This window comes from Mustela lutreola, chromosome 15 (assembly GCF_030435805.1).
Source record: "Mustela lutreola isolate mMusLut2 chromosome 15, mMusLut2.pri, whole genome shotgun sequence".
In the NCBI taxonomy this organism is placed as follows: Eukaryota; Metazoa; Chordata; class Mammalia; order Carnivora; family Mustelidae; genus Mustela; species Mustela lutreola.
In genome coordinates, this window is record NC_081304.1 from 49641984 (window position 1) to 49713909 (window position 71926).

A 71926-nucleotide genomic window follows, 5' to 3' on the forward strand; every position below is an offset into this window, starting at 1 on the left:
TTGGAGAGAGAGACACACACAGGGAGAGTGGGAACACAAGCAGGGGGAGTGAGAGAGGGAGAAGCAGGCTTCCTGGTGAGCAGGGAGCCCAACATGAGGCTCGAGCCCAGGACTTGGGATCACGACCCAGGCCGAAGGCAGAGAGGCCCAATGACCGAGTCACCCAGATGCCACTCACAGAATCTTTTTTACTCCAGGCCTGGAAAATGGGGGCTTTGTTGGTTTGGCGGTCTTAGACGCTAAGGGGGTAACTTCCCCTGAGGGACACAACATTGGTTCTGGGTAATCCCAAGGAGAATGCCACTCAGTGGTGACAGGGGACTTAGCCTGAGATCCAGAGAGATTCTCCAGTGTCTCCTTGTATCTCCACGCAAGGGAAATAAAGCAAAGGAAGTAACTCACAACAAAGGTTTGTAGAAAGACACTTCAGCAATGAAGGTTTGGGTTACCCAGGTAAGGGAGGTTCTGAGGACAAGGTTAAGTGTGGAGGGTGGTGGGGGTGTCACAAACGTCCACTACAGTCCTGTGAGCAATCACAGAATCCAGGGCAGGACTAATGGCACCTTTTCTCTGTGCTGACTCACACATGCTCTTTTCTCATCTGGGGCGCTCCCTGCAAGAGAACATTGCTATACTGCACCCTGGGGCTTGTCGCCAAATGTTGGCAAGGACTCCTACATTTCGAGAACTCCTCAGGTGACGACGGTGACAGCGACCAACTCTGAGAGTGCATAGTTGTCCTGACTCCCAGATGCCTCACCATTATGCCAAGAGCAGGAAAGAGGAGAAGGTCAGGGAAGCAGTGAGCCAATCAGAGAAAGTGAGGAAATAGGGGGTTCGCGGACTTCCTGCTACCAGAGCCCTGGCTGCTGAGCTCAGGGCAGCTGCTGCGGAGCCAGGGTCCTACCCTGGGAGCCCTGCAGTGTGGCCGCGTCTCTGCAGCGCCCTCTCTGGCTGCTGTCGGTAGCAAGGGGAGACCAGCCAGTGTTCAGAAGAAAATGTAGCTTTATTATGACATAGGAAAGACTACAAGCCATTAAGGGAGAAGACTTGACAGGTCCTCAAAATGACAGGTAAAAGGGAAGTGTAAACATCTTGGTAATAAAATCCACAGCACGATCATTGGAATCTTTTTCTTACAATTTTTGTTTTTAAGGTTATAGTAAACGAAACAGTCACTTGAATTGTCAAAAGAAGGGCCATGTGGCCCAGGGAAAGCATACACACCAAGCTGAAGGACAAGAGCGAAGGGCTATGTGTTGTGGGGTCAGGGGCACTGCTGCAGGAAGGAGGCCTAAAGATGACCCTGCGCCCTGGAGAGGCGACCTGGCTGCTCGGGCTGCCCGCTGGACCCCCACGCTCCCGGCACGGACCCAGCTCAGCTTAGAGCTCATGTCACAGCTCTGGAGATGGAAAGCCCGGTTCCCTACGATGCGGTGAAAGGGCTGCCAACGTCTCAGAAACACAGATTATTTTAAAACCACTGGTGGGAATATGGGGGGGGGGGGCAGTGGGGATCACCCCCTTAGTGTCAGATGCACTTGGTAATGACCTGAACATGTATACAGGGGTCTTTACAAGGAAACAAGAGAGCCATGTTCCTGAATTTAATGCCTGGCCTGGAAGCAAAAAGAAACATTCCCAGGCCCACCATGGAGTATTTTGTGAGTAACAAAGTAAATCCCAGCGACCAACATCTCCTGCTGGCAACACTGCCCACGCACGGTTCCTACAGTCACAGGAGCTTCCCAGCGGCAGACACGGGGGACAACTTGCTAACGCCGGTGTCAACAGGGAATAACAACAATTAATCTGGATACAAAAACTTAGAGTCATGTCTACAAAAGAGAAACATGGCCTCATCACCTATCTCCAGACCTCATGCTCTTGGAACAGGTGAGCTCTCCTGAACATGAGCAGACACAGATGTGGAAAGCAGAGCTGGCCAGACCACAGGGAACCTGCCAGAAAACCCAGGACCATCCAGTTGAGCCAGGTCTCAAGGTAGCAGAGCTCACGGCTCAAACTCCGCAGGCCAGCTTCAGCCAGTTCCTTGCTTGACTTGCTCCTTATTAAAGGGCAACGGCTCTCCCACAAAGCAATCTTCACAACAGTTTCTCTCTTACAATCACAGACACAACCCAGCCACGTGGGGCCATTTCTGAAAATCTGCACCCACCCTTGTTCCTGATCATTCCTGCTATCACAGAACACATATTCCCAAACAGCAGAAATACACTGAGCATGAGCTGAGCAAGGGCTTAAAAGCTGCATCACTAGAGGCTCTGTCATCCAGGATGCTGCCGCAGCATGACTGCTGTTTCACATATTCCAGCATGCTCCACACGGAGCGGTAACTACTCAGTGGCTGCTGTTCCTACCCACTTCCTACCTTGACTAGCTAACGAGCCAGATCAAGCCCACTGTTTCTGCATGGCCTACCAAGCTCAGCATAGTTTGCACATTTTTAAATAGAGAAGAAAAACAAATTCCGTAACAGGTGAAGACGGTCGAATTTCAGGGTCTGAAAGATGTCTTCCTGGAACATAGCCATGCGATTCCATTTCTGTACTATCTACAGCAGAGACCCTACGGCCTGTAAAGCCTCAAATTATTTACTATCTGGCTCCATAAAAAATTAACAAAAAAAAAAGGAAAGTAAATATGCTGAACTTGAAACAGAGGGTTCTCTTCTCCAGGAACAAACATTCCACAGCTCAAAAGCAGACCAGGCTCCTAGGACAAGCACTGCTTGTTCCCCAAAAAGACATTAAAGCAGCTTTTCCACCCCCACATGTCTGGGTTGTTAAGTTCTCAGAAATGGATAATGGAAGTTTGTGTTTGGACAGACAAGTGCATGCAGGGTATCTTACAAGGACCAAGGCAAACTGTCCCATCTCCTCCAGCAGCTCCTCCCTCTTCCTACCAGCTCGCTGGCCCAGCCGCCGCCTGCCCCTGCTGCGGCTCTAACTACACCAGACATAGGGCGGAGGCAGCAGCACGAACCGCAGGCTCCACCGGACGCCACTCCAGCTTCCATCCGACCCACGAGCCGCCACGTGGCCACAGGGAGAGCGAGAGGGACGAGGGGCCAGGAAGAAATAGGAGGAAGGAACAACGAAGCCCCTGGAAACACTTCACTTACTCAAAAGATTTAACAGGACAGAGACACTTACTAGCCTCAGCCTGATCCTCGGCCGCCGCCCGCACCAGCCCTCACCCGGACGCGGATGCTTCCAAAGGGGAAGGGAGGAGGGAAGCAACGAAACCAGCACCGATGAAGAAGCAAGATTCACTCTCGAGAATAAAGGAAAATGATCTAAATTTCTGTATAAATGCAGTAATTCATTCACGTTACTACCATTACATTGATGAAAGTCACAATTGTGGAGAAAGAGAAAAGGGGAGAGAGCTATGAAAGTGCCTATTTCTAAAAAAAAAAACCAAAAAAAAACCAAGAGACCACCTGGGCAGACGCCTCCACATGCAGTTGGGTGCTAAGTGATCTGCGCAACAGACGAGCTTGGGAACCCGCTGGAGTCCTCGGTTCCACGGGCTCGGTGGGGGTGGGGGGGTGGGGGTGTTCCTCTATCTGCTGAGCAGACGCAGGCGAAGTTCCACGCTATCTATGTTTGATACTAAACCCGCAGCGAGGAAGGTGCGCACAAAGTCCTCTGTCCTCACACCACGTCTTTGGCTCCTGTATTTCACTGTTGTAATAGACCCATGAGATGGAAAACCGGATTGGCGCCTTTTTAAACTGCTCCATCGCGCAGCCAAGCCGCAGTCCCGGGACATGCTGCTCCCCCCACCCCCGCCGCACGTGGTCTCGAGGAGCACAGCAGACGCCCAGGGATGCACCCCCGGGGCCCCTCCCCACGCAGGGCACATCCCCCCACGTCGCTGCGTCCGCTGCGCAGGTCCCGGAGCCTCCTTCGGAGAGCAGCGCTCGTGCACGCGGACGCCGCGATCCTGGGCACCCGTGTGGCCGCCGCTGGGCCCAGGCTGCAGGGGAATCCGATGCTCTCGGGGGCACTTCTGTGTGGGGGGTGGCTTCATGAAGTCGGGGAAGGCGGAGATCACCTTGGGAAGCTGGCCAACTCATCGCCTTCATTTTTGGGGACCAGCCGCAGGTAAGGCTACTCATACTCCAGAAACTGTTTGTGGTAGAACAGCAGGTATCTGAGAAGGCAAAGACAAGAAGCGCGCTGACACTCCAAGTTTCCGGAGGCAGAAGCAACACCGCGCCTCGCCGCCAAGACACCAGCGCGGGGGTCTCAGAACCCACTGGCGGCCTGACCGCTGGCCTGGCTGGGTTCTGGCCCCGAGGAGGAGGGGCCTTGGTTGGGCAGCAGGCTGCCCACGGCGAGTGCCCATCCTGCTCCGTCCCACGGAAGTCCGGAGTCCATTAGTCCCGCCCCCACAGCTCCTGAAGCTTCTCCAGCTGTCCACCTCAACTGCACCTGTGGCCGCGGCTACTCCGGGGAGACTGCTGTCAGGCTTCTAGTCCAAATCCGCCCCTTTGGGTGGCTCCTCTGGCCGCCTCTGCACCCGCAAAGCTATCCTCTCGCACACAAATTGTTCTACAAGACTCTCAAGGGGCGCCCCACTGCTTGACGGCGATACAAAGCGCACACGCCTCAGGAGTGCTCTGGGCCCCTTCTGAGCCCATCTCTGGTGGGGGTGGGGAGCGGTCCATGGACAGTCTCAAGCCAAGTAAGGACTTCAGGGCAAAAGGCCAGGGAGGAATGAAGCGCCTCAGGAAGAAAGGAGCTCCCCAAGACCCCACATGGCCGCTGGCCATGGAGAACAGAAATGACCACCCCCACATTCCCAGTGTTAGGGTGCTCAGAGAGAGTGATCCTGCCCACCCAGACTGGCAATCTGTCCAGAACAAGCCTGCATGTGGGAATGGATGTACACTCAGGGAGCTGGCTGCCGCCCGCACATACCCCTCACTGTCCAGCACGTCCTCAATGCTGGCCTTGGTGATGATGGCATCGTCACACTTGAACCACTGGTCCTTGTGCTGCCGGATGAAGCTGGTGTAGTGGCCACTCTCCAGGGTCCCTTGGTGGTTAACTACAGCAAACAAGGAGTACCTAGTTTGGGAGTGCGGGAGTGGGGAGAGAAGAGAACTTAATCTGATCGCCATCAGAAGCCATCAGAAGTCTGCACGGTGCGAAGCTAATGGACCCCAAATGGAACACCCCAGGAACGAGAGCGGGAGCCCGGCAGGCACACAGGTCTGCCCAGCCCACCCAGCTCTCGAGCTGCTTTGCGGAAGCCACATTCAGTGGAAGCAGGGACAGCAAGCTGCACTGGGGATGCTGTAAGCCCACAGTCCTTTGTTCTTTCCCCCACAGCGAAGGTAAGCAGGGGGTGAAGGGAAGAACAGAGGCCTTACTGCAGCGCTGGTGAAGGCAGAGGCCCAAGGGCCCCAAATCCAGACACGGAGCTCTCATGCTAGCAGCGCTGTCCGTGGCCAGTGCGAACCCTGCTAACGTGCAGGAGCTGGGGGCAGGGGGGCAGGCTCCTACATCGGACAGCTTTATGGTGTGCCTGTGAAAATCCTTTCCCAAGTGGATTTCAGTGTTTTCAACAGGGGCAGAGGAGCAGCAAGGCAGGCAGCAGGCCAGCGGCCAAAACAAAACAGGAGCTGTGCCATCGGGGGCCTCCCCGCATGGCCCACCTATGGTCCCATGCTCCCTGCTCATGCGGGAGGCACGCCCACCCACGAGATACCACTTACTTATTGTCATTGTTGAGACTGTCTGTTGGCTGCTGGTATTGTCCGTTCATCCTGCTCTCTTTGCTGTAACAAAAAACAGCACTTCCTCAGCATCATTTAAAATAATTAGCCAGGGGCACCTTGGTGGCTCAGTGGGTTAAAGCCTCTGCCTCCGGCTCAGGTCATGATCCCAGTATCCTGGGATCGCATCCCGAATCAGGCTCTCTGCTCAGCATGGAGCCTGCTTCCTCCTCTCTCTCTGCCTGCCTCTCTGCCTACTTGTGATCTCTGTCAAATAAATAAATAAAATCTTAAAATAAAATAATTAACCAAGCAGACGCCTGGCTCGAATGACGGTACCCCTGGGTACTACCACTGGGGCCTCCTCTGCCAGATGTGGCACTCGGTGCACTTTAGACATGCTTTCTAATTCTTCCAGCAGCTCTGCTTTCTAGGGGAAGGTGAGGAAGCGGAGGTCGGAGCTCGTGGTGATCTGTTAGGCTGCAGGAGATAATGCACATTTCACGTACAAGCGAGTGTCGCTGTGGTTTGAAGGGCACGTTTTAAGTGGTCTGGAATATCAAGATTTGAATCTATAACTGCAACACCAACTGCTTAGTGTATCCAAAATCAGTCCCATCAGTGGCAGGGCTGCCTGCCGGGATCCCACCGCGACCGCTTGCCACGTCTGAGGGCTGCTAAAGGAATGCCAGGGAAAACCTGAAGCTGAGGAAACTCTTCTGTGTCCTGGGTTAAGACCAGGATAATGATTCAGTTTCAGCAAATGCGCTTCTAGTAGCCTCTACACCGGCTGATCACAGACCTGGAGTCGATCCTGGACCCTATGGAGTCACAGCCCTCCTGATCACACAGCAGCCCAAACCCTTTCATACCTGGACGCCATGAAGGGGGTCATGTCCAGTTCCAGGGGAAAGGACACGTATGTAGTGATCTTCCGCCTCAGCTTGGCCGAGTGCTCGAATCGCTAGAGAAACCGGGGAGAGGGCAGAGAAGGAAAGGGATGAAGCTATAGGGGTTTCCTCTGATGGTGCTTCTCTGGACACTCCCAAAAGTGGGGCTTTTCATGGCCTTTCTGACTTGCCCTTCGGCCACATCTAGAGCTTACAGACTCAGTAACACAGTATTAATCTATACAACTCTAATTTATGGGGTTCAAAAATGCAGTCTTGAAATGACGGGGTTGTTCAAAGTGAATGACACCAAGTGTGCAAAAAAAATGATCTTACAACAAACCCAGCGAAGGGCAAGGTGGAAGGAAACAGAACAAACATCCATGAGCTCCGGGAGCAAAAACGGACCTACTGTTCCCTTTCGGCAAAGACATTCCTCTGACTAGACTGGGGCCACCAAACCAGGCAGCAAGCCAGGAATGGCTGGGGGTTTTTGCTGAAAGGGTCATAAAATAAAGACCATAAAACAAAGATCCTATGTGGCCATGAAGCCTGAAATATTTACTCTCTGACCCTTTGTAGAGAAAGCTGACCGACTCCTGGACTAGGGCATAACACTTACAGTCTTGTTTGCTTTTAAGTAAAAGGAACCCAGAAAACTCTGTGTTGGGGGGAAGGTGGGGAAGCTGGGGAGGAGGAAGAGGAGGAGATTCTTCACCCCCGCCCCTAGGAGAGTAACTCACGTCCTTCTGTCATCATGAAGTAATCAGTCTGGTTCACCACAAACCCCTCGCACAACAGAGGAAGGGGCAGTGTCACAGCGTACAACCCTCCTGCACCTTCCGTGCTCGTCACTGAGTCACGGCAGTTGTACAATGTGCTTCTCTACACCAAACCGACAGGCTCTCAGTGGTACCAGGGACTGAAAACGGAAACTGCCACAGGAGTCTGCTTTCTAGAAAACTTACTTTGAGATGAAAACAGGCTACAATGGGCAGTTTCTTCATGGTGAGCTGCTTTGTGGACTCCTGGTAGCTGTGGCAGCCGCTGCACTTGATCTTGGCACTGCTCCCTAAGTGCTCCGGTCTGGTGAATCTACAGGACACGTGGACAGCACAGTTTAAGAAGAAGAAAAAAAGATGGAGAGGTAAGAGAGGAAAAGACGAAAAATAATTATTTTATCACTTTCCGTGAGTTAATTTCCTACTAAACATGCACATAGTTAGGAGTGTTTATAATTCCACGATGAAAAAAAAAAAAACCCAAACTATTTTTTCTTTCATCTCTTCCCCTTAATACTTCAAGAACGGTCTTAATTCTTCTTTTGAGTTAAAAGTCTTGTGAAACAGTAGTAACTTTCTAATGACCGTAAGACCCAGCAATTCCAATTTCAGGAAAAGGAGAACTCCCGTTCATGAGAACAATGGTACACAAACGCTCTGAGCGGCTGCACCCGGGACAGCTGAACACCGGGAAGCCATCAGAGCTCTCCGGAGTGCAGACGTTAAAGCAGCGGCTACAGGCCCCCCACCAGAGTACTCGTGGGCAACAAACAGGAACAAACTACGGAAACACACAAGCTGGAAGAATCTCCAGAGACCTACGGCCAGGAGCCTGGGAGATTTCAGAGGTCGTATGTTCTACAATTCCGTTTACACGACATTCTCAGGATTCCCGTGGCTGCCACGGGTTACGAGGCAGTGGTGGGGGGAGGGACGGGTGGGGATGGAACTGTCCCGCATCCCAACGGCATCGATGGAATATCCTGATGACACTGCACTGTAATTTCAGAAGATGTTATCACTGGGGAGACTCTGTAGAGGGTAGCCAGTTTTTTGTTTTTTGTTTTTTTAAGATATTATTATTTATTTATTTGACAGACAGAGATCACAAGTAGGCAGAGAGGCAGGCAGAGAGAGAGGAGGAAGCAGGCTCCCCGCGGAGCAGAAAGCCGGATACAGGACTTAATCCCAGGACCCTGGGATCATGACCTGAGCCGAAGGCAGAGGCTTTTAACCCACTGAGCCTCCCAGGCGCCCCAGCCAGTTATTTCTTACAAAAACGGGGAAATGTTCGTTTCCAAAGGATGAAGACCGACCACCACACAGCAGGGCCGCACTGAGCAGGCCAGCAAGCATTTGTGGCACAGGGTGGCTACCCACAGAACAGACGTTTCAATGTGGTTTATGTCAAGTTTTTTAAGTGTGAGGCTGAAAAACAAAGTTCACCTTTTCACAACTGGGTCTGGAAATCTCCGTTTATCCATCGGAACTTCGTCATCTTCCCAGAACAAGAAGATGCTCCCTCCTGACCCGCAGCTGACCCTGCCTGCCCCAGGAGGTGCCCCAGAAGTGGGAAGCCAACTAGCCCACAAATGCAGTTGGCAAAGTCCACAGGGAGGGTAATTCTGTGAAAAACAATCTTGTCTTCTCAACACAGAAACAGCAAGGCAACCGAAGAGGGGGCTGAAGTCATGGATTTGCAACCAAAAGTAATGTGCACACCTAGTCCGGATTCTGACTTGAACAAACTGTACGGAATACTTTTTTTTATAAAGACTATCAGGGCAGTTTGGACACTGGGTACCTGACCGAAGAGAGAAGAATGTTCCCATGTCTATAGTGAAGACTAAAATAACGTAACTCACCACACACGACCCCATAATGCAGCTTTCCAACTCAAACCCGTGTGGCCCCAACCCACCCAAACTGCTTAGGCACACACACCAGGGGCCACAACTGCTTCCCTGACAACTAGCCGAGCTTCTCCAGTCAGCACTGACAGCAGGGACAAGTACTCGGACTGTGGGTTACTACCGGGCGGAGAGAGCGCTGTGCACTGAGGGAAAAACAGGGACTTTTACAACTGGAAGCCCAAAGCCAGCCCAGAGAAATCAGGCAGAGGATTCTGTCCGTCCAGCAAGCAGTCAGAAAATAGGTGTCTGATGGTGGGAAGCAAAGTCCCTGAGGCAACAAAGCTACCAAGCTGGGCTGCACAGAACACTTCCATGAAGGAGTCCCCAGGCACCTTCTCCAGGGGAGGAAGGAAGCGCCTGGGGCTCAGACCACAGGAACTCTCCCCTGGGACAGGTTGGAGCTTCCTGAGACATAGCCTTCTGCAGCTTGTCAAGTCAGACTGGGGGGTGGAGACATTTTACTTAGCCTTAAATCTGCATACACATGCATCAGCCAGTTACAACCTCTCTGCTAAGTATCACCAATTAAGCACCTGAGCAGTAAGCACTCTGTTTCTCCTGCAGACACGCACTGCAACAGACAGGCACTGCAACAGACAGACGTCCGTCCACTCTAAAATACAGAGTCCAAAGTCATCTTTTGAGGTTTTCCCATTTTGTATTCTTCGGGAAGTTCCTGATTTTTGGTCATTGTTTTTTTCCATGTGCTCCTAAGTGCTCCTCCTCCCTGCCAAACTACGCGAACTTTCCTACACCAAATAGGTCAACCAAACCTGCTTCGACACTAAGAAAATGTCCCACATTAGCTACAAAGAGGGTTTGGCTTCGAATTCACATAACTGTGAGTAAAGAATGGAAGGACCACAGAGTTCAACCCCCATTATCTCCTCAACTATCTATCCAGGCCACCCCTAACGTTTGGGGAACTTCCAAACCCTGGTGGGAGGCAGGGCCCATCTTCCTTCATGGAAGGTTACCACAGAAGTTTGGACACCCGACCTAGGCTCGGCCAGCTGGATACCCTTATGAGGACTCTGTATCTGGAAAAGTCGAGAAAATCTGCAGGAAGAACTGGTCTGGCCTAGAGCCCCAGCTCTGCTACACCCGAGAGCAGCAGGCCAGTGGTGGGCAAGCCTTGCACGGTGACCACATATTTGCTAAGCTGGGTCCTCTTCAGCCTTCCTGGGGATGTGGGGACACCCAGTACCTCTTCCTGCCTAAGTTCAGCAGAGCCCGCTCCTGCCACCTGCGAGCGGTCTGACCTGGTGCACCCTCACGCACACGTCCAAGCAAGGACCACCACCATGCGAGGTGCGACGGCAGGAGAGGAAGGGAGTACGAGGTAGTCTACTGTCCCAAAGAGGCTGCATTTCGATCTGGAGTGAGGAAATACAGCACAGACAGCAGAAAGCAGAGACAGCAATATACTGACGAGAGCCAAGTGCAAGGCCTGAGGCCAATGCAGGAGGACCATGTACACCAAGGAAAGCGACTGGCTTGGCAGAGGGCTCCCCTATCACCAGGGCCCCTTGTCTCCCACCGATCCACCTCCTGCCCGCAAAGCTCCAGGAATACAGGCTGAGCACTGCCTGGAGGCAGCTCCCTAAGGGTGGTGGCCACCACTTACCCTCATGAAACACTACAGGACTCGAGGGTCTGGAGCTACGGAATTCCATCTACCTGGACTTCCTCCTGCCGGGTTTGCAATATGCTCTCAGCCTAACTCGGAAAGGGTCCCTTTGCTGTTAGCACGTTCAAGATGCACGTTCTCTGCCCTTCCCCAGCCACTCGGCCGCTGACCTAGCCCCATGTGGCCCCCAACCAGACAGCTCCGTGGGCCAAGTGTGGCGGCCTCCCCCGTGGCCGCTTGGTGGGCAAAGCTGTAGGTTGCCGAAACATAGGACTCAGTGTAATGGAGCTGTAAACACTCCCTTTGAAAATGGTGGGCTTTTCAGTTCCGATGTTTTGCTTAGTTTCCAAATTACAAGTTTGATGCCCCATTTACACTGGACATATCAGTGTGAAGGAGCTGACGCATTTAAAAATTCTTAGCAGGGGTGCCTGGGTGGCTCAGTGGGTTAAGCCTCTGCCTTTAGCTCAGGTCATGATCTCAGGGTCCTGGGATCGAACCCTTTATCGAGCTCTCTGCTCAGCAGGGACCCTGCTTCCCCCCACGCCCCCGCCTGCCTCTCTGCCTAATTGTGATCTGTCTGTCAAATAAACAAATAAAATCTTTTGGGGGAATAAATAAATAAATAAACAGATAGATAAAGTAAAAATTCTTAGCATGCAGCTTTGAGCCTGCTGACTATACACAGGAGGATAAAACCCAGAAGTCTGCCCCTCTGCCCAAGGACACACCTGCACTGACCTTTAATTAATGTAAAAGAAAATAAAGGCTGTAAAACACTAAACAGGCCATTAGAACAGTTTGGCGAAGGTCTCTGATCTCCCTGCCACTACGTGAGAGCTGCCCGAGCATGGTTGACAGCAGCGGTACCCACACCCAGCACTCGTGTCAGGCAGAGACGAGGTGACTGGACAGGCGCAGCACAACAGGCCTGCTGCCCGCAGAGAGGGCCCTGCCTGATGCCGGGTTATCAGCCACAAACAGTGACCATTACTGAGCTGCCCCCTCAGCTCTCGGGTCGGTCTCCCAGCGGGGTGGAGCACAGCTGTAACGCACACAGGCTCCCTGCAAGGCTTTCAGAGCCAGGACAGACTGTCTGAGCCGCTGGGCACCACCTACAGCCGCCTGCAGGCTGTCCTGTCTCATGTTCTATACCCAACACGTGAGAGAAAATTCTACTGGGCCCCAAATGGTCCTGAATTTCTTCGGACTCTCCCCTGACCAACCAGTACCTCGAAGAACCTGAAGGCAAGAGAGACAAGTGCTGGCCAAGAAAGACCATTCTCTGTCTCCAGAGGGGCCGGCGGTTTCTTACCTTCGCAGGCAGTCCGTGAGCGTAGTGGTTCCCGCTACGTGGCTTTCCCCGTTCACCACACTGCCCTCGCTCCCAGGGCTCAGGGGCCAGAATGGGGTGGAAGAGCCAGGCAGATCCAAACTGATGTCCCAGAAGGGGTCTATGGTGGTAGACACTCCACTAGAAGCAAGAGGAGATTAAGATGCAGGTGAGAGTGGACGGCCACGCAGCCTCCGAGGCAGCAGCTGGCCCACGGCACCCACCGCCTGACACAGCTCTGCTCATCCACCCATGGGACATGGAAGGTCAGATATCACAAGACAGCTCCCACCCAACGTGTCCTGGCTCCCCAGGGGGCCCTACAGAGGAAGGGGAGGTAAACCACTTCAGGCAAAGGCTGCTCCGAAAGCAACGTTTCCGAACCCAGAAGATCATCATGGTCATTTTGGGATTTTCTGAGAACCCGGGGCCATGTCCGTTAGTTCTGAACTGATGAGCCTACCTCAGCAGCATCTGAGTCTGGGTAGGAATATAGAGCCCCAGGCACGCTGCCTGCGGAGAACACGCCAAGCAGGAACGGGTCCTAACTGAACAGAGCTGTCTCCCTCTCAGAGACGGACTGAAGAACAGGCTGGGAGCTTCACTCCAGATATTTAAACCGGACATAAACCTGAGACCACCTCCTGCTGCCAGAATTCAGCAGCACGGAGTCGACAAGAAGCTTCTTTAAAACGGAGAGTTTAAACACTGGAGCGCTGCCCACCCCGGCATCTCCGTCCCAGAACGCTGTGTGCACGACCCAGGCCAAGCTGCTCCCCTACCACCATCTCTATCCTGTACCAATCGCACGGGGGAATCTAACAGAGGTTCCGAAATAATTTTGAGTAGATCGTGGCCAGAGTTTTAAAAAACCCTGAAATGGAATAAAAAACAGGGCTGCCTGGGTGGCTCAGTGGGTTAAGCCTCTGCCTTCAGCTCAGGTCATGATCTCGGGGTCCTGGGATCGAGTCCCGCATCGGGCTCTCTGCTAGGCAGGGAGCCTGCTTCCTCCTCTCTCTCTCTCTCTACTTGTGATCTCTCTGTCAAATAAATAAAAAATCTAAAAAACAAAAACAAAAAAAACCCACAAAAAACAGAGAAGCATGCGTGGAGGTCGGGAGGGAAGGTTCCTGCAACCTCACTGATCAACGTCTCCTCCTAGAAATCAAAGCTCTTGTCTGCTGAGCCAAGCCTACAGCGGTCATCAATCAGGGAGCCCACGCTGGAGAATATGGAAACAGAAACCATTATGTGAAAAGCAACACACTTGGGAGCACGGGCACCAAGGATCGCCCGCACATGCGCCAGTCCCTCTAAAAGGCAGGGCTCACTTATGTGGCTCCTGCAGAGCAGAGATGGGGAATGGGAATAAAGACGGCCCTGGGGACCCTGCTCCGGACGACCTGCAGTGTTTGGGAGGACCTGCCCCCCGGGTGGGTCTTCTCTGCCAGAGCGGTTTCCTCTCAACACAGCCAATGGCTCCGCTGCTGAAATTCAACTCGTCCTGCTTCACGTCTGGCTGCCACTGCACAGGCTCCTCAGTAAGAGCCAAACCCCCTGGTCCATCCCACTTCACCAAGGAGGCACAGCTGTGGGGCACCAACTGAACTTCTGGCTCTAAAAGTTAAACTTTTAAAAGCTGCTCAGACCACAGCAGTGTTGTTGGTTGAAAACTTCCCAGGACGTTCAATAAGTAGCACCTAGGGTCTCACATCACAGTCTGGGCAGCACAGACCAGGCGGGCCCTTGTGTTCCAGAAGAATGCTTGGGGCTACGCCGGGAGCCTCACACTTACTGGCAGACTTGGCAGGTGACGTCGGACTGCAGCCCGCCCGTGAAGATCTGGTCGATGATGCAGTTGCAGTGGTTGGGGTTGTTGGCCTTCTTCCCGTTATCGTCACCTGGGGAAAGACTGTAGCTGTGACGTGCACTTGAGCCCGAGTCTGTAGGCTTCCCAGCACCACAGGCCCAAGGCGCAAGGCCATTCCCCTGCAGAGGCTCACAAAGCCTGATACGATCACAAGGGCGCAGAAGGACCCTTACGTGAACAGGGAGGCTTGGCGGGGAAGGAGCTAACAACCCAGCTAACTTATTTTCAATGCTCTTTTTTCTCCACTCCCTACCATCCGCTGGGATCCTATCTAAGTACCAAGATATAGCTAACGCCCAGTCACCGGGGAGAGTTAAGGATTCCCATCTGCCTGCACAGGACAACTGAGCGGCCCTGCCATGGCGGGCACCCCACGCTGCCGTGCCTGCTCTCTCCTTGCACTGCACAGGCAGGCGCCTGACTTCAGAAAGCTTCTCTGCAGGACTCCCGCTGGGTTGTTTCCCCATCAGCTCCTACGCTCTGTAACCTCACAAACAGCCCTGCTTTCCAAGAAGCTGCCCCCAGAGAAGTACCACTCCCATCCTCTCTAGCTCAGTACGGGTTTTACTGATTATCTTCGGGTGCAGATACTGAAACGCAGCGCTTACATGCAGAACATGACGTGTTCATTTGTACCGTTAAGTACATACTATAGAACTTCCACTGAACAAGACGAAGGGGAGAGACTAGGTCTATCTGTATGTACGTTTCTTCTCAAAAAAGTGGAATTATTACCTAGGAATAAAGGATGCCCACGGGGTCTTTTGACAGCACACTGCGTAGAGAGATTAGACAGAAAATCATACCCAGAAAGATTTTAAATTCATAGGAGAAAATGTCAGGACACAGGAAAATACATGTAGGAAGCCACAAAGGAAGAGAAGCCAAAAGGTCCCCGATGCCTGCAGTCACACAGGAGCACAACTCAGCCAAGTCAGCCAGCAAGGCCGAAGGACTCAGAACACTCTACTCCGGCAGGAGGAGCCACGCACGTGAGACCTGCTGAACGGAGTACGTCAGACAAGTGGGTCCCAATCACTGTATCTGTTTCTGTCTGATGAACGTTTGCACAGCAATGCACCTGAAGCAGCTGATTTTCAGGATAGACTCCTGCTGGTTACAGAAGTCTCGTGATTATCCTCAAGGGCTTGGAATGATAGTGGCTCTTTTCGGTCTGCATGCTACACTTCCCGCTAGAAAGCCAAACCTCACCTAAACTGTTAAGCACTGTTCACCTGGGTTCCTCGGGCGAGCACTGAAAGGATGTGTTTTTCAGGAAAAGAGTACACAAAAAAGCCAGAACCCAAAGCTGATGAGAACAAGCCATCTTATTTGGAGTTTGGCTTGCTTTGAGGTTGTAATGTCAGACCACACAGGGCATTTGGGAGAGCAGCCCCGCAACTGGACAGAGGCTGAGCAGGAGGTGGCCTGGAAAACAGAACTGTGGTCCAACAGAATCACCAAAACCCACGATCTCAGCCCAGAGGCCACAGGTAGGCAGGTGACTTGGTCACCCAGACACACGTCAGCTACACCTGAGTGTGCTCTGTGAACCGGCACACAAGCATCACCAGGGACCCAGCAGGAACGACAACTGCTGACCCTCGTCACACCCACTGAACAGAAACAGCAGCATGCCCTCCAGGGGACTCTGAGCCACACTCAAGGTCGGAGAATCCCCCTCACCTGATCCTGTGTCAGCACACTTGGGCACAGGGCCTTCAGATGGGGAACCCCGCCACAGGGAGGGCAGCGGGAGGGACCCAGGGCCTTGTTATTCAGTCCTAACCTTCTGCCCTGAGCCTGAAGAGCTGCTGCCCGATGTCCCCTTCCCCAGACTATCTAAACCCACCCATGTCTGAGACCCCTGGGGTGGCTTCCCCGCTCTGGGGGTCAGGCTGTGAGAAAGAAGTCAAGACCCAGTAAGATCCAGAGAGACTTCTGAAAAGCCCTTGGCTGGACCCCAAAATGAACAGGACTTGGGTCACGGAAGCATGGCAAGCATGCAGGTCCCCTTTTGTATTCTCAGCTCATTCCGGCGACTATAGTGCCACAACCAGTCCTTCTGGAGACCCCACGAAGGGAGGGAGCCAGTGCTAACAGTACAGCTGCACTTGGAGCATATGTGGAAGTTTCTGGCCTGCCAGGGGCCACGATAACCTGGAGAAGCTGCACACCAGCCCCCTCACAATCAGGCCGAGAGGAAGCCGGCAGCAAAGGATGGACTTGAGGCACAGGCCTGTCAAAGACGGAGAGCTCTGTTCACTGTTACCGGTTTTACAGGACCGACCACCATGCTCCTCTCCTCCCAGCAAGGTCGGAAGACAACACCTCCAAACTGTTCCCTCCTCTCTTAAGACAAATTATGAAGAACCTCTCTGGGGTATTAAAGATGAGAAACAACACAGTTAGAACACAAGTGCCATATACAAGATTCCCTGCCCCTGCCGTTGTGCAACAGCGCCCCCTACCTCTCCTGGGTGGGGGAGGGTAGGAGGAGGGGCACGGAGCCTCACCTTTGCAGTGTCGGTGCAGGACATCCAGGGCGGCGATGAGGAACTCGTGCGCGTCCTGCTGCTCGTACCCCGCCAGGTGCCGCGCATGAGTCCACACCAGGTGCAACAACTTGTAGGGGATGTGGGGGGAGCGGTGCCCCGAGTAGAACTGCTCCCAGAGACAGGAGGGGAAGGGGAACAACCGTCAGCAGGAAGTACCACACACGATAAAAAAAATCTGTTAACAACCACCTAGAATTTCTTGTAGCTACTGTGACAAAAAAGGATTCTGTTTAACTCCTTCCTTTTTTTTTTTTTTTTTGGAAAACGTATTTTTATGTGGACTCACTGGACTTTTTAAATCATTTTGTCCCTTCCGACTGCCGATTTTCTACGGATAAGCCAAAATGATCAACTGGGAGTGCCTGACACAGACACAAGCCCAGGCAGGGCCTGAGAGCAGCCTGGATCCAAGCAGAACAGAACCTGTTTGGGGCGGAGGGCCACAAAGACAGAGGCATTCTAGTGAAACACACGGAGGCCTGGCAAAAGGGCCACTTTCCTTAAGAACAGAGGACAGGAGGCAATCAGTGGAGGGTGAAAAGACCCCAGCATTCACAGACAAATGTCTTCCACCGGCTGCCCCCTTCCAAAGGGCTCTTCTCATCCTCCAAGTCAGCACGCAGCCTCTAAGCAATGCCAACAGTCCCTGACAATTCCCTTTGGGAAAAATGTCCCATAAGAAACGCACGCATTATTCGCTGTGTAAGGTTTCAGAAACCTGCCTTCCTTTCCTGTGTCAACGTGATTTCACTTCAAGGTAAAACACAACAAGCAGTTACAGAAATGGTACGCTGCCCACGCCAACAGTGCTCACCTCCTGAAAAAGCGACGACATCTCGCAGACCAGACAAGAGCTGGGGCTCTGCATCTCACACCTGTGCCTATCAGAGAGGAAGAAGTCTCGCAGCAGCGGCGTGTGGGTGAGCGCCTGGACGATGCAGTTCATGAAGCAGGTGTTGCCAAGGTTGATCAGCCCTCGCAGACCTGAGCAGGACAAATGTGAATCTCGCTTACAGGACAGACTGTCACGGCCCCAGGGGCAGGGACTGTTTCTGTCCATTACCACGAGGCCCCCGGGGGCTGCAGGTGCTCCAGAAGTAGTTGGGTGGGGGGGTGGCAAACGATAAAGGCTTATACAAGGGCTTAAAGAGAACCACACCAGGAAATCCTCCCGTTCACATCTATTGAAACCCAGAGAAGCCAGCCTTGCTGGCGGTCGTCACAAAGCCCCGCTCCGAGCACTGTCGCCCACCTACCTATGGTGCAGTTGGAGGTGATCTTTCGCCTTTTCGGGTTGTGCTTCAGCAGTTCGAGCTCCCGTTTGGTAGGTTCCCAAGTTGAAAACTTCTCCCCAACACCTAAGCGGATGGAAGACAGGTCCCGGTGCCATGAGCCCAGGTTTCATCAAGTGTGTTTATACATAAAAGCGATGGTGACAGAACACTTAGATCGGCGTGTGTTTCAAAGCCACAACACGAGGTCTTTCCAGACCATATTATATTGCAATGGGCTAGAAAGAACACTTAAAAGGAGTTTCTTTTGGAAAATGTGTGGTGAATAAGCGGTTTCCTGTGAGAAGGGCAACACCTCCCATTAACACTACCGTAGCACTAATGCCAATATGGGGATTTTCCGCCAAGCCTTTAACCCTTGAGCACAGAGACTGCAGCAGCCCCGGCGGAAAGACCTACACTTGGCACTGAGGTGAGGGGTCTCTGTGAAAAGACTGAAAGCGACAGGGAGAAAACGCACTTGCCGAAACACAGTTTGAAAACACCTTGTGTTAAACAGCTATACCCATAAACGATCTGCACCACAGACAATGGTGCGGGTGCTAATAGTCACGACTCATCTTAATACGTGCAACAACTGTTCCATGTGACTTAACATTTCTGCAACATTCAATGAACTTGAAAAGACATTCTATCTCATTGACACATGGAGTTATAGAATGATTTTAGAAGAGTTGTTTTATTCCGGGTCATTCATTTCTGAGCTCCTGTAACTGAAATGTTCTTACCAGAGAAATAATATATTCAGACTTAGTTGCAATGTTACTAAATTTTTGAGGGAGAAAAGAATAGGAGGTTGGTTAAAGAGACTGTTCTCCAGAAAAGATCTGTTACAATTGTGATCACGGAGAGCACCTGTTCCTATTGTTCCAGTCTCAAAAAATAGGGCTGCTTAAAAGCAGAGCAATTAGGGACAAAAACTGTGAAGCACAGACAGGGTTTCTTTTTTTTCTTTTTTTTTTTTTTAAAAACTATTTTTTTTTTTTTTTTTTAAGATTTTATTTATTTATTTGACAGAGAGAGATCACAAGTAGGCAGAGACACAGGCAGAGAGAGAGAGAGGAGGAAGCAGGCTCCCTGCTGAGCAGAGAGCCCGATGCGGGACTCGATCCCAGGACCCTGAGATCATGACCTGAGCCAAAGGCAGCGGCCTAACCCACTGAGCCACCCAGGCGCCCACAGACAGGGTTTCTATGTTCTCTCTGTGAACAGTGGAAGATATGTTCATGGAGAGATGCTCACTGGTCAAGTGGGGTCAACCACACCTCCCACTGTTGGAACCCTCTTACTGTTCCAGCATCTGCTAGAAATGAAAACTAGAAAACCATCAAGGAAACAGTAAGAAATGAACAATAGGGAAAACAGCCACATATTTCTCTGTGTCTCCCCGACTATGCATCTGATGAAGAAAGCATGTGAGCACACAGGAGGACAGGGAGGGAAAAGCACAGAGAGCCCCACGCTGGAACCAGAGCTACTGCCAGAAAACATACTGGTCTCTGCCCCTGGTTCCTGGCACAGAGTTTCTCAAACCCTTATGATTTCCTAAGTGATAAGAGCACTAGGAGCATCTTTATTCCAATGAGGGGACTCCTGGGGGCGTTCCTAGAGAGGGACTAGCTGACAGAAAGACCACGCCAAGAGAGGCTTGGCATTTCCGGCCTTGACCCCCCCCATCCCCCGGCCCCTGCAGAGGGAGACTGAGCTCCTATCTGGTCAGTCACCTCATCTGCTTCTCCCGGATCCTCAGGTGGCACCTACAAGAGGAGGCAAGCAGGTGTGGGGGGGTTCTTCCCAGCAAGTCCAAACTGCAACCACCCCTCCCCCACAGCTGTCCTATCTCCCAACCCTGACCTTCTCCCTAGATGTTGACCTTTTTCCTGATAAGCTCTGCCCTTGACAGGCAACTAGGAGACAAAGCAGACTCGTAAATCTAGGCACAACCAAACCTTGCAATTTCCAAGCTCTGCGCTGCTCCTCTTTGGCGATGATTTCCATGTCCTTGTCATATATGTAGTCGTGGCACAGAAAGCAGTAGATGCCACCATACATCAGCTCTATGGCTGGAGAGAGAAATCACACTGAATTAAAAACTTTAAAGGTAACGCTTAAGGTCACATATGAAACATCTGAGTGTTTTGGACATTCTACTGTTTCCACCACCTCCCCACTCTCTCATTTCAGATCTTTACCCTAAGCAGGCGAGGGATGTGTATTTTCCCTGGGAGCTCAGGACTTCCGAGGCTGAGGGGATTGGACTGCAAATGGGAGGCATCACACCCGTATTTTACAAAGGATCTCAAGTTATCAGGACCCTCTGCCTAGTCTCTGAAAGTAAGGGAAGGGGTGCCTGGGTGGCTTAGCCAGGTAAGCGTCTGCCTTGAGCTCAGCACCCCTCCCACACATCCCCCACTTCTGCTCGTGCCATCAAATGGGGGGAAAAAAAAGGGAAACCTTTCACTGAGTATGATCAGCCCATAAGGATTCTTAGCCACCTGGACTGCTTTAACTATTTTACTGCATCTACAACTCCTGATAGGATTACAAAAATGAATGAAACATCTACTTCCTACTCTTACTTTAACGACAATGGTAAAACATCATCTATCCAGATAGTCTTCACTTCTTGACCCACACAGATGACTCCTGCCTACCTTTGAGCGGATCTTATGCATTTTCTCAACTGCATCATCCATAAAAACTGGCTTTTAGTTACCTCATTATAAAGTAAAATAGTGTCCTTTAAGCACCTGGAAGAAAGGTGTCTCAATTCAACAAATAAAAATAATTTTTTCTGGACTGAATTCATGGCGCAGTGGAAGGTGTCTGAAGGGCAGTGGAGCGGATAGAGCACAGAGTTAGAGTACTGGGATGGATCCCGCCTATGACCAATCAATCAATCACTCCACTTCCCCAGGCCTCAGCTTCCCTCTGGTATGTGGTGATGGTTACAGCACAAACAGCTCAGAGGTTCATATGGCGCTTTTATAACGTTACAGCACACCTAGTGCACTGTCTTCACGATCACCACCTGTATCGTACTCCGAGTCTTCAGCTGCCAGGACACAGATCAGTCAGTCTCTGATGGATCTTTGAAGTCCTCTAAAGCAGCCGTGTTAAAGCTCAAGGTTCCTACACCCTCTCACCCCAAACCGACAAAATTCCTACAAATTCCTTCAAAGTCCCAGTCAAAACTGTCACAGGGAGTGTGGCTGCACCTCGGCACTGTATGCCTTGCACCAGAGAGCTCCCGGCATGGGGGCAGCAGAGCCCGAGGCAGACTCCAGTGAGGGTCCAAGGCATTTTCAGGAAAGAAGATGCATTCGCTGACACATACGCGAAGGGAGCAGCACAACACAGAGAGCTCTGTACTCGGCAGGGAGTCTGCTCCAGATTCTCTCTCCTTCCCTCTCCACCTGCCCCTTCCTCGCCTCTCAAATAAGTCAGTCAGTCTCAAAAAAAGAAAAAAAAAAAAAAAAAAAAGAAAAGAAAAGAAAAGAAAAAAAAAAGCAGGCATATGGCCATAAGGCCAACAGCACAACTACCAGCCTGGAGAAGGCATGTAACTATTTAATGTGTGTTCAAGTCCCCCTAAACAAGCTCCTCTTCAAGGCACCTTTCCACACCCAACTACTCACCACTACTCACTGGGTGAGGCTAATGGAGCCAACCGGGTGCCAAGACCACTCAGTGGGGGGAGACCAGCCTCCTTCACCAACAGTGGTAGGACGACCAGACATCCACCAACAGAAGCGGGAAGCTCAATCCTTACCCGCCCATCATACAAACACGGACTCAGAATGGGTCAGCAACCTCAATAAAGCACTAGAAGTAAAAACTATTAGAAGAAAACCCAATGGGGTCAAGTCTTCATGATCTCAGATTTAGCAATGGACTCAGACGTGACACCAAAAACATGAGAACTAAAGAAAAAAAAGTGATAAGTTGGGCTTCATCAAAGGACATTTGTGTCTCAAAGGACATTATTAATAAAGTGAAAAAACACCCCACAGAATGGGAGGAAATATATGCAAAGCATATATCTGCTAAGAGTTCAGTATCTGGGAGAGAGAGATATCTATCTCCAAGAAATATGTGTGAGGGTGTGTGAAGAGACAGATTTCCAAAATAAAAATATATATACATATATATTTACCTCAAAGTACAACAACAAAAGCCCAACCGAATTAAAAACAGGACCAGATGACTTGAATAGGTATTTCTCCAAAGAAGGTACGCAAAGGACCAAGAAGCACATGAAAAAAACATTTAACATCCCTGGTCATTGAGAAAATGCCTAAGATACCGCTTTACACCCATCATGGCCTGAGTTACTATACAAAAAAAGAATGCAAGTGTTGGCCAGCATGTGGAGAAACTGGAACCTTCCTACAAGGCTGGTGGGAACAGAAAGCAGAAAACCGTGTGGCCGCTGTGGGAAAGTCTGGTGGCCTCACAAACACTCAACAGACTTACCATATGACCCTGCTGTTTCACTCCTAGGAACAGACCTAAAAGTGCAAACGTCTGTCCACACAGAAACTTGCACATGAGCGTTTGTTTGTGTGGCATTACTCGGAAGCACCGAAAGGTGGGAACCACCTGAATGTCCATTAACGGACAAAAAGATGAACAGAATACGGAAGATCTGCACGATGAGTGATTACTCAAACACACCAAGGAGCGAGGTTCTGATGCCCACAGCAGCATGGACGCACCCTGAAAACCTGCTAAGGGAACGAAGCGTGACACAAAGGGTCATCTACTGTGACCATTCCTTTTATAAAATACTGAGAACAGGCAAATCCAGAGAGACAAAAAGCAGACTGGCGATCTCCGGCGGCAGGGTTGGGGGAGAATTCATTCCTGGAGGCAGGGTGTTCTTCTGAGAAGATGGAAAGTGGAGAGACGGCGGCTGCACAATGTGGTGGGTGAATGAATGCCACCGAGCACACGCTTTGAACAGCTGGACTGTACGCGGTGTGAATCCCACCTCAAAATAAAATGTAAAAGCAACACCTACGGGCAAGGTAGTTCCCTTGGAAAATTATTTCACAGTCAAGATCGGGGTACGCTGGCCTCCTTGGGAATGCCCGAAGCCACGGCCAACACAGGCATCATGCCTGCAGGCACCACGCGAGGGCCTTCTCCCTGCGCCACAGGGTGACCTAGGGAATGGAGGGCGACACTACTCAGTGCTAAGTGGGCTGAAATCCCGCCCCCACCAGCACGTGCTCTTCTGGGGGCAACTACAGTAACTCTTCGAAGACATGTGGAGGCAGTACTTTTGTACCTTTGTGGCTCATGGTGGCAAAATCTAAGTACCACGTGACTTGCCATAAAAGGAAGCCAGAGAAACTGAGAAACTAGAAAGTATGAAATCCAACAGCTCCGGGTCGGTGGTTCACACTCCTGCAGCAGGCCCCGCCGTCCGCTGGAATCGCAGCACCCGGCTGAGCACATGGACCCGTCCCGGTGGGAGGACACCAGCCTCGGAGGGACTATCCCGAATGAGCGGACGCTCTCTTGCCTGAAGTGTGTATCTATCACGTCGAATTAAGGCAACTTTATAGGGCAGGATGGACAAAGAGGTAGAACCTTCCATCAGACTGCTGTCAAGACCCTCCCCGTCCCACAACTGACTCCCTCCGCAAGACCTCGGACAATGACCTTACTGCTACTAACACTGTTCTTAAGTGCATCACCCACAATATACAGAGAAGACTCCGTTTAGGCCTCTTTCGCTACTCCAACTAAAAACCAGACGCCTGCTGAGAATTTTCCCAATAATACATTTCCAGTCCCAACACCGCACTACTGAGTGTCCCCTGGGAGGGGAAGAAGCTACCACAAGGAAATCAAGGTTCCTCAGTCCTCACAGCACTGCTCCATTAACCTGCCCTTGGACATCCGACAAAATACTCTGTATAAAATGACGCCCAAAATGTTGACAGCCTAGAGGCTGCTCAGGAGATGACGGACAGGAGCGGTAGTGAGATGCCCAGAGTGGAGGGCGGGCAGGTGCTCCCACAAGTCGGAAAGACAGAGACCAGAGGACGAGGTGGGAGTTGGACTGCCCCAGGTCACTTCCTCACCTGTGCCCTCCTCTCTACTCAGACAGAAAACTAATTTCTACATTGGTTAAACACACAGACAGAGAGTCTTCAATAAATTCATGGACTTAATACAGCATTTCATTAATTCAGCACTCCCATTTCAAGGTTTTGTTCTGTTTCTGAAAGCAAACTTTCTAAAACTTACTCATCCTGGAAAAGTAGAGGCAGGGTTTATCAATCAGGAGGACGAAATGAATAAATTTCTGAAGTGACTTTTACAGATGACTCCAGGTAACAGTAAGATTCTTCAGATAGCTTTTCTAAGTGCAAATATAGTATATGCAATCTTCCACAACCATTTACCCACACGAAATCACTTCCCAGGCATGATAGCAACGTGGCCTGAACGGGTCTGGTGCGAGAATCAGACATGGCAGGAATATTCTTCAGCTGTATTGTAAAAGCACGTATGTACATTAAGTGAATACTAAACAACTTTAACACCTCCACATTGTCCCGAGGAGGGTCTTTTCCCTCGGGTTAGCCAGTGTAAGAGATCACCGGCGACCTCATTCCTCCGTGAGATGTAATTCATGAGAGCACCACTGCCCCATTAGCTCTCTTTCCAAAAAGGCCAATGAGCTCATCTTCGTAACTCGAGTCCCTCACTCCAAGCAGCAAGCAGCCTTCTCACCAGCGCTTTCTGTGAGTTCTTGTGACAAGTGGGGCTGTCCCAGAGGGAGGACTCCATTAGTACATTCCATTTGTACTATTTAAAAAGGCTGGTAAAGAGCTTTAACTGGAGTCACTGAGTCCCCATGAAGTTTCCCTGGCCTGGACCTAACCTCGCCATCACTTAAAACATGATTCTGAAGGAGAGAATCATTTAAGGAGCACGGAAATAAAGCCAAGGACAAAACTTTGCTTTATGTAACTTCCAGAATGTGGGACAGTTGGAACTTCTAAGTTTAAGAAACATTAAGTTTATCTCGACACCACCCTACTGTTAGCCTTTCCATGGCTCTGGGTTATCAAGAACAGTGAGAATCCATCATAGAAAGCAGTAAAAGCCACTGGGCCGGGTCACGGCCCATGCTGACATCAATAACCCAACACTGCATCCAAGATCTTTCTTTGCAAATTTTCAGTTCATCAAGTACCTAATCATGCTTTTCAGAGGGAAAGATGGCTCTGAGGCTGCATTAAAGAAAGATTCAGAACAGTGAACCTTCATAGTTTATCATTTCAAGTTACACAGAATATGAACTTCAACTCCGATGCCTGAAAGCAAGCTAATAGGTCCATCAGCCCTGGGAGTCCTATGTGTTTCAGTGGCTCTGACTTTCACTGGAACTTCACAGCAGCCCCTGGGAAGAGGGCTGCCTCCAGCCCCAGGGCAGGGATCAGAAGGGCCGGTGGGGGCTGCTGCACCAGGGACATGCGTAGGGGGAGGGGGCTCACCCAGGTTGTGCCGCTTGGACTTGGCATGTTCGTGGATGTGTTTCTTTGTGAAGCAGCCAAAGAAGACACAGTGTAGGCAGGAGTGAAGCCGGTTCAGGTGGACGCCGCAGACGTGACAGACGCACGACTTCGCCTGAAATTGAGAGCAGAGAATTAGAAACCAGGTGCCCTCGGAGAGAAAGTGACCAAGCAAAGTGATCTGTAACAGATGAGGCGACTGGAGGAAGCGAAATCACGGTATCATCAGCCTCACTCAACAAGAGGTCACCCTGCTAATCCTTTCAACAGCTCCAAAGGGTACTCCAGCTCATTTAGCTCAAAACTATCAGCTCCACGTAAGAAAGCTCAGCCCACAGCCTCAACTACCAAACTGGGCTGGCTGCTCAGAGGTTTGCCACATGAAGCTTTAGGAGTCTCCGCCTGAGCCCCAACGGGGAGCCACCAACCCTCTCGACTCCTGTCCCCATTTCAGACCAGCAACTCGCAGCCTTGCCACCCCTACCATGGACATCACTGTACGTTTGCTATTCTAGCTCCCACCACCAAAGCCAATTCAGCAGCCATCCATCAAAGAGTAGAGAGGACATGAGTCAAAGTGATACAGAATAACAAGAAAAAGAAACTTTGTAGCCAAGAGTTAGACTGCAGAAACCTAAACTTGTAATCTCAGCCAATGTGAGCAGTGATAATTCTTACACACCCAAACCTCCACAAAACACCACTGCTTCCAGCACAGTAGGACCTCGACACTGTAGTAGTAACTCTAAACTCCCTGCAGGTGTCAAAGTGAATTTCCGGCCTCTGAGAGGACACCCTGGTGTCGGATTTTCCTCTGTGATGGGGGTGCTGGGAGCTGGGCCAGGAGGAAATAAACTGGATACCAGGAAGGGGAAAATTAAGACAAGAGCGTGCTGTCGACACACACACTCCACAATACCCGATGAAGGCACCAGACACCAGGGCCACGGGCAGAAAGCGACCACATCTGAAAGATGCCACACCCCAGTCAAGGCTCACAGCCGTCCACTGGTGATAGTTCTGGGCTCTTCTGACATCTGAAGGAAGTCACTAGTGTATATGCTTGACCACTGAGCCTGTGTGTGTGTGTGTGTGTGTGTGTGACACACAGTTAGAATGTGGAGGAGGATGTGCCTAACCCCAAGTGGCCCCTGAGCCTGGAGGCAGCCCCAAGCTTCCCACCACACACACAAGATCAAGTCAGGTGCCAAGCCCCGCGGTGACAGGCTGTGCAATCACCTCGAATGGGTGGCACGGAGGGAGGAGAGGCTCTGGGGACCAGGCTCAAACCATATTTACCTAAAATATGAATCACTGTTCTCACCTAGCTGGTAACTGCCTGCAGGGAAGTTGTGTGCGGAAACCGGGGGGAAGCAGAGCAAGTGCACATCAGCTGGGCAGGGATGGCGCCTCAACAAGCACAGAGCCCTGTGGCCAAAGCCCAAAGTCAGGAGACAAACTAGACGAGCTCCTCTCCCTGGCCCATCCCCACCTCGTGCACTCTCTCAAATAAATAAATCCTTAAGACAAAGACAAACAAATAAATGAATAAAATGCCATATTAGTAGAAATAGTAGTTATATCATCTATTGATTCTTCTAATGATAAATCGAAGAGATTAGGTAACCATAATTGTTTTTAGGAATATAGGGGACATTTTAAAATTACACATACAACTATAGTTGATGTAAGCAAGTGATACTTCCAGGTATCATGGAAAAATTTCCCTTTAGTTAGAAATACTGTAAGCAAGAGATGCCTGGAGATTTAGTTATAACCATGAGTGAGAATCCATTTACTATTCACTACAATTACAGACACAAAAGAATGGGAAAGATTAAGAAGTGTCCTGTATTTTTATCACTCAGGGTATTTTTTAAACTATTTTTAAAGATTTTATTTATTTATATTCCAGAGAGAAAGAGAGAGCATGCACAAGCAGGGGGAGCAGCAGGCGGAGGGAGAGGCAGGCTCCCTGTGGAGCACATGGTCCCAAGCGGACTCCGGTCCCACGATGCTAGGATCATGACCCACGCCAAAGGCAGAGACTAACCAACTAAGCCACCTGGGCATCCCATCACTCAGGATATATATATATTTTTTAAAGATTTTTTCTTTATTTATCTGACAGAGATCACAAGTAGGCAGAGAGGTAGGCAGAGAGAGAGAGGAGAAAGCAGGCTCCCTGCAGAGCAAAGAGCCCGATGCGGGGCTCGATCCCAGGACCCTGGGATCATGACCCAAGCCGAAGGCAGAGGCCTAACCCACTGAGCCACCCAGGTGCCCCACTCAGGATATTTTTAAAAACTGACATTTAAAATTCCTCCATGGGACACCTGGGTGGCTCAGTGGGTTAAGTCTCTGCCTTGGGCTCAGGTCATGGTCTCAGGGTCCTAGGATCAAGCCCCATGACTTGCTCTCTGCTCAGTAGGGAGCTGACTTCTCCCTCTCTCTCTGCCTGCCTCTCTGCCTACTTGTGATCTCTCTTTCTCTGCGAAATAAATAAGTAAATAATCTTAAAAAAAAAAAAATTCCTCCATGCACTTAGAACAGTAAATCCAATTCTATTTATGTAACAACAAAAAAATTCCAGAGTACGATTACCTTGAAAATGTAAGTTTATTGGATAATTACATAACTAACACAATTTTGCCTTAAAACACAAAAGAACTTTTTTTAAAAAAAATTACTGGGGGGGGGGTAGGGGCAAAGGGAGAGAATCCTCAAGCAGACCCAAGCTCATGCTCCTGAGCACGGAGCCCGACTTGGTCCTCAATCTCACAAAGAGAGCTGAAATCAAGACCTGGACATTCAGCCAACAGAGCCAGCCCGGTGCCCCAAAACCCAGATCAAGGTTTTTAAAAAGATAAAAGTTAAGCCCTGAACTTTCAATGTAAAAATGTATCACCCGTTCTTGTGCAGAATTTCATGAAAGAGAAACCTGCCTGAGGAAAAAGATCCTCCAGAACTCAGCTGCACAAACACTGCAGCAATTGTAAGGAAGCAGAGAGCTCCAACTGAAAACACAGAAACTGATCATGCCCCGAAGCCACCGGGTCAGGGGAAGAAAGCCTCAAATACAAATAAATGCACACACATACTCACACTTCAGCTAGGTATTTTTCATTTAAATAAAGCCCATGGTGGGGGCACCTGGGTGGCTCAGTCGGTTAAGCATCTGATTTTAGATTTCAAGTCAGGTCGTGATCTCTCGTGAGACTGACCCCATCTTGGGCTCTGCACCAGGTGTGGAATCTGCCTGGGATTCTCTCTCTCCCTCTCCCCCCGCATGCGTGTACATGTGCACACACACTCTCTCTCAAATAAATAAATAAATAAATAAATAAAGCCCATGCTTGATACTCATGTTAAGGTACACATTAGATTTTACTAACTGGAGCTCCCCTGGCACGTTCACCATGGATACAGGTCATGAATCTATTATCCATAAACACCAATGACCTGCCACATACCCTAGGTACGAACAATTAATTAATTCATGCTGAACATAAATGGATACCTCTTATAAGCCACTGAGTCCAACACCAAGAGAGACACATGAGGAACAATGGGAGCCCACTTAAGGGATTCCCACTAGACAATTTTGGTACAATTTGAGCATACAAATGAGTAACAACAAGAACAGACTATATACTAAATAAAAAAGAATTCTCAAGTCCATTCTATTACTAATACTACACAAACACACACACACAGTGTCTTAATGGTCTTCTTCCCGGAGAATTCCATCTAATCAATGTAGTAGGAAAGACAAAAATACACACGCAAAATCTTCATTTTCTAATCCACACCGTAATAATGGATTCAGGCAATGATCACCAGATGCTAAAACCACAGAGAGAAAAGTATTGGGTCATTTGCAACAGCTAAAAGGGAGAAGAAAAAGCCCAAATTTCCATCAATAAACGAACGAATATGCAAATATAGTATATCCACACAATGGAGTATTACTCAGCCATAAAAAAGGAATAAACTTCTGAAACCGCAACAATACAGATGAACCTTGAGAACATAAAGCTAGTGAAAGCAGCTGACACTGAAAGTCATGTAGTGTGATTCCATCCACATGAAATATGAAGAATATTAGTTCTTTGTAGAGACAGAACAGAAATCAGAGGCTGCCGCCAAGGACTGAAGAGAGAATGGAGAGGAAATAAAAGTTACCTGGGGGCACCTGGCGGGCTCAGTAGGAGGACCATGCCACTCTTAATCTCAGGGTTGAGTTCAAGCCCCATGCTGGGTGCAGAGATCAGTTAAAAATAAAATCTTAAAAAAAAAAAAAGTGATCTGAAACTTGGCAGATGTGGGGTGATGATCATACAACATCATGAACACAATGACTTGTTTGTTTTATTTTTGAATTGTTCATTTCAAAGTTAATTTTTATGTGAATTTCACCTCAATAAAAAAATACATTAAATTTCTTTTCTTTTCTTTTCTTTTAAGATTTTATTTATTTATTTGACAGACAGAGATCACAAGTAGGGAGAGGCAGGCGGGGGGGGGGGGGGCAGGAAGGCAGGCTCCTTGCTGAGCAGGGAGCCCGATGCGGGGCTCGATCCCAGGACCCTGGGATCATGACCTGAGCCGAAGGCAGAGGCTTTAACCCACTGAGCCACCCAGGCACCCCCCCAAAATACATTAAATTTCTTATATGCATGTGTACATGGGTGTATGTGTCTACATATGTCTGGATGTCAGTATAATGGAGCAGAGGATATTTAGTTTCAAAGTATCACCCCAGAGACTACTTTTGTTGATTAAAAGAGAAAAGGTTACCTTTAGAACAGAGAACTCTGGCCAACAAGCACCACCTCATCCAAACCTTAACACCCCCCAAAGAAACTGACACACATGAGAGAAGTGCATATACTGAGGACACCAGAAGACACACAAAGTATCATACCTGTAATACCCAAACCTGAAAATAAAAATATTCGGCAGAAGCAGAAAGAATAAACTGTGGTATAGACAGTGAGTGGAATGACCAGAGCAGCAAGAAGTAGAACGAATCCAAGACGCGAACACAGAGGAAGCCAGCCACAGAGAAGCACGCACTGCAGGCTTCGGTCATACGAAGTACTGAGGAGGCGGATGGGGCGGCGGCTGGAAAGGGCTTGCAGGGGACATAATGTGGAGTGCTGGGTGCTGTCCATAAGGACAGGAGTATGTTCACTTTACAAAAACTCACCAGGAGTGTGCCTTAACAGGAGGGATAAACAGCCGTAACACAAAATAGTAAACACACCGCTAATAGATGCGGTTTGCCGGCATACTGAGAGACGTAAACCAAATGCTGTGCAATTTAAAAGGAGAACCACTACACCTGATTGAGGAGGACGAGAGAACTCTGAGAAGTCTGTACACAATTTCTGCTCAAATTCCACGGAATTCTATAGGACAAATGTTTCTTACAATGGGTATGACTTCAGTTCAGCTGGAGAAGAGAACTAACTCCAAGTGGGAAGACCTGCTCTTCCGAAGAACAAGAAAGCAAGCGTATAAGGAGTCCGGACATCACTTCCTCCTCTGGGTGACCAGGTTCAACACGTCTAAAGAACACCAAGGAAGCTCTTCTGGAGGCGGCTGAGCGCTCGCCTGAAGGGCTTTTACTGGGCGGACAGATGCCAACAGCTGTGAGACCAATTCTCCCAACAGTCATTGAGCAGCCCGCCAACCAACCAAACACTAACCACGGAGAGCTGGAATCTGTCTCTGACGCTGACTTTCGTCATTTGTATCAGCACAGTCTATTACAGGTAGAAGTCATGCAGGCAACCAGGAAACTGGGTTTTTTATTCTATTGCAAAGTCATTACAAACAACACACGTGGCTAGTGCCTGGAGTTCAGGACAGCACAGCTCCAGATCCTACAACAAGCCATCACTGACTCCCACGAGGAGTTCCTAAGATCTATGTCCTGAGTTCACTGACCCCAAAGGTGGAGCACAGAACCCAGAGCGGCTGGGCATAACCCTGGACTTCCCGAGAAGCAGTAGACACGGTACCCACACTTGCAGGTCTGACACCAAATCTCAGGATGATAAAATAAAGGTAAGTGCTTAGTCCTGCCAAGTACGAGTGAAAATAATTAGGTAGACATCCACTATTTCCTTACAGCCAGCTCCAGTTAATTCTTTAAAGATCTTGCCTGCAGCTGTGGCCGATCTGTGACCCACTCAACATCGGTTCTCACTTCCGGCTCCCACCACCCTCGCTGTGAGATACGAGCAAGTTACAGGATTTTCCCCGCCTTTGTGTGGTGACTTTTCCACCTCACACAGGCTACCACCAGGACTGAATGATTCCATGCTTTTCAGTGTCCTGAGGACAGTGCCTGCATGTGTTAAGGATTAGCAATGGGCTCACAGTAGCTCCCCCAAAGGTGTGTCCCCATCTTAATCTCTAGAACCTGAGAGTGTTACCTTAAGTGGGAAATTCTGCATATGTAATTAAGTTAAGGGTGTTGAGATGAGATTACGCTTGATTAGGAAGGTGGGCCCTAAATGCCAGCCTGAGTGTCCTTAGGAAGGTCACAAAGACCTTGGGCAAAGGAATGAAGGCCAGGTGAAGGAGGCAGACACTGGAAGGTGGGGGGCTGGAGCTGGCACAGGCCGGAATTGTTCCTCCCTTTGAGCCTCTGGACGGCGTGGTCCTGCCAACGGGGCTTTTGTGGGCTTTTGGCCTCCAGTACTTGTTCTAACCCCCCTCCCCCCCCAGTTTGTGGTCACTTGTTAACGCAGCTGCAGGAAAGAATATGGAGTTCACGTTAGCTAGTAGGACTCTAACCCGCTCCTACTGACACTGGGAAGGTTAGGACACCTGTGCACCACATACTACTGGTCTGAATGGGCCAGGGAGAGGCACGGGGGGCCAGGGTTCCTCCCTCAGCTCATCCTGTTGGGGAGGCGGCACTGGCCACTGCCTTAGACGGGAGAGGAAGCGGAATTCTGGAGTCTGGCGGGGGTTCCGAGAAACTCTACCCGGAGTCTACTGCTCCTGGGGTTCTTGCAAGGATTTCTGTATTAAATCCCTTTCTCCCATGTATTAATTCAAGTAGATTCAGTAGCCTGCAAGGAAATCCTGAAACACAGCTAGGATTTTACTGACAGGAAAAGCAGACAGGGGTCAACTGACAGTTGTTTGCATCCACATGGATAAAGCTAGAGAGGATTATGCTAAATGAAATAAGTCAATCAAAAAAAGACAAATACCCTATGATTTTGAAAACTCCTGTGTGGAATTTAAGAAACAAAACAAATGAACAAAGGCAGGGGGAGAGGCAAACCAAGAAACAGAGAAGTACAGAGAATGAACCAGGGGTTACCAGATGGACAGGGGTGGGGGGATGGGGACTAAGGGGGCACTTGTGATAAGCATGGGAGTTGTACGGAAGGACTGCCTCACTGTATTATAGATCTGAAATTAGTATTATGGTACATGTTGACTGGCTTTTAAATAAAAACTTAAAGAATGGGGCGCCTGAATGGCTCAGTGGGTTAAGCCTCTGCCTTCCACTTGGGTCATGGTCCTAGGGTCCTGGAATCCAGCTCCATATAGGGCTCCCTGCTTGACGGAGAGCGTGCTTCAACCTCTCTCTCTGCCTGCTGGTCTGCCTACTTGTGCTCTCTCTTCCTGTCAAACAAATAAAATCTTTGGAAAAAAAAGAAAAGAAAAGAGAACAGTTCTGAGCTTACATAGTGTAAGAAATGCAGAAAAAGTCCATTCATTCAGCCCTAATACTATTTCCCTGGATACCCTAATCTCTATGATCTTCCTTCTCATACCCTCCTCCCCACCCCAAGAAGGATGGGGCGGGGGCAGACAGGGTCTATGAAGTCAGGGATGATTCAGTTGTACCATGAATTTTGAGCTCAGCTTAAAGAAAGCGACAACCACAACACAGCACCTTGAGAGCTAAGGCACAACTTCCCGCCACCACTAGTCTATTAACATCTGACAACTGTTAAGGAGGTAAGTTTAATTGTTTCTTATTCTCTTCAATGACTTTTTCAAGGGCTCAAAATACTCTTCTACCATCACAGACTCTGGTATGAGCAAAGGGACAGGAATAAGTATTCCATAACTGAGGCACTAAGAGGCAAATACTTAAATGAAACAATCTCCTCAAATGTCCCAACCTCAGAAAGCCACAGTCGGGTCTTGGAATCTCTGCTCCAATAGATCTGTTTACTCCACTCCCTCTGGCACAAAAGGGACAGTGAGACAACTGGGAAGGAAGAAAAAATACACAGTTTGGTCTTCCTTCCAAGTTCCAAGAACAAAGGTCTTAAAACCCTTGGAATTTAAGTGACCTTATTGATAAGCATGTCTTTTGTTATTCAAACAAGTCCCTTTCAACACGGCTGACATTTATGTTAATGAGCTGATTTTTGAAAGTCTTCTGGAGAGCCTCCAGGTGGGGTCAGGGTGCCAGGGAGCCGACCAAGCCATTAGAGAGCTGGAACTCTCTGCCCCACTCCAACCTCCACCAGTTGCCAATGATTTAATCAATCATGCCTCTGTAGTCTAATCAGTGTCTGCTTAATCGATCAGAACTATGTAATGAGGCCTTCGTACAAATGCTACAGGACAGGGCTCAGAGGGCTTCTGGGTTGGTTAATGCATCCATGTGATGTGGGAAAGAAACAAAGGCAGAAGAAAAATTATTAAATTTCCTTACTACTTCACAGCCCACTGACAAAATCCTTTAAACAGTGACACTCCTCTAGGAACTCAGGTGCTTCAATGTTAATACTTTGCTAGGGGCAAAAGGCAATCTTAGGCCACCTGACCCCCAGGATCCTTTAAGTCTACTTTAACATATAAAAATGGGGCACCTGGGTGGCTCAGTTAAGCAGCTGCCTTCAGCTCAGGTCATGATCTCAAGGTCCAGGAATGGAGCCCCCTGTCGTGCTCCCTGCTCAGCAGGGAGTCTGCTTCTCCCTTTTCCCCTCTGACCCTCCCCTCCGCTCCTGTATAAGGGCACATCCATTCTCAAAAAAAAATTCCTCGGGTGTCTGGGTGGCTCAGTCGGGTGTCTGCCTTTGGCTCAGGTCATGATACCTGGGTCTTGGGATCAAGCCCTGTGTCACATGGTGTGTGGGGAGGGGTGTGTGTGTGGGGGGTCCCTGCTTGGCAGGGAGTCTACTTCTCCCTCTCCCTGTCTCTCCTCCTGCTTGTGCTGTCTCTGTCTCTTTCAAATGAATAAATAAAATCTTTAAAAATAAATTAATTAATTTAAAAAATTCCTTTGGAAATTACCTTTATCTCTACCCCCCAAAATATATATTGGCAATCATCCCGCAAGCATATGACCCATAGATATTACATCTGCAGGATCTCCAGGCTAAGGTTTTATTAGACGGTAATAAATAACCTTTTCCCAACAACACCTAGACCCCTCAAGGTCCTAGAAACCTTGCTTCCAAAATTCCTTAGAGACTTACGCTGTCCCTAACCCCCACCCACCTTTAAAGTATATAATGGGCCACTTCTCATGACCCCAGTACAGCTTTTTCTGTCCTGTCCCTGTGCTTTAACAAAAGCATCTTTCTGCCCCAAAGACATTTCAAGAATTCTTTCTTGGCCACTGGCTTCAAACCCTAGCATCTTTCCTACCTCATATGCACTGGAGTGTGGTGTATCCCCAGTCCACTGGACCGAAGCTGCTATGCACAGGGCCCTGCCAGACCCCTTCCTATGTACCTCTTCATCTGGCTGCTCATCTTATACTTTATAGTATCTTTTACAATAAATTGGTAAGCGACAGTAAATGTTTCCCTGAGTTTTGTGAACCTTTTTATTTTATTTTTTTAATTTGAGAGAGCAAGCGAGTGTGAGCAGGGAGGAGGCAGGGGCAGAGCCGAGAGGGAGAAGCAGATTCTCACTGAGGAGGGAGCCTGATGCGGGACTCGATCCCAGGACCCTGAGATCATGACCCTAGCCGAAGGCAGACACTCAACCATCTGAGCCACCCAGGTGCCCCAGTTTTGTGAACCATTTTTTTTCTTAAGATTTTATTTATTTGACACAGAGAGAGAGAGAGAAATCACAAGTAGGCAGAAAGGCAAGCAGAGAGAGAGGGGAGGAAGCAGGCTCCCTGAGGAGCAGAGAGCCCAATGTGGGGCTTGATCCCAGGACCCTGGGATCATGACCTGAGCCAAAGGCAGAGGCTTTAACCCACTGAGCAACCCAGGTGCCCCAGTTTTGTGAACCGTTGTAACAAATGACCAAATCCAAGGAAGGCGTCCTAATCAGCTGCAAGCACAGGTGCCAGTCTGGACTTGAGACTTGTGTGTGAAGCAGGAGCAGTGCTCTAGATTGGAACCGTTAACCTGTACAATCTTACACTGTCTCCAGGAAGTGTCCGAGTTGAGTCTAATTTGTACAACATACAGGTCGCTGTCTGTGAGATTAGAGAATTACTTGGTGATGCTGTAAAACATTCCAGAATAATTCAGAGGGAGCACAAACTGCAGACTCAAAGTAACCTAATTTCAAGGCCCAGATTTGGTGTTCCCCATCAGTGCCCTTACATAGGTTAGGAGACTTACCTGCCACACCGACTTAAAACGTGTATCACGAGTACCAACATCAAGTGAAATTATGCATGAAAAATGCTTTACAGAATACAAAATGCATTGCAAATATAAAACACTATTATCATAAATGAGAAATTAGAGATACCCAAGAGAGACTGGGGGGGACCCAGGTGAATCACACTTTTGGGCAGAAGCAAGGACAAAATCCCCACGGTACTGACCGGCTTGGGCTAGTTTTTCTTCCCCTTGGGCTATTCTCAATTCAAATTCTACATCACCTCCCAACTGTCAGTGTAACTGTGTATAGGGAGTGATCAGATTATCCTAAACCCTCATTTTAACCCTCCTTTTTCCACTTTATTCCCCAAAGTCTTTTACCAGAGCTGCTGATAAGCAGTAATAAAAGCTACTGATTCTGGCTTAATTTCTCTCTCCGCTGCAGAAATCTGTCAACATAAGGTGAGCGGCAAGAAACAAACCTCAGCTATCTGCTTAAGGTAGGTCATCCCAGTACCTGAACACTGAGTTTAACTTAAACTTCTTAACTTTCACCGCACAAAGGGGAAACCATAATATATGCAAATCTGTAAGTAACTGGTTAGATAGTCAGAAGATGCCAGAATGCAAAGCAGGCCATGACACAAAAATATGACTGTATGACAAATAAACGTATGTGATAATGCCCATGTATGCAGAGTGTATGACACAACATGCCTAAGTAACATGGAAATGAGTGTAAGGTGTAAAACAAAAGGCCAAAGGAGCCACATGTAAGCCAGGTGAGAACACTGCTCCCCAAGGAGGGGAAGAGCAACAGTTCTGAAACCACTGCTGGGAGGGGGGAATTTTTCCTCTACCCTTCAAGATTCTTTCAAGGGGCCTAAGATTTAAATCAATGTGAGACAGATTAACAAAAGCAAAAAAAAAAAAAAAAAAAAAAAAAAAAAAAAAATTTAATTATGTGTGCACAGAGACCAATACTGACATTAAGACCCAAAGAAATGACAAAAGCTGGCAGAGAGACAATAAATCTGAGAGGAACTGACAGGACAAACCCTTATGTTCAGGAGCTTCAATTAATAAGGAATTAAAACACAGATTTGGGGCTGGGCCTGAAACTGGTAAAAAATAATAAAGGTTATACAGCTTTCTCAGTTTTAAAACCACTATCTCTGCCAGAGTGCTCTTTCATGGGCCTTTTTAAAGGAACTTATCATTCAGAATAGACAATATGAGGAAGTGTCCCATCAGGCAGCAGACTACCCTTGTCCCTATACCACTATACAAGTGAACTGAAATAAAACAGGTAAGTACCTGGATGGTGGGCAGTTTCAGAGAAGCTACAGGTAAGCACAAGAAGGCTAGAATGATCCACAGAGTACTGGATTAAAGTTGGAGACATCACTATTAACTCAGGTCTAGTTTCGTAAGTCTGGGGATGAACCACCACGGACATGTGTACATCAACCTATATACACACATTTGTTTCTTAGTTCTGTCCCCTGAGGGCTGAGAAGCCACATCACTGTTATCAACAGGTACAGCCATGGCCCAAATCGTAAATCCTAACTCTATTCTCCAATAAAAGGAACTAGGGCCCCTTGGAGAAATGGCAGATTCTAACACCAGGGCAGAAAATATACAATATAAACCTAGAAACTCACAGTACCAGAAAGTAAGGAAGTCCTCAAAAACAACAATAAACCAAACAAACACTGGTAAGGGTATGTCAGAGTGACAGAGAAGACAGCTGAAGAGCTCCCATAGGCTAAAGCTGGAACAATCTGAGCAACAAAACAGAATACTGGATTATAACCCATAGTATGAAATATCTGTAAATCTATACCAACACAAAACACTGAATAAATACTAAAAAGGACAGATATTTCTCATAGAAAAAGTCCAAATAATTTCTGTAGTTACCCTGGCCACAAGAGGTAGAGCATAACTGCTCACTCCTTAAGCGTGACCTGTGCAAGTGACTCTGCTCCAAAGAGGACACTATGGGAAGGAAGAGAAAAGAGTCACTTTACTGTTGAGCAAGATGAGAGCCACGTGGTCAAGTTTACCACCTGTATTTGTAAGTCGTGTCGACCCCTTCACCCTTGACAGAGCTTGGTAAGGGCACAACACCTCTCTGGTCTTCCCAAAACCCATAACCACAGCTATGAACCATTAGGAAATCAGACAAGCCCAAACTGAGGGTCGTTCTATAAAATAACTGAGCAATAGGTATTTTAGAATAGCAATAGGTATTTAGATGCCTCAAAGCTTCTAAAGTCATCCAAAACAAAACTGTGAGCAAATGTCACAATCCAGAGGAGCCAATGGAGACATGACTACAAAATGTAAAGTGGAATCCTGAATGGGATTCTGAGAAAGAAAAAGGAGACCAGGGAAAAACTAATGGGATCTGACTTTCAGTTAATAACAATGTATCAAGCTTTGTCATTGGTTGTGACAAAAGGTACCGCAGTAACAATAAGAGGTTAACAATCAGGGAGACTGGGGGGGGAGGGTCTGAATAAAATGGGTACACTGTCATCAAAGACGGACATTGTTAATATTTTATTACAGTCTGCAAGATGTTTCCATTGAGGAGAACTATGTGAAGGGTACAGGGATCTCTATGAATTATTTTTTACAATAGCACGTCAATCTATGATTATCTCAAAAGAAAATATTTTTCCATTCTGGACTTTTACTTGGAATGACCTGTCCCCTGCTTAGTATGAATTGTATGATATCTTGCTCTAAGGATTTGAGAGATTGAAGACATTGATAAATAAAACGGAAGCTAATTCCTCCAGAGAACAAAGTTAAAAGGAAAAAGGGTACTTTAAAAAAAAGATATACTGGGGTGCCTAGGTGGCTTCAGTGCGTTAAACCTTTGTCTTCAGCTCAGATAATGATCTCAGGGTCCTGGGATCAAGTCCCACACCCGGTTCTCTGCTTGACAGGGAGCCTGCTTCCCCTCTCTCTCTGCCTACTTGTGATCTCTCTGTCAAATAAATAAATAAAAATCTTAAAAAAATGAAAAGAAAAAGACATACCCAAAAAATGAACTGAACTTAAAGGAAGGAAGGAAGGAAACAAAAAACCTGGAGTGGGCTCAGCAGCATTCTCAACGTCATGGTTAGGTGCCAGGCTGAGTGAATGAATGGTGAATGAATCAATGGTGAAGCCAGCAACACATGAACATCTAACGGTTCTCAGTTCACGATCTCCCAGTGTGTCCTGTCACTCCAGGTATGCTGCCTAAGCCACCAACAGCAGAACTGTTTTCCCCCAAGTATGATCTACTAAAAAGTTCAAATGAATCAAAGAGATTCAGTCAGATCTGAAGGCATAGATCTTGGACTCCAGAATTAAAACAGCACTTTAAAAAGACATGAACAGTGCACACCCTGGACTAGTACATCTTTTTCTGAAACACATGGCAAAGTACGACTGACTCAAGAGAACTTAGACCATTTTCCTGCTGCAATGACTTCCGTTTCCACAGAACAGCCCAACACCTGAGCCACACTTGTACAACCCTGACTGTAAGAGCTCCTCTTGTCTGAGGCAAGTGTCCACTGGCTAGTGATCTTTGTCACTTTGCAAAGATTCAAAATGAAAGGGTACTACACTTGTACTCTCTGGAATTATACTACCTTAAACTTTTATGTTTCAGGCACCTGGTAGCTCAGTGGGTTAAGCGACTGCCTTCCACTCAGGTCATGAACCTGGAGTCCCAGGATTGAGACCCACTTCAGGCTCCCTGCTGAGCAGGAAGTTAGTCCACTTCTCCCTCTGACCTCTCCCCCTCTCATGCTCTCTCTCGCTTTCAAATAATAAAGAAATATTTAAAATAAATAAATAAATAAACTTTAATCTTTCATACTTAAGTTTTTGTACTTGTCTCCTTTTCGCCACCTCCCTCTCCATGTTTTTCCATAAATAAAAATGCACTTCTAAAAGACATCTCAGGTTTGATGTTAAGTCAACAAATCACATTTCGATCCCTCAGCAAACAAAAACATCCATAAAAATGACTTGCCGAAGAGTATTCCTTCTTTACACTGATTACACCAAGCTTAAGTCTTACAAACTGTTAGTAAATCCTCCAAACTGAAAGCTTGAAAGAAAGGAGAAAATACACAGTACTGTTTGCATCCAATGGAGTATTTTCTTTTTTTTTTTTTTCATCCAATGGAATATTAACGACACAGCTCAACAGATCTGTATGCGTGGGCAGTAAGTGAAAGATGGAAACAAGATACACAGCATATATGTTTACATAAACAGAAACACACAGCTTTGCTCTATACGCAGATTTGTAATTTTTTAAAGATTTATTTATTTACTTCACAGAGAGGGAGAGACACCACAAGCAGGCAGAGTAGTAGGCAGAGGGAGAGGGAGAAGCAGCTTCCCACTGAGCAAGGAGCCTAATGCACATTGGGCTCGGTTCCACATGCTGAGATCCTGACCTGAGCCCAAGGCAGATGCTTAACCAACTGAGCCACCCAGGTGAACCTGTAATTTTTAAAGAAATCTCGAAGACCCAGGCAGCAAACATATCCTAACAGTGGTTGTTTGGGGTCAGAAAAGACTCACTGTATACATTCTATGTGCCTATAAGGTGTTTTACTTTACCAATTAAGAATATATTCATATTGGGAGGTCTGGGGGGCTCAGGTAGTTGAACAGCTGCCTTCAGCTCATGGGATGGAGTCCCACCCCCATCACATTCCCTGCTCGACAGGGAGCCTGCTTCTCCCTCTGCCTGCCTCTCTGCCTGCTTGTGCGCTCTCACTCTCTGACAAATAAATAAAATCCTTAAGAAAAAAACTTCAGGGTGCCTGGGTGGCTCAGTGGGTTAAGCCTCTGCCTTCAGCTCAGGTCATGATCTCAGGGTCCTGGGATCGAGTCCCACATCGGGCTCTCTGCTCAGCAGGGAGCCTGCTTCCTCCTCTCTCTCTGCCTGCCTCTCTGCCTACTTGTGATCTCTGTCTGTCAAATAAATAAATAAAATCTTTAAAAAAAAAGAAAGAAAGAAAAAAACTTCATATTGTCACCTCTGTAATTTTTTTTTTAAATACAAGATTCATTAATGCATTTTACTCTTCCTCAGTAAGACTGACTGACAAGCATCTAGACTTATTTACACCCTCCTGTATGTGTTCAGGCTCTAATTACCCTACATGTAAGAATTAGCACCGGGCATCTACTAATAGTCTAAATTTTAAGGCAGATATTTATTATCTGGCTGTGTGACACCTACTATTTAATTGCCTTTTGACAATTATGATTTCCATTCCTCAAGACAGAAACCCAGGGTTCAGAGCTGACTCTGGGATAAAGAGAGAATGAGAGTTCCAAACAAACAGGGAATCATTCCACTTTCTTCCAAAGGGTACCCATTCCCCATTTAAATTGTGGTGCAAAGACTACAAAGGTCAAGCAACAAAATGTTAGGAGTAAGTAAGGTAAGACTACTGGATCTTAGAGCCCTCCGGCCTCTCACTTACTATTTCCCAGGTACGTTTCCTTCTCTCTAGCTCCTTTCTCAAACGAAGTACTTCCCTAAGAATTTCTAACCAAAAGCTTGTTTTAGGCCCCAAATTTTGTGCCTCACATAGAAACCTTCAAAGGCAGTTTACTATCCTCCAGGTTACTGACCAAACGAAACCAAAATCCGCAATGATCCAAAAATTACAGGAAGTTTGACAACTCTTCTTCATTTGTGTCAAAGTGTATCTGGTAAAAGTACTTACTACAGCTACAAAGAGGACTGTGTGTGTATGCAAGTGTGTGTTTTAAGATTTTCTTTATTTGTCATAGAGAGAGAGCAAGAGCCCACACAAAAGCAGGGGGAGGGGCAGGCAGAGGGAGAGGCAGGCTCCCCACTGAGCAAGGAGCCCCAAGTGGAACTCGATCCCAGGACCCTGGGATCATGATCTGAGCCAAAGGCAGACACTTGACTGAGTCACCCAGGTGTTCCAAGAGGGCTGTACTTTGAGGACAAGCTGCTGCAAAATTTTAGAGTCGCAGAAACAGTTCAAATAAGAGAAATGATTATTTTAAAAATATTTTCTGTCCTCTCAAGTATCTCTATGTTCACAATACAATGTAGACTTTGTTATGCCATAATAACGGATAGCACTGTAAAACCTTTATGTTTTCATTGTCAGTTTCTTTTTCACACACAAACCCTAAAATGATAAGGTATTTGCTATATTCAACACACACGAGAAAAGCAGGGTCCACTGTGGCAGCACTGAGTCCTAAATCATGGGAACATAGGAACATTTTTACATTGAGTAGTACCCAAGTCTTACTGCAGTTCAAGGCTAAAGTGAACAGAAAGTTACAAATCTGATCATGTTCTTCTTACTCTGTGCCTACCAAAAGAAGAATCAAAGGTGGATACAAAAACCATAACCCATTTCTACTTAAGAGAAAGCTCTCCTGTCATCCAAGGCTTCATTCCTATGGTCACACTGTTGCTGAGACTTCAACCTCAAAAGGCACTTTTGTTTATTTACGGAAATTACAACTTAAATTGAAATATTTTTATAGGAGACCTCATATTATTAAAACCAAAATATACTAAGCCTACAGACCTACTGAGAATCCCACAGGCGGTGAAAGGTGCATTGTGCATTGTTAAACATCAGGGTTAAACCGCTTGTCAAACCAGCTCTTCCCTTGGCTGGGCCACTAGAGAGTGCTAGACATACAGTTACACAGGACCAAGTGATACAAAAATTACGCGCCCCCCCCCAAATCTGGAGCAGAGAAGAGGAAGGGCATTAGGATTTCTGCCTGGTATACCACCAGAAGGTTTTGCAACACTGACAGATCTGAAGCTTGAAGTAAGTATTTATCACCACCTCTTGTCAACGGCTCAAGTTCCTTCGAGTGAGTAACAGAGATGTGCTTCAACAGCTTCCAAACTAAGTAACTGAGATTAAAGGATTAATCCAAGACATTACAGCAAACGAAAAAGTTATTCCTTCCTTTAGGAACAAAGACAAGTTAATAATGGGTTAAACTTGACTCTTTAAGCTTTGTTAAAAATTTAAAGGGGAAGGGGAGGGGAGAGAGAAGAAAAAGCAGGATTTCTAAAGTTAGGAATCCAATGTGGCGAGGACTGTTACACACACCATATAAACCTAAACCAATACACTAAAGACACGGAGCCATAACAAGATTATCGCCCGAAGACAACCGGCTTCAGCCCCGGTATTTTTTTAGGACCACACGATTCCATTAGCAAGAATCTCCCTCTGATCTTAACAAAACTCATCTCTGATTTTAGTTCATTCTAAGAGGTAATGCTTCCCAACACCATCACTAATAATAAGAAAGAAAATTGGTTGCTCAATCCCTACAATCTCAGTGGATGTTAGTTTAAAAAAAAAAATGTTAAGCTACAAGGTAGAAAGAGCGTAACACACCTTCCAGCCTCACTGAACTGCAAAATCGCGTTACACTGTAACAAGATTCAGGTAATACAGTTACTTTCTGACTTCCACATCATTAATAAGCTTAATGGGACGTTACCTGAAAATGGTAACGCTAAACGTAATTTCCTCAACGTCTCACGGAGGTGATCAGTTTCTTACTAAAGCCTCTTAATGCAAAAGGCACGCCACCGTCCAACCTTCCCATCAAACCGATCTTTTAAAAATCCACTCTTCCATGGGGCGCCTGGGTGGCTCAGTGGGTTAAAAATCCACTCCTCCGTAGCTACAAGCAATTCTCCAAAAACACATTGTGCTGGTAACGAAATGGCTTTCCCAGATACAGGTGGCTCGACTTGCTCCATTTCCAACTACTCAGCACCTCTCACCCCCTCCACCCACGTCCGGATCTGAAATGGGGCGGGGAGATGCCATCTCGCTGCATTTGCTCCTGCAGACCCTAGAGCCCGTCCTGTGCTCTGCCCAAGCACCACACAGTTTTACCTTCGCCCCAACAACTCCCGGCCGCGACACAAGGTTCCGTTTCCCTGACCCAGGTAAGCCTTCATTCACACTCCAGATTAATGGGTGCTCAGTATGGTGGCAGAGGACCGACCCACAGCAAACCACCCAACATGCCCCGGAGTCTTTGTCCCTTTTCTCTGTTCTAAGTCTTCTCATTGCCCCCATTCCCTGCTCCCCGCCGAACCCTCCCCCGCTCCGAAGGGTTCCTGGATGACGCCTAGCGCTGGAACCTCGGACACCTTCGTCCTTAGTACCAGGTTTCCACCGCCACCCGGGAGGAAAAAACCGCCCCCTTCCTAGAGCCGCCCATGCCCACCCCCAGAACTGGACCCGCCCCAAACCCCGCCCCTGCTCCGTCCCCACCCCCGCAGTGGAGCGGGGGAGGAAGACGGGGGAGGGGAGGAGAGGCCGAGGGAGGACCGAGGAGGCGGCGAAGGGGAGGGGGAGGGGTAAAGGAAGGGGGAGGGGTAAGAAAGGGGGCAGGGAATAAGAAAAGGAGAAGAGCTCTCTCGGCGGCTCCCCCCGCCCCCGCCGCCGGCGATCGCAGCCCGAGAAGGGTCCCCAGGAGGCTAACAAGCCCTCCCTTCCTCCTCCTCGCCCCCAACAGGGCCCAGAAGCCCCCCCACCCACCCACTTGCTGGGCAACGCTGCAAAAGAGCTGCTCCCCGGCTCCTAGGTCAGCCCGCAGTTTCCCGGGGGGAGAGGGGGTCGCACCTTGCGCTTGCGAGCCTCCGCCGTGCCGCTCCACACGAAGCACTGGTAGATGGCCCGCAGGTTCTGCTTCCAGTTGTCCACCTTGAAGCTGCTCAGGTGCGAGCAGCCCGGCGGCGTCACCACCAGCTCCGCGTCCATGGCCTCGGTCTCCGGCTCGGGCCGGGAGACCATGGGGGGCAAGGCCCGGCCGCGCGCGGGGGGCGGCGAGGGGGACGAGGACGACGCCAGCGCTGCGCGGTGGGCTGCTCGGCGGCGCGCCCCAGCCGACGAGCGCGGGGAACAAAGCGCGGGCGGCCGCGGGGCCGGCGGACAAAGACCCGGCTGCGCGGACGCCCAGGGGGAGGCGGCGGCCAGCCAGGCGCCGCCCGCGCAGCGCTCGCCCGGTTCGCGGAGCGCGGCGCGGGGCGGGGCGCGGAGGCCGCAAGCGGAGGTTACGTCATCCCCGGCCGGCCGCGGGCGCCGCACTGCGCAGGCTCTAGCCGCTCCCGGACCCGCCCCCTGCCGCCCGCCCCCCGCCGCCCCACACGCGGCGCCTGCAGGCTGCGGGGCTATCCGCGCCCGAGCGCAGGGCGAAGGCGTGCAGCCGGCCGGGGCCCGCCCCCGCGCTTACGCCAGGGAGGGTAGTTAGCTGTCAGTACGGGCCGCGGGGTTCAGAGCGGCCTCCCGGGAAGCTGGCCACTTGTCCTTCCCGGTCCCCTCGGAGAACTGCGGAGGCGGGGGGCAGTGGAGGATTGGGCGACGCGGACAGTCCGTCGGGGCACTGAACCGGTTTGCACTGGCCTGAGCTCTGCCGCAAAGAGGCGGAGCAACGGGCCGGGCCTTGCAAATCCGTGCAGTCTCTCTGGGCCTCCAGATCCGTGCTGTTCCGTAACCTGGGCTTTCCCACCCCAGGCGGTGCTGTGCTGGTTCGCAGTCAGTTGTGTCGGCGACGGGAGTCCCTCATCTGGGACTCTGCAGGCCTCTCCCGGCCTCTCCCGTGTTTATGGCCTGTCTGGGAGTTGCAGGGCATGGAAAGGATTAAGACCATATCCTACTGTGAGGAATCCAGAATGGATGCCATATGGTTTCACTCACTCAGAATTGAAGAAACAAATGAACAAAGCGGGGGGGGGGGGCCCACAAACCCCAAAACCTCAGACTCTTAGAAAAAAACTGGCGGATCCCCGAGGGAAGGTGGGTTGGGTGCATGGGTGAAATAAAGGGGAATAAGAATATACTTAAACTGATGAGCACTGAGAAATGTATAGAATTGTTGAGTAATTGGATTGTACAGGTGAAAGTAATATAACATTTTTTAAAAGATTTTATTTATTTGACAGAGATCACAAGTAGGCAGAGAGGCAGGCAGAGAGAGAGAGAAGGGAGGAAGCAGGCTCCCTGCGGAACAGAGAGCCCGATGCGGTACTGGATCCTAGGACCCTGAGATCATGACCTGAGCCAAAGGCAGAGGCTTAATCCACTGAGACACCCAGGTGCCCCCTAATATAACATTTTATGTTAATTATACTTCAAAAAAAAAAAAAAATCCCAGAGTGGAATGTCAGTTGATGTAGTCACTGTGGAAAACAGTATGGAGGTACCTCAAACATTAAAAATACAAATACCACAGGAGCCAGTAATCCCACTACTGGGTATCTACCCAAAGAAAATAACATTAACTCAGGGATATATGCACCCCTCTGCTTATTGTAGCATTATTTATAATAGATATGATAAGATATCATATGATATCTTATCATATCTATAGATATGATAAGAAGCAACCTAGAAGTCCATCAATACTTGATTGGCTAAAGATGAACAATGAATGGATAAAGATGTGGTATATATACGCAGTAGAGTATTACGGCCATGAAGAAGAGTTAGAGGACACCTGGGTGGCTCAGTCCTTAAGCCTCTGCCTTCAGTTCAGGTCATGATCCCAAGATCCTGCCATCGAGCCCAACGTGGGCTGCCTGATCAGCGGGAAGCCTGCTTCGTCCTCTCCCACTCCCCCTGCTTATGTTCCCTCTCTTGCTATGTCTCTGTCAAATAAATAAATAAAATCTTTAAAAAAAAAAAAAAAAAGGATAAGAGCTTGCCATTTGGGACAGCATGGATAACCAAGAAGGTATTAGGTTAAGTGAAGTAAGTCAGACAGAGAGAGACAAATACTATATGATTTTACTTATATGTGGACTCTAAAAAACAAAATGAATAGACAAAAAAGAAACAGACCCATAAACACAGACAACAATGTAGGGGTCGCCAGAAGAGAGTGGGAGATGGGAGGGGATGCGCAAAAAGGGGTGAAAGGAAATGGGAGGTACAGGCTTCCAGTTATGGGATGGATAAGCCACGGGGATGAAAGTTACAGCAGAGGGAATAGTTAATGGTATTGTAATAGGGTCAGTATAGTGGCAGAGGGTAGCTACACTGATGGTGACCATAGCATAATGGATAGAGTTGTGGAATCATTATGTTGTATGCCTGAAGCTAATGGAATATTGCGTGTCAACTCTGCTTGAATGAAAAAAAAGAATCGCACAAAGTAGTGGGATAAGTAGCAACAGTAGCAGGCAATTACAGTAATATGAGATTGCAGAGATAAAGGAAAGTCCAGGTAACAGGAAAACATTCCAAGACACCTTAACCTTAACCCTGCCTCGCAGTCATAGTGAAGGGGATCCAGAGATGTTTAGTATGCCTTACATAAGCATAAAAGGATGAGTAGGAGTTGGCCAATTTTCAAAAATAATTGACATGGTGAGGGATTTGCCGTAAGCCATATTTCCCACCATCCATGGGACTAACATAGTCTAAAATGTTAGTCTCTCTATTTTTTTTAAATGTTTGTTTTCCATCTTAAAGGAATTTAAAACACCCCTGGAATTTTGCTTCCAAGATGGTCAAGTAATAGCCTACATGAATTATCCCTCTGATAACAACTATGATCTCTGTACAGGATACAAAAACAAGCACCTGAAAACATCAGAGAATAAACCTAATCAAGCAGATTCAGGAGGGAGCAGACCCTTGGAAGACAGGATTTGCCCAAAGGAAGTAATCTAATTTTTTCTGGCTTATAGACTGAAGACAGGCTACACTTGGAGAAACCCATGTAGGGAGGCTAAAACTCTGACAAAAGACACCCCCCTCCCCGCTTTCTGGACTGAGGAAGCAGAAGAAGAGTACAAAATAAACCACTGAAAAGTGAGGAGAGAGAAGGGGGACCCCAGAGTCTATGCATGAACTACACCTTGACCACTTAGTCACTCATGACTAATTCCAAGCCACCCAAGTAGAACAAAAAAAAGTGAGCAGACGTTAAAGCTGCTGCCCAAGAAAGAGTTAAAGTCTAAGTTAGTGCCTTTTAAAAACAAAAATATCAACTCTCTTTGGAGGTATTTAACAAAAGCCATACTTAAGAAATAGGACATTTATAACATTCAAGTTACGATCCAAAATTATTTGACATATGAAGAAAAATATGAAAATATGATTAATTGCCAAGAGGTAAGACAGTCAGTGGTGAACAACCCTAAGAAGCATGAGGTGTTAAAATTAGCAGGTGTTGGGCCACCTGGGTGGCTCAGTGGGATAAGCTTCTGCCTTCAGCTCAGGTCATGATCTCAGGGTCTTGGAATCAAGCCCTGTGTTGCTTCGGGCTCTCTGCTCAGCAGGAAGCCTGCTTCCTTGTCTCTCTGCCTGCCTCTCTTCCTACTTGTGATCTCTCTCTCTGCCAAATAAATAAATAAAATCTTTAAAAAAATAAAAATAATATTAGCAGGTGAGGACTTTGAAGTGGTTATGATAACTGTCCTTGGTGAATTAAAGGACAGTATCCTTGAAATGAATGAGAAGACAGAAACAGCAGCAGTGAACTATTAAGTAAACTTGAAAATAGATCAATTGAAATGATCTAATCAAAACAAAGAAAAATATTGAAAAACTGATCAGAGCCTCACACACCTGTGAGACCATATCAAAAGGCCTGAAGTACGTGTGATTTAAGTCCCAGAAGGAGAGGTGGGACAATATGAGAGTGAAAATGTATTTGAAGAAATCATGGCAGAAATTTTCCCCAGTTTGGTGAAGGATATAAATGTACAGATTCGAAACTGCTATTGAATCCCAAGTAAAATAAATGTGAAGGGGCGCCTGGGTGGCTCAGTCAGTTAAGTGTCTGCCTTCAGCTCAGGTCCAGTCCTGGGATCGAACCCCACTTCTGGCTCTCTGCTCGGCAGAGTGTCTGCTTCTCCCTCTGACCTCCTCCCCTCTTGTGCTCTCTCTCTCTCTCTCTCAAATAAATAAATAAAATCTTAAAAATAAAATAGAAACAAAAAAATAAATGTGAAGAAAACATGCGGCACAACACAATTTACTAAAAACAAATAATAAAGAGGAAATCTTGATAGCACCTGACAAAAATAAGACATTATATACAGGAGAACAATGATGTATTTTTTTAAATCGGAAAACTTGGAAGCCAGAAGACAGTGGAACAACATTGAAAAAAAAGTACTGAAAGACACTTAAGTATTGCAAAAGTCAGGATTTCTTTTTTTTATTTTTTAGAAAATATTTATTTATTTATTAAATAAAGAGCATGCACCCAAGTGGGGGAGGGCAAAGGTTGAGACTCTTGAGGAGACTCATGGGTGCTGGAGCTGGATCCCACGACCCATGAGATCATGACCTGAACTGAAGCCAAGAGCCAGATGCTTAACTGACTGAGCCACCCAGCTGCCCCAGGATTTCTTTTTTATGGCTGAATAGTACTCCATTATATTTGTAGAGATATGCCACATTTTTGCTGTTTTCTTTTTTTTAAATATTTTATTTATTCATTGGGCAGACAGAGATCACAAGTAGGCAGAGAAGCAGGCAGAGAGAGGAGGAAGCAGGCTCCCTGCTGAGCAGAGAGCCCAATGTGGGGCTCGATCCCAGGACCCCGGGATCATGACCTGAGCTGAAGGCAGAGGCCTAACCCACTGAGCCACCCAGGTGCCCCCATTTTTGCTGTTTTCAATGGAATACTCTTCAGCCCTTAAAAAGGAAATCCTTGTCATCTACAAAAACATGGATGGACCCTGAAGGACAAATACCATATGATCTCATTTATATGGGGTATGAAAAAAAACCAGAAAATTAAAACAAAAACAAAAACAAAAACCTCACAGATACAGAGATTAGATTGGTACTTACCAGAATCAGGGATGTAGGGTTGACAAATTTTTATGGTGATAGATATTCATGAAACATATTATCATATTCATTCTGCAATATATACTTACATTAAATCATTTTATTATACACTGAAAATTAAGGTTATTTGTCAAATATGTCAATTTAATGACAATAAAAATAGCACACAGTAAGGTTTTATTTCACTTTTTAACAAGGGAACAACAGGAAGATATAGACAAGTCAAAAGATCACATGGGAAAATGGGATTTTTTTGGTCAGTGGGAGAAAAGGGAACAATGAGATAAGGTTTTCTAATTATTACTTTAAAACTTGGTTAATGTCCTAGAGCAGTGGTTCTCAAACTGGAGCATATGACAGAGAAACTTGGGATGCTGGGGATGCTTCTAGAGTTTGTGATTCTTAGGTCTGGAGTGAGACCTAAGAGTGAGACCTGAGGAAATTCATTTCTAACACGTTCCCAGATAATGCTGCTGCTGATGATCAGGGAGCCATGCTTTGAGAACCACTATACTCCAAGGAAATGCAGCTGTAAGCTTTAGGGTAGACATTTCCGCTGGTCATGAAAGAAAATCATCATACCTTACTACTCTCTATCAGTAATCTTTAAGCTTAGAAAATTGTAACATATTTGGTTCCTAACTGAATAAATGGTGGGAGAAGCAGAGCTATGTTTCCTTAGAGAACAGATGTCTAGCACATTAAAAGTCATGCAATCATCTTTTACTTTGTTTCTTTCTTCCTTTTTTTTTTTTTTTCTTCTGAGAGAGAGAGACCTTGCGTACGTGCACACTAGAGCAGGGCGCGGGTGTTTAGGAGTAGAAGGAGAGGGAGAGAGAGAATCTTAGGCAGGGCTCAATCTCACAATCCTGAGATCACGACCTTCGCTGAAATCAAGAATCGGATGCGTAACTGACTTTGTTACTAAGCTTTGAATAATATTTATGATCACACAAATGTATTGTTAGATCATTTCTTCTGCAGGGAGTCATCCAAATTGCCAAATTAGAGATTGGTCTATATCACTTGGGATAATAATTTCTAGTAACAGGAAAAAAGCAGTGAAGAGAAATATTGCCAACCTTCTGTGTTATCCTTTATAGATTTCAAAGGGTTTCTACATGTGTCGTCTCATTTGACCTTGTCATTAAGCCTGTGAGATAGTGTGGCTTTATCTCAGTTTCTTAGAATTAAGTAACCTGAACCTCAGGAAACTTAAGTCACTTGCTCAAGGTCACAGTGAATGTGGAATGTGTCATTTGCATGGAATGAAATTTGAATGAGCCCTGAAGTCAGTGAGGATGTGGCTCTGGCCACAGCCTTGCTGCCTCATAGCCTCTTGTCATCTTTGTTGTTTTGTTGCTTATTCGGTTTCACAAAATGAAAATCTTGCTCATTTGCCCTGGCAAACTGGGACCTCTTGAAATACCTTGGCTATTAAAATCTTCTCTGTATAGAAGAAAGGGCAGAAGAAAGTTTTTTTGTTTTTTTTTTTTTTTTTTTTTCTAAAATAGCTGGGAGTAGGTGCACATGGGTGGCTCAGTTGGTTAAGCCTCTGCCTTCGACTTAGTTCTTGATCCCAGGGTTCTCAGGATTGAGTCTGCTAGTGATGATGAACATTTTTTCATGTGTCTGATAGCCATTTGTATGTCTTCATCATCACTAGCCATCAGGGAGATTCAAATTAAAACCACATTGAGATACCACCTTACACCAGTTAGAATGGCCAAAATTAGCAAGACAGGAAACAACATGTGTTGGAGAGGATGTGGAGAAAGTGGAACCCTCTTACACTGTTGGTGGAATGCAAGTTGGTGCAGCCTCTTTGGAGAGCAGTGTGGAGATTCCTCAAGAAATTAAAAATAGAACTTCCCTATGACCCTGCAATTGTGTTACTGGGTATTTGCCCCAAAGATACAAATGTAGTGAAAAGAAGAGCCATCTGTACCCCAATGTTTATAGCAGCAATGGCCACGGTCGCCAAACTTTGGAAAGAAGCAAGATGCCCTTCAATGGATGAATGGATAAGGAAGATGTGGTCCATATACACTATGGAGTATTATGCCTCCATCAGGAAGGATGAATACCCAACTTTGGTAGCAACATGGACGGGACTGGAAGAGATTATGCTGAGTGAAATCAGTCAAGCAGAGAGAGTCAATTATCATATGGTTTCACTTATTTGTGGAGCATAACAAATAACATGGAGGACATGGGGAGATGAAGGGAGTTGGGGGAAATTGGAAGGGGAGATGAATCATGAGAGACTATGGACTCTGAAAAACAATCTGAGGGTTTGGAAGGGGCGGGGGGTGGGAGGTTGGGGGAACCAGGTGGTGGGTATTAGGGAGGGCACGGATTGCATGGAGCACTGAGTGTGGTGCAAAAACAATGAATACTGTTACACTAAAAAAAAAAAAAAAGGATTGAGTCTGCTGTGTGGGGGGTTGTCGGCTTCTCCCTCTTCCTCTGTCCCTCTCCACCTCCCCCAACCCCCGTCATGCTCTCTCTCTCTCTCTCTCAAATAAAGAAATAAAATCTTTTTTTAAAAAAATAGCTGGGAGTATACATCTCTAAAAGGGGCAAAATATGACAGTCTGTGTCAGAAATTGTAGCCGCCGATGCAGAACTCGATGAATGTTTATCTCCTTAGTGAGAAGTTCTTTTTGACCACTGTGTTCTGTCACTCACCAGCCTGCTAGAGACTCCAAAAGCAAATGGTAGCTTCTGGCTGGTCTCCAGGCTCTGGTGATGGGACCACCCCTGCTGTGTCATGACAGCCCAGGGCTGTGAACCCTTTACCAGTCTGAACACGCAGTGCGGTAGGCTGGACGCCCCATTGCCTAGCAACAGTGTCCTTGTCCATTGCCAAGAGATGGCAGAGGGACAATGGCTCTTCCTTCATAAGGCAGCCGGCCCCTCCTCTCTATTGCTCACTCTGTCCTCTCTGCCTTTCTCTCTTCTGTTCTGTACTCTGTCGCCATGTCATCCCTATGGTCCCTCACAAGCGAGGGGCTGGCATTTTTGAAAACCGATGAAGCCTTCCAGCCAGGGAGGGAAGGACAGGTCAGCGCTGGGCTAGCCTCGTCTTCTTCCCTAAGTGCCTAAGACTCCCCTGCCCCCTTCCAAGAAAGGAGATATATGTGTGCATGTGTGTGCACAGCAAGGCACATTTACATACAGGTCACTGAATGTGTGAACCAGAAAATCCTTGTCTCCTTTTACTGTCCCTGTCACGTTGCTGCTTACCCTCTGGGCTTTCACCCGATCCTTTTTCTGTCCCCACTTCCCACTCTATCCTGAGCAGAGGCGGCAGAGCATAGAGGGTAAGGGCATAGGTCTGGGGCCAGACCACCTAGGTTCAACCCCGTCTCCAGTCCTTATGGGTGTGTGATTTCCAGCAAATTAATCGTTCCTCAGTTTCCTCATTTGTAACACAGGGACAGCAACAGCATCCACCTCAAAGACCTGTCGTGAGGATTAAATAAATGAGTGAAGAATTTAGGACCATGCCCAGCACGCGGTCAACTTGAGTTAGCATTTGGCTCAGCCATCTGGAAGCACAGAGACTCAGACGGGGTGGGATCGCATAGAACTGAACGACATCATTCCTAATGCGTTGATGACATACCTACTGTGCACTGGCATCATCCTGGTCATATGAGGGAGGTGCTCTTAACCCCCTTTTTGAGATGGAAGGGCCTGGGACTAGACAAGTTTGGTTACCTGCCCAAGGTCACATGCCATCCAATCCCCAAGGCGAAATTCTTCCTGTCATCGCACACTGAAGTAAAGTCCTTCAGACACCACTCTGAGCCTGGGAGAGCAGCAGCAGTACTGCGCATTGCTTTTGTTTTTTTGTTTTTTGTTTCTTGTTTTATCAGAAAAGCAAGGACAGATGCCTCCAAGCATGGGGAAGGAGCACAAAGGGATGGCTACTATCTCGCAGCAGGCTTGCATTCTGAGTGGGTCATGGGATGAGGGAGGAGCGGGATGTTTGGGCTGGTGATCGCTGGGTGCAGAAAGGGGAGACAGAGGGTTACATTCTTTCATAGCCCCTAACTTACACCCTGCCAATGGGGATCGTGGGACCCGGCTCCTATTGGGCCATTGTGTTGTGCCCACACCGCCACCCCTACCCCGCACCAACCTGTCCGCACTGGGCCGTCTATACCATACCTTTGGTTTGGGAAAGGGTTCCTCAACCCCAAAAATGGCTTAAGCTGAATTAAAATGTTTAGTTGTAAGTGATTAATAGTAGAGAGTGCCTTCATTATTCTCGTGCGGGGGGGGGGGGGGGCTCACTTCCCGTGGTGCCCTGCAGCTCTGTCCACATAGTGGACCACAAGTGGAGTCTCCCTCTGATTTTCATTCTTCCTGTTAATTCCGTTATTGTTCCACAATAAAACAAATAGGGATTGCGTTAAGCATGCTAACCCCTCAGGTGCTGGCAAGAAAGGGGAGGAGGAAGGAGTGGCTGCCTCTCCAGCCGAGAAGTGTGGAGGGCTAAGAATAGAGGAAGAATGTGTCTATCAAGGCCAAATTCAGCAAACCGCACACTTTCCTGGGCTCAAGCCCCATGAGTGGCAACCGGGCAGGAAATCAGGAAATCAATCCCTGGTCCACCTTGTAGTCCTTCTCAGTGTGTCCTTGACAATTGGATAGTGGGATGCGGAGAAGTGTTGCTCAGCGGGAAGCAGGATCCAGCCATCCTGTGACACCTTTGTGTGCTGGGCTGTAAGTTTTTCCAAGGGACCTAGGAGTGCCGACGAGATGGGAAGACAGCTCTCTGCTCACTTCTGCTGGGATCCCCAAAGGCAGAGTCCTACATGGAGTGCCTGTCCTTGTGGCATTGGGATGCCTGAGCCCCAAGGATGATAAAAGCCGAGCCATGTGGTGGCTGTGATAGATGCTTTCGGGGTCGTCGCAGTCCAGGTGGTAGCTGCAGAGCCAGGAGGAGGAGGCACACCCCTTGGCCACCCCTTACCACTCAAGTCAGGTGATTCTGGGATGGGGGCTGGAGCCCGTGGTTCTTATCTCTCTCCTGCACAGGTGCTTTTCAGAGCACCAAGTTTTCTTGCTTGGTTGATAAAGGGCTCTGTCGTCCATTTGTCCTCCACTGCTCCCTATTGTATGAAGACAATCTCTCCTCCACACCGAGGTGGCCTTCTGGCGCATTAGATACCTGGCAGGACAGCGAGCAAAGCTGGCCACTGACAGAGGCCTCACAGAGAGTGTGAAAGGGCTTGTCGGCAGGGTGCTCGCCCTGCCCTCCATCCTCCTGCCCTTTGTGGCTTCCAGAAGGTGGTGTGGGGCAGGGAGCAGCACCTCTACTGCTAGCCCTCTGGGCCAACCCACCACCCTCTCTTCCCTGGTTGATGGCTCTGAACCCCAGCAGGTGTCCGTCCCTGTCTGCTCTCCTCTAGCAGTCAAAGGGATCCTGTCAGAACAGAAACCAGGTCCTGTCCTCTGCTCAGAGCAGTGGCCGACACCTCACTCAGAAGCAAAGCTTGGTCCTTGAAACAACCGAAGTCCGATAACAGAGCAATGGTCCAGTCAAAAAAATTGTGGTACGTCTACCCAATGGCCTATTGCTCAGCTGTAAAAAGGCCTGAATTCTAAAACATTCTAAATGTTAAAACATTCATGGGGGCACCTGGGTGGCTCAGTGTGTTAAGCCACTGCCTTCGGCTCGGGTCATGATCCCAGGGTCCTGGGATCGAGTCCCACGTCGGGCTCTCTGCTTAGCGGGGAGCCTGCTTTCTCCCCTCTCTCTCTGCCTGCCTCTCTGTCTGTCAAATAAACAAATAAAATCTTTAAAAAAAAAAAAAACAAACATTCATGAAGCCTGAAGTTTTATGCTAAGGGAGAAAGGCCAGACACAAAAGACTACATATCATATGATTCCATTTCTGTGAAATGTCCAGAAGAGGTAAACCCATAGAGATAGAAAGTAGATTAGTGCTTGCAAGGGGCTGCAAGGAGAAAAGAACTGGGAGTGACTGCTTCCTGGGGTTTGGGGAAAGGGGGTTCTGTTTGGCACAGTGAAAATGTTCTAGAACTAGACGGAGATGGTTATTGCATGACAGTATGCACGCATGTCATGTTGCTAAATGGTACACTTTAAATGGTTAATTTTTATGTTACGTGAGTTTTGTCTCAATAAAACATTTTTAAAGTGTTACATTAAGATAATAAAAGTGGTTAAAGTGATAAATGGTATGTTTTGTGAGTTTTACCACACACGCAAGAAAACAAGTTAAATCTTTCCCACGTGTCATCTCTCCACAGCTCTTTCCTCCTGCTGTCATCTTGCTCTTCTGCCCCAGCCACCCTCAGCTCCTTCCAGGCCCTCTAACACACCAGGAGTACTTCTGCCTCAGGACCTTTGCACCTGCTGTTGAAGTCCTGGACAGTTCTTCTCCAGATATGGCTGGCTCCCTCACCCAGTCTTGGTCAGTGAGCAGTTCTTGATTGTTCTACTTAAAATTGCAAACATCTCCTCACTCGACATTTCAGATGCTTCTTAGTCTGTTTTATAGTTTTGCATATCACATTATTTTTTTTTTTATCACGTTGATTTTCCTCTCTCCCTGTACCAGGATGCAAGCTCCTTGCAGGTAAGATTTTTTTTTAAACTGATGTGTACCCAGGACCTAACCCGTGCCCAACACTCAGTAAATACTTGTGCCTGTATCACTACACCTGCCCAGCAGCCGGCCTGCCCACTGCTCCCCTTTGCACCCTCTCTCCCTGTCCTGTGACCCCTCCTCCTCCCGGCCCCTGCCCTGCTCTTCTTTGGGCCTGAGGAGCCCACCCTGTGCTTTCATGTGCTCTTCCTTTTTGTCTATCATTAAGCCCTTCTCACTCTTCCCTCAAAGAAAAATCCATTTTTTTCCCCTCCACATCCAACACCCAGTCCTGAGTTCTCCCCTGCCAGTGACCCAGCCTCTTGCTCCCATTACGAGCGATCCTGGATATGTACAAATCAGATCACATCTCTCCATTAGTTTCTGTTGCCCTTGGAATAAAATCCAAACGCCTTGCCACGCCGTTTGAGGGTCCTCGGTGACCCCTGCCTGCCTCACTCCTGCCTCAAGGGAGCGGCACTAGCTCCTCCCCCCCACCCCACCTCGCCACACCCCTCCATTTTTACTGTCCCTCAGCAGTCACACCTCATGTGGCACAAGCCACTCTGCCCCCAGCAGGCACCCAGCATGGTGTCCTTCTTCATTTCGTTCCTAGCACCAGATCTTCTCTCAAGGTCTGTGTCCCCTTCTGTGAGGATAAGAGAGCACAGAGTGGAAGCCCTGGTGCAGACCAGCCATCTGCAGCTCCCGGTTCTCTTCAAGATCACCAGGGAACTTTCTAATGAAGGACTGACTCACATCCCCACCCCGTGCCCTTCAAACTCCTTTTAGTCGTTCTGCGGCAAGGAAGAGACATGCATATATTTTTTAAGCGCCTCACATCATCTTAATATGTCACTGTAGTTCAAAAGCATCTATTCCTGCTAGTTCATAGACCTTAGATAACGTTTGTTGAATGAATGCATGACTGTTGTTCATTCTTAAAACTTTTGAAAAGTTTTTCATTATTTTTATTTATTTTTAAAGGTACACTATTTTTATTAAGTTTTTAATTTTAATTCTGGCATAGTTAACATGCCGTGTTACATGAGTTTCGGGTGTATGATATAGTGATTCAGCATTTCTCGACATTACTCAGTGCTCATTGTGTTAAGTGTCCTCAGTCCCTGTCACCTGCTTCTCCCATCCCCCGACCCACTTCACCTCTGGTCACCTTCAGTTTGTTCTCTACGGTGAAGAGTCTGTTTCTGTGTTGTCTCTCTCTCTCTTTTTCCTTCGCTCATTTGTTTCTTAAATTCCACGTATGAGTGAAATCCTATGCTGTTTGTCTTTCTCTGACATCCCACTTAGGATTCTACTCTCTAGCTCCAACCACATTTTTGCAAATGGCAAGATTTCATTCTTCTTATGGCTGAATAATTTTCTTTTTTTTTTTAAAGGTTTTATTTATTTATTTGACAGAGAGAGATCACAAGTAGGCAGAGAGGCAGGCAGAGAGAGAGGGGGAAGCAGGCTCCCCGCTGAGCAGAGAGACTGATGCAGGGCTCGGTCCTAGCACCCTGAGACCATGACCTGAACAGAAGGCAGAGGCTTAACCCACTGAGCCATCCAGGCGCCCCTGAATAATTTTCTATTGTACATATACCACATCTTCTTTATTCATTTATCTATCAAAGGACACTAGGGCTGCTTCCATAATTTGCCTATTGTAAATAATGTAGTAAATGTAGGGGTGCATGTATCCCTTTGAATTAGTGTTTTGATTTTTTTCTTTCAAGTTTTATGTATTTGCGAGAGAGAGCACAAGCAAGGGAAGCGGCAGGCAGAGAGAGAAGCAGACTCCCTGCTGAGCAAGAACTCCGATGTTAAACTTGATCCCAGAACCCTGGGATCATAGACTGAGCAGAAGGCAGGTGTTTAACCAACGGAGACACCCAGGTGTTCCTAGTGTTTGATTTTTTTTTTTTTTTTTTTTTTTTTTTTTGGTAACTACCCAGTAGTGTGATTACTGGATCATAAGGTAGTTCTATTTTTTTTTAAGATTTTATTTATTTATTTGACAGAGATCACAAGTAAGCAGAGAGGCAGGCAGAGAGAGAGAGAGAGAAGGAAGCAGCCTCCGCTGAGCAGAGAGCCTAATGCGGGGTTCTGTACCAGGACCCAATCTGGACTTGATTCCAGAACCCCAGGATCATGACCTGAGCTGCTGAAGACAGAGGCTTTAACCCAGTGAGCCACCCAGGTGTCCCTATTTTCAACTTCTTGAGGAACCTCTATACTGTTTACCAGAGGGGCTGCGCCAATTTGCATTCCCATCAACAGTGCAAGAGAGTTCCTTTTTCTCCACATCCTTTCCAACTCCTTTGTTTCTTGTGTTTATTTTAGCCCTTCTGACGAAAAGTTGAATGATTTCTTTAATGTGTTGTTGGATTCTGTTTCTAGTATTTTGTTGAGGATTTTTGTCTCTGTGTTCTTCAAAGATAGCAGCCTGTAATTCTCTTTTTTTCATTTTATTATTTTTTTTTTTTGTGGTGTCTTTATCTAGTTTTGGTACCAGGGTAATGCTGGCCTCATAGAATGAATTTGGTAGTTTTCTATCCTCATCTATTTTTGGAATAGCTTAAGAAGACTAGGTATTAACTCTTCTTTAAATGTTTGCTAGATTTCACCTGTGAAGCTGCTTGGTCCTGGACTTTATTTCTGTTAGGAGTTTTTTGATGACTGATTCAATTCATTACTGATAATCTATCTGTCCAAATTTTCTATTTCTTCTGGATTTAGTTTTGGGAGGTTATCTCTTTTCAGGTATTTATCCACTCCTCCTATGTTGTCCAAGCTGTTGGTATATGATTTTTCATAATATTCTCTTACAGTGTTGGTTGTTACTTCTCCTCTTTCATTTGTGATTTTGTTTACTTGAGTTCTCCTCCATTTTGTTTCGAGTCTGATTAAAGGGTTATCAGTTTTGTTGATCTTTTCAAAGAATCAGCCCTTGGTTTCATTGATATGTTTTGTTGTTTTTTATAGTATCATTTATGTCTGCTCTAATCTGTATTATTTCCTTCCCTCTATGGGTTTTGGGTATTGTTTGTTCTTTTTCTAGCTCCTTCAGGTATAGGGTTAAGTTGTTTAGTTGATATTTTTCTTACTTCTTGAGGTAGACTTTATTGCTATAAACTTTCTTCCTAGAACTGCTTTTGCTGCATCCTGCAGATGTTGGATTGTTGTTTTCATTTCATTTGTTTCCATGTAACTTTTTATTTCTTCACTGATGCATTCATTATTGGTAGCATATGATTTAACCTCCATGTATTTGTCTTCTTTCCAGATCTTTCCTGTGGTTGATTTCTAGTTTCATAGCATTGTGTTCAGAAAATATGCATGGTATGACTTTGATCTTTTTAATTTGTTGAAACTTGTTTCATGGCCTATATGTGATCTGTTCTGAAGAACGTTTCATGTGCAGTTGTAAAGAATGTGTATTCTGTTTTAGGATGGAATGTTCTGAATATGTCTGTTAAGTCCATCTAGTGCAGAGTATCCTTTAAAGTCCCTGTTTTCTTACTGATTTTCTGTCCGATGATCTGTCCATTGATATTATTTGGGATGTTAAATCCCCTACTATTATTATCCTACTACTGAGTAGTTCCTTTATGTATATTATTAACTGTTTTATGCATTTGGGTGCTCTCATGTTAGTTGTATAAATATTTACAATTGTTCTATTTTCTTGTTAGATTATCCCCTTTACTATTATGTAGTGTCCTTCTTCGTCTTTTGTTACTGTCTGTTTTGAAGTCCATTCTGTCTGGTGCAAGTATTGCTACTCTGCTTTCTTTTGACATCTACTTGCATAATACATGCTACTCCATTCCCTCATTTTCAGTCTGCAAAGTGTCTTTAGGTGTGATTTGAGTCTCTTACAGGCAGACATACAGATGGATCTTGTTTTTTTATCCACTCTGTCACCCTGTGTCTTTGGATTGGAGTGTTTAGTTCACTTATACTCAAAGCAATTGTTGATAGATGTATATTTATTGCCATTTTATTATGTGTTTTATTATAGTTTCTATAGATTTTCTCTGATCCTTTCTTCTCTTGTTCTCTTTCATGGTTTGTTGGCCTTCTTTGCTTATCTATTAATGGGTTTTGATCTCTGGATTGCCAGGTGAGGCCAGTACTAATGGCATCATCAGGCTGCCTCCCACACTGGGAAATAGGTTGCAGGCTTGGGGAAGTGGTCAGTTTGAAAGCCAAAAAAAGGATGTGGAGATGAAGGAAACCCGATATGTGTCAGGGCCTGATGTGTGCCAGATACTGGGCTGGGTATTTATAGATATCATCTCACTTAATTTTATTTAATGAAATTATAGGTATTATTTGTCTCCCTTTCAAAGAAAGAGCTCAGAACACAAAGGTAGTAGGAAAAGGACAAGAATTCTCACTAGTTCCTGGAACTCCAAAGTGCACCAAAATGATGAGCTGAATAATAACCTCCAAAGATAATCATATTTTAATCACAGGGCCTTGAGATGGAAGAGGATTCTGGATTACCCAGGTGAGTCCAAGGACCTACCAGACTCCTTATAAGGGAGAAGCAGGAGGGTCAGTTAATAGTAGGAGATAGTATGATGGAAGAAATTGTGATGATGAGAACGGGCCATGAACCAAGGGATGCAGTCAGTTACTAGAAACCAAAAAGCAAGACACATATTCTCCCCTAAAGCCTCTAGAAAGAGCCAGCCCTGCCAACACCCTGGCTTTACCCCGGTGAAACCCAGTTCAGACTTCTGGCCTCCAGAAATATTCTCTAGGAGATTAACTTGTGTTTTAAGTCACTAAATTTTAGTACTTTGTTACAGCCCACGGAAAACTAATATATTCTCCTTCTAGACCAGCTAACTGATGGGGATATCAAGTGGCATTTTTCCAGAAATAAGCTGCCAGAGAATCCTGGGGAATACTTACTGGAGAAAAAAGAGGAAAAAAAGGAGACTTTATAGCTACTAATAAGCTCTTCATCTCTGTATTCTCTCACCAATGTGGAATGGCAATCCTGAAACAAACAGGATCGATTTGTGAGGCTATGAGTGGGCCATGCTTTTGGACAGGGCCCTGGAATACGTCCTAAGGGTACAAACAGCCTATAGCCTGGTCCCAAACTAAGACAGGGAGCTGGCAAGTCAGCTGTGTGGGGGCACAAGGTAACAGAAAATTTCCAGGGATGCAGATGATATGGACATTAGCTGATCAGGGTCAGGAGACAATGCTCAGGGCTGAGATGGGGAGGGGTCCCTGGAGAGAGTTGTAAGGAGGACCTCAAGACACAAATCTATTCTCAATTGGGTGAGCCTTAACTCACGGGTGGAGAAGATCTCTTCCCCTGTCTAGGCCTCCTGTAAGGTGAGGGGACTGGCCAGCAAGCTCCTGAAGGCTCCAGTTTGCAGCAAAAGGTAATATAAGCCTTTCAATTCCAAACGCAAGTTTTCATTACATATATTTTACATTCTCAATCTCTAGGAGGAAAATGCTTATTCCTTACCAGTTTAGGGTCCAACTGATAGACATAACAACTAACAACCACTTTGACTAATGACAATAATGAGGAGGAAGTGGAAGATAAGCCTACCATATGCCAAGTACCATGATAGATGCTTTATAGATGTTCTCTCATTTAATCCTCACAGTAATTAATACTACAAAGCAGGTACTCTGATTATCCTATAACACAGATGAGGAAATTGAGGCCCAGAACATCCCAATATCCAATAACCAATAAGTGCAGAGCTGAGATTTGAACATGGGGCACATATTCTTACTAATATAAATGCACTGACTCTTTCCTTTTTTTAAAAAATAAAGATTTTATTCATTTATTTGATGGAGAGATAGAGAGCACAAATAGGCTGGGTGGCAGGCAGAGGGAGAGGGAGAAGCAGTCAGTTTCCCTGCTGAGCAGGGAGCCTGGTGCGGGACTAGATCCCAGGACCTGGGATCATGACCTGAGCTGAAGACAGACAGTTAACTGACTGAGCCACCCAAGCGCACCTGCACTGATTCTTTCATAAGGGCTATATGACTTTTGGGGAAGTCAGGGATTTGGTTTCATTGAATACCAGATCTACAGTAAAGAACATGTTTTCTTAGCAACACAATACACACATACATGGATATAATAACCAAAATAACCATTTGACAAAACAGCGTTTCATCCTACTCTTTGGTATAATTTCCTCCATTTAATTAAGATTTGTCTGTAAATCTATTTTCTATCTATTTTTTGGTCCTGACCTGCAGTGTTTTTTGTTTTTTTGTTTTTTAAGATTTTATTTATTTATTTGTCAGAGAGAGAGAGCACAAGCAGGGGGAGCGGCAGGCAGAGGGAGAAGCAGGCAGAGGAAGAAGCACGGAGCCTGGTGCAGGACTCAATCCCAGAGTCTGAGCTGAAGGCAGACACTTAGCCCACTGAGCCACCCCGGCATCCCATGACTTGCCGTTTGAAAACACAAGACCACATGACCTGTGGATTTCTAGGGCATAATATGTGGCTGCTGGAGAGACGTCCAAGTCTGCTAAACTCCAGCCTGGCTTCACTCATTTAATGCATTTCACACACATTAGCCTGTATATATTTTAGCCCTATATATTTTTAGGTCCATAGCTAAGACCTGCCAGCTTTCCCAGCTCCTGCAAATATCCTTCCCTATGACTGAAGTCATGTGCTCCAATTCCACTGCTACCTGCTTCCACCTTCAGGCTGAGCTGCCCCCATATTCTCCACCCCTGCCACTGCTATCTGGCCTTGATTGCATTCCCCAATTCTAGGTCCCTGTTAGATATATTATACAGATAGTATATGTTAAAATGTAATACTGGCTCATGGAACAGAAACAACAGAAGCATGAACAAAATTAAGTTAATTTCGGGGGCCTGGCTGGCTCAGTGCGTTAAAGCCTCTGTCTTCGGCTCTGGTCATGATCTCAGGGTCCTGGGATCGAGCCCTGCATTGGGCTCTCTGCTCAGAGGGGTGCCTGCTTCCCCCTCTCTCTCTGCCTGTCTTTTTGCCTACTTGTGATCTCTCTCTGTCAAATAAATAAAACAAAATCTTTTAAAAAATTAAGTTAATTTCAAAATGATCTGGATATAAGAACTGTAAGGTTGGTATGACTGCTCCAATGGCCAGAAATTCAAGTTTCTCCCATTCTGTTGTTTAGCCATCCCTCAGCCATTCCCAGGTCTGCACAGTGCAAGAGGCAGACCGTCATCTCCACTACAGCCACCGGGAAAGAGAAAGGGGAAAAGGGGAGGAAAAAGCCTAGCCCTACCCTTTAAAGGACACTAATACATGTTGTCTCTACTCTGATCCCACTTGCCAGAATTCAGTCACATAGCAACATCTACTCTTCCTGGGGCTTTCATAACAAATTGCCACAAACTAGGTGGCTTAAAGCAACAGGACTTCAACATCTCTTTTGGGGGTGGGGGACACATTTCTACCCACGACAGTCTGCTCTCTAGCTGCCCCAAATTCATGCCCTTCTCATATGCAAAGTATATTCACCCCCATCCTTACATCCCCCAAAGCCTTGACACATTCCAATATCAACTTTAATTACAAAATATCATCTAAATATCATCAACTCAAAAAGTCCAAAATCTCATCTCCTAAATCATCTAAACCAAGTATGGATGACTCTCTGGGTATGGTCCCTCCTGGAGTGAATTCCCCTCCATTCACAGGTCTGTGAAAATAGGTTGTCTGCTTCTAGAATACGAAGGTGGGTCAGGCATAGGATCAACATTTCCATTCCCAAAGGGATAAATTGGGAAGAATGAAAGGACTATGGGTCCCAAGCAAGCCAAACCCCAGCAGGGCGAAATCAATTCATGTTTAAGGGCTGAGAATAATCTCCCAGGGCGTGACGCTTTTCGCTCTGGACCTGCAGTAGTTCCACTGACTCCCACTTCTGGGCTCGCAGAGGTAGATGCCCCATCGGGCCTCCCTAACGTCTGAGCCACCACTGGAGTTTTTCTTCCCTTCTCCTGAAGGATAATGAGTATTTACAGCTGCATAGTTCTATCAGACAGCTACCTGTAGAATCAGAACCTACCTGTAGAATTCCAGAAGCCTAACAGCCTTCTTTCAGGTCATCTTGTCACTGTCCTCTGCAGTCAAAGCTGGTACTGTTTTGGGGGCTACATTCGTCTCACAATTATTGTGCATCCCTAGGTACATCAAGGGGAGCCTCATCATCAAGCGTGAATATTTGCCATCGATTGTTCCTGGATAATCCAGCTCTCTTTCTAGCTTCTGCTATGATTGACAGGACTCATGGGATTCACTGAGAATCTCGGCAATCATCAACTTCTGGTTCCAGAAGCTTCTTTTGGAATGTAGAATTTGAGTACCTCAAGTCTGCCAAGTTAATCCTTTATTTTGCCCGCACTTATTCCTTGACACTCCAGGTTTTCTGAAAAGAGAGGGAATTTTTTTAGCGGGGCTTCTAAGAAGGGAGATACCCTTTGTTACAGGATTTTTTTCTCGGTAGGTGCCCATGGTTCTTGGTCACATCACTTTGGAGAATGAAGAGGTGGACTGGACAGAGTGGTGGGCAGCAAAGCAAGGTTTATTGAGTGACAGCAAAGTGATAGTACAATGCTCCCAAGGAGGGAGGGGACCCTAGAGGGTTGCCACCGAACTTTCTAAATCTAGGGGGTTTTATGGGCTTGATGGTAGGCTGTTTTAATCTGATAAACCCTCCTTGCACCTGTCATCCAATCAGGTTTTTGTCACCTATCTATCAAGGGAAAGGGTGGGGGGCTCCTTCGGGGTGCTGTAAAATCCTTTTAAGAGTGGTTTCCTCTTAGGGTGGGGCCCCTTGTCCCTGCCTGCCTGCCTTCTAAATGTCCTTCATCACCTTAAGGGAGGGAGACCAGCTTGTCTGATTGGTGAGTTTGAGGAGCAAAGTTGTGTATATTCACCCCTCTTGGAGTCAGTCTTACAATTCTGCCTGCTTGCTCTCTGCCATGTTACTTCTCAAACATGCCACACCTATTTCTGCTGGAGGGCCTCTGTCCTTGCTGTTTCTCTGCCAGAAATGTTCCTCTCCCACCTATTTTCATGGCTTCCTCTCTCCCCTCATTTGGGCTTTTCTAAACTTGGCAGGGGCTGGTGCACATTTCCATGATTATTCATAGCAGCAATCATTTGAGTGGGGATGAAGTCGAGAGGCTAATTTGATGACCAAGTCTGGGATGCAGTCCCCAGCTGTTCATTTCTAAGAGAAAAACTGAGCTCAGCAACCTCATTGAAGGGCATTTAGAAGACTTGAATCAGGGGCAACCCTCTGGGGACCCCTCTCACTCCCGGGACCTTTCCCTGGATCTTCATTTAATAAACTTCTTTGGCTGTGCTCACAAAAGAGGGGTGAGGGGAAACTTGAGTCAGAAGAAAAAAAAGGTGCCTTCTCTCCATAGTCTGGCTCTCACAGGCTGGTTAGAGAGCCACTATTTCCCAGGCCAGCTGCAGACTCTTCTGTTGCTTGTATCCCCCAAAATGATATGTACAAATCTTAATCCCTGATATCTGTGAGTGTGAACTTATTTGGAAAGAGGGTCTTTGCAGATGTAATGAAGTTAAAATGAAGATATACTGGATTAGAGTGGGCCCTAATCCAGTGACTAATGTTCTTATAAGAAAAGAAAACAAAGACACAGGTGCACAGAGGGGGAAGGCCATCTAAAGATGGAGGCAGAGATTGGAGTGATGCATCTATAAGCTGAGGGACACCAAGGATCATGGAAATCACCAGAGGCTAGGAAGGACCACAGAAGAGGATCCTTCAGAGCTTTCAGTGGGAATCAACATTGCTGACACCTTTATTTCAGACCTCTAGCTGCAGAACTGTGAGAAAATATGTTTATGTTGTTATAATTTTGAGGTTCATGGTAGAAAAAGGCTAGATTGCCTGGGAGAGATTGATGATAGAAATATGCATGTTAGAGATTCTAGTGAGAGCTCAGAAGAAAGTAAGGAGAGCTGTAGAGAAAGCTTCCATCATCCTAGAGAATATATGTATCATTGTGAACAGACCGTTGGTACAACAGCCTGGTGTGTGAATGTCAAAGGCGCGTGTGGTGAAGCCTTAGAAGGAAAGGATGAGCATGTTATTGGACATGGGAGGGAAGATCAGCCTTGGCCGAAGTGTCAGGAAGTTGATTGGGTGGTGTTCTGCTGTTGGGTGGACCTTGGGTATTTAGGTGAGGAGATTTCCAAACAAAGTATGGAAGGTGTAGCCTGGTTTCTCCTTCCTGCATATAGTAAAATGGGAGAGGAAAGAGATAAATGGAGGAATGAATCATTAAGCAGAAAGGAACCAGAGCTTGATGATTGCTGAGATTCTCAGTGTATCCATTTCACAAAAGATGCTAAGGCCTGCTGTCGGACTCCGGTAGGTTTTGCGGGCCGACAGGCACGAGGAGAGCGTCCGGGCCAGCCGGTAGCTCCCCTTGGGGCTGAGCGGGATGGCGAGTGTCGCGAGTCCAGGCGCATTAACGAACCACACCAGACTCGGGGGATCTGTCGAAGCAGGATCTCACGTTATTGAGCGGGGTTGCAGCTTATATTGGGTAGGGGATGGGAAATGAGGTCAGCGGGGAGAGAGCCTATGGGGTTTGGTTACGTAGTCAGTAACTGGGTAGGGTGTGTTGGGCGAGAGGAGGAAATATCAGAGATATGCGGAACCGAAACCGCCACGTTGGCGCCAATACTGCCACGGTGGTGCCTTTTCTAGCCGGAAGAGAAGGCAGGCCAGCGCCATATTTGCTGTGCCCAACAGCCTGCTCTGGAGAGAACGCTAAGGGTGTGGTTGGACAACCTGCAGGTCAGATTAAGCATGTGACAGCCCACCAACAAGCCCATAAAACCCCCTAGATTTAGAAAGTTCGGTGGCAACCCTCTAGGGTCCCCTCCCTCCTTGGGAGCGTTGTACTATCACTTTGCTGTCATTCAATAAACCTTGCTTTGCTGCCCACCACTCTGTCCAGTCCACCTCTTCATTCTCCAAAGTGATGTGACCAAGAACCATGGGCACCTACCGAGAAAAAAATCCTGTAACAAAGGGTATCTCCCTTCTTAGAAGCCCCGCTAAAAAATTCCCTCTCTTTTCAGAAAACCTGGAGTGTCAAGGGATAAGTGCGGGCAAAATAAAGGATTAACTTGGCAGACTTGAGGTACTCAGATTCTACACATTCCAAAAGAAGGACTGAATCATAAGAGCTCCTGGGAGATAGCTCTAGGAGCAACTTGCGTCCTTGAAATATCCTGCTTGATTAGAGCGCCCTGTGTAACTAAAATCTTGGTCATGCCCATAGTTTCTGTTGGCAATGTGATCTATGGTAAATGCCTGTTTTCATTTGCTGGAAGCCCCGGGCTACACTGTATCATATTGACCTTTGAATGTGTTGGGGCTGGAGTAGGGGAGCTAAGTTTAGTGTGTGGACCCTCCATGCCTATGTGACTGACAGCCAATAAAAACCCAGGGTTCAGGTGAGCTCTCCTGGTTGACAATACTTTGTGTGGTTGTCACACATTGTGGTAGGAGGATTAAGCACTATCTATACAACTCTAATGGGAGAGGACAACTAGAAGCTCACCCTTGGTTTCTCCCCGACTCTGCCCTATTGTATCTTTTTCCTTTGTTAGTTTTAAACTGTATCTTCTCATTATGATAAACTGTAACCATGAGTATTACAGCTTTTCTGAGTTCTGTGAGGGCCTCTAATGAATCACCATACCTGAGAGCAGCATGGGAGACCCTGACACAAAGTTGACTTTACGCCACCTATTTTCCCATCATCCAGGGGTCTGGGGGTGTGTGTATGTGTGTAAAAGCCCTGCAGAAAGATTCTGATTGGCTTAATTTAACTCACCTGACCCCCCCCCCCCCCAGCTAGGGGAGTGCATAATTATATGGCATATTATATTGTCATATAATCCTGGTAAGGCTGCACTGAGGGAGAAGTAAGATTCCCCAAATTGTTGGTACCCCCCCGAAAAAAAAAGGGAGTCAGGATGCTGTTTGGGACAAAGAGCTATTTGGCACAACATGGAGATGGGAGCCCAGGCTAGCAGGAAAAGCCTGGAGTCCTGGAGAGAATTTCCAATAGGCAATGTGATATTCAGGTTTGTGTCCACCCAGCTGTTAGCATCAGGAAATCACACCACCAGAAATGAAGGTCTCAGCTGCAGGAGAAAGACAAAGCATGTCAAAGATTTACAGAGTTTTATTGTGTGTTGAACCGTGTGTTGAACCATTAGAGTCCTAACCTCTAGGACCTGTGCATGTGGCCTTATTTGAAAATAAGGTCTTTACAGATGTGATCCATTAAGATGAGGTCATATTAAATTAAGATGAGCCCTAAATCTAATGGCCAGTCTCCCTATAAGGACAGACACACAGACATTCAGGAAGAACACCATAGGAAAACAAGTGAAGGGTGGAGTGTGTAGCTATAAGTCAAGGAATGCCAACGGTGGTTGACAACCACTAGAAAGTACGAAGAACCAAGGAAAGCTCCTACCCGCCGCCCCCCCCCCCCCCAGAACCTTCAGAGACAGAGAGATGGAGCACAGCCCTGCCAATACCTAGATTTCAGACTTCTGGCCTCCAGTACTGTGGGAGAATACATTTCTGTTGTTAAGTGATAATTTGTTATGGCAGCCCTAAGAAACTAATACAGACTTTGGTAACTGTAAGTGGGATTCTGCTGTAACAAATATGCAATAATGAACAAGGGGTTTTGGAATTGGGTTATGGGTAGAGGCTAGAAGAATTTTGAAACCCTTGATAGAAAAAGGCTAAAATGCCTTGAAGAGACTGCTGATAGCAATATACACGTGAAAGGTAATTCTGCTGAAAGATCCTGAAAGAAGCAAGAGAGCTGGAGAGATGGCTTCTGTTGTCTTTAGAGAATACACATATCATCAAGAGCAGAATATTGGCATGGCAGCCTGGGACATGAGGTTAAATTTTCCTGGTAAGGTTTCAAAGGAAATGAGCAGGTCATTGATCCTGGAGAAAAAGTGATGTCTGTTATAAAATGGCAGAAACTTGGCTAAATTGTCTTCTACTGTCAAGTGGAAAGTAGAACTTGCAGGGATGACTTTGGCTATTTGGGTGAGGAAATGTCCAAGCAAAATATGGAAAGTGCAGCCTGGCTTCTCTTTCCTGTCAATAGGAAAATGCAGGAGCAAAATAGTAAATGAGAGAAGAAATTATTAAACACAAAAAAGGAACCAGAACTCAAAGGTTTGGAGAAGTCTCATCATATCTAAAAGATGAGAAGGTGTGAGAGTGTGGCTGGACAATCCTTTGCTGGAGAGATTAGGTGTGCAAATTGTAGATCTAATAAAATATCTTCACAGAAGTACTGCCAGCTGGGACTGGCAGAAAAACAAAGATAATGAGACACACAGACACGGGAGAGAAGCATGAAACAGTTTTTCCCTCAGTCTCCAGTAAGAAACAACCTTGTTAACACCTTGATTTCAGACTTCTAGCTCTAGAAGTATAAGAGAAAGGATTTTTGTTGTTTGAAACCTCCCAGCTTGTGTTAATTTGTTATGGAAACTAATGCACACATTTTCAAAAGTAATTACATAGCACAAACCTTTGGAGAAGCAGGCATCCTAGGAAGGTAAACAGGAATAAATTTAGAGGCAATATCCATAAAAATATAAATACATGTGCCATCTGACTAAGCAAAACTGCATCATATATGGTTACATATTTACACAAAGGAGGATGTTCCAGGACAACACTCTGCCACATTGTTTGAAACAACTGTCAGGAGTCGGGATGGATACATTATGGAAAATCCTGTCCATACAATACTTCACAAAAAGAATACACCAGTGCCAGGAACATTTTACTTCTTCAAAAACAGTAGAAGGGACCTGAAGAAATAAGGTGACTTTTTTTTTTTTTTAGAATAAAATTACATGACAGTGATGCAATATGAAAATATACAATGGGGGGGATTATTCATAGGACAAACTATTCCATTTATGAAGCAAATTACAAGGAAGGAAAAACAGAAATGAGACCTATAACTTAAAAGGGACTTTAAGGGTTTCTGTCTCTGGTGTGGCAGAACAAAGCTCCTAATGGAACTGACCTGTCTACAGAGAACTAGAAACTCTGAACAACAACAAAAGAAACAAAACAGAGCAAAGGCAATGACTACAAAGTATCAGAGAGAGAAGGAAAGTAGGCAGCCAACCTTCAGAGGGCAGCCAACACCTGGGAGAAGGACCAACTTGGAATGAATATCCTGTTTTTTTAGCTTTTAGCTTAAGGGTAAGCATATATTGTCTATATGGCATGGGGACTAAAACTTCAATAGTAAACCTACAGTTGTTCTGACCTGAAAATCCAGAGTTCAGACAAACCATAGCTGCTTGCAAGTGGTGGAGGAATTCTGGAAAAAAAGAGGAACCAGAGAAAAGGAGCCATTCTGTATGTTAAACAATCCCAGTCTCTGGCTTATCCCCAGAGTAGCTCAGCAAAAAATAAAGAACCAAACTGAGATTTGAGCTGCCATCCAAAAAGACAGCATTTAAAGTTAAGATGATTAAAAAACAAAAACAAAAAACAAAACCCATTTTCAGAGGATTGGAACAGAGTTTAGAATCCCCACAACATAACATTCAGTGTCTATATTAAGATGTTTGTTTGTTTGTTTACTTATTTGACAGACAGAGATCGCAAATAGGCAGAGAAGCAGGAGGGGGGGGTGACGCAGGAGTAGAGAGCCCGATGCGGGGCTTGATCCCAGGATGCTGGGATCATGACCTGAGTCAAAGGCAGAGGCTTTAACCCACTGAGCCACCCAGGTGCCCCCAGTGTCTATATTAAAAGAAAAAGTTACTCCATTATGAAAAACCAGGAAGGAGTGACGAATTCTCAAGAAAGGAGACTATCTGTAAAGATTAATCCTAGAATGACTCAGATACTGTCTAGCAGAGAAAAATTTTAAAGCAGTTGTAACTATGCTCAATGATGTAAAGCAGAAGTCACCCACCCACCTTCTTCTGTAAAAGCTCAGTTAGCAAGTGTCTTTTGTTATGTGGCCCACACAGGATCTCTGTTCCAACTGTTCAGCTCTGCAGTTGTACTGCAAAAGCAGTTACAATATGTAACAAAGGGAGAGGCTGGTTTGCAGTAAATTTTTGTTTACAAGAATAGCAAATTAGGCCCACAGACTGTCACTTGCTGACCCCTGACATAAAGGAAAATATTGTCACAATGAATGAGAAGATAAGATACCTCAGCA

General features: G+C 47.0%; 1 protein-coding gene across 1 annotated transcript; it reads right to left on the reverse strand.

Annotated features, from left to right (window-relative positions):
• Nucleotides 1-987: 987 nt before the first annotated feature.
• On the reverse strand, nt 988-45215 carry USP22 (ubiquitin specific peptidase 22). The gene is made up of 13 exons (XM_059147604.1): nt 44814-45215; nt 25538-25670; nt 19970-20083; nt 17985-18086; nt 17543-17712; nt 16687-16834; nt 14096-14201; nt 12283-12441; nt 7611-7737; nt 6625-6716; nt 5753-5815; nt 4953-5102; nt 988-4182 (listed from the first exon to the last, which is right to left on the reverse strand). The coding sequence occupies exons 1-13, from the start codon at nt 44982-44984 to the stop codon at nt 4140-4142; spliced, it is 1578 nt and encodes a 525-aa protein (XP_059003587.1). The 5' UTR covers nt 44985-45215; the 3' UTR covers nt 988-4139.
• Between the last annotated feature and the right edge of the window lie 26711 nt (nt 45216-71926).

Coding starts and splice junctions, on each gene's coding strand:
- USP22 (XM_059147604.1), bottom strand. CDS start 44,984: ATGGTCTCCCGGCCCGAGCCGGAGACCGAGGCCATGGACGCGGAGCTG. Junction 20,084..25,537: donor GTCCAAGCGGCACAACCTGG/GTGAGCCCCCTC, acceptor TTCTCTCTCCAG/CCATAGAGCTGATGTATGGT. Junction 17,713..17,984: donor CACCTCCAACTGCACCATAG/GTAGGTGGGCGA, acceptor TGTCCTGCTCAG/GTCTGCGAGGGCTGATCAAC.